This window comes from Rosa chinensis, chromosome 4 (assembly GCF_002994745.2).
Source record: "Rosa chinensis cultivar Old Blush chromosome 4, RchiOBHm-V2, whole genome shotgun sequence".
Classification (NCBI taxonomy): Eukaryota; Viridiplantae; Streptophyta; class Magnoliopsida; order Rosales; family Rosaceae; genus Rosa; species Rosa chinensis.
Window position 1 is genome coordinate 33,995,972 of NC_037091.1, and position 72,089 is coordinate 34,068,060.

General features: G+C 38.8%; 1 protein-coding gene and 1 long non-coding RNA gene across 3 annotated transcripts; one reads left to right on the forward strand and one right to left on the reverse strand.

Annotated features, from left to right (window-relative positions):
* The first annotated feature begins 26,098 nt into the window (after window positions 1–26,098).
* Window positions 26,099–28,749, forward strand: LOC112196239. Of its 2 annotated transcripts, XR_005810268.1 has the most exons (7): window positions 26,099–26,361; window positions 26,445–26,522; window positions 26,645–27,108; window positions 27,391–27,453; window positions 27,768–27,870; window positions 28,271–28,340; window positions 28,538–28,749. It is a non-coding gene; the product is annotated as an uncharacterized LOC112196239 (long non-coding RNA). The 2 variants fall into 2 exon arrangements; XR_002935052.2 differs by lacking the exon at window positions 27,768–27,870.
* Window positions 28,750–49,292: 20,543 nt separating this feature from the next.
* Window positions 49,293–51,430, reverse strand: LOC112200212 (CRIB domain-containing protein RIC4). The gene is made up of 3 exons (XM_024341233.2): window positions 51,057–51,430; window positions 50,849–50,977; window positions 49,293–49,786 (listed from the first exon to the last, which is right to left on the reverse strand). Exons 1-3 carry the CDS (start codon window positions 51,226–51,228, stop codon window positions 49,509–49,511), a joined length of 579 nt encoding a protein of 192 aa, XP_024197001.1. The 5' UTR covers window positions 51,229–51,430; the 3' UTR covers window positions 49,293–49,508.
* Window positions 51,431–72,089: the final 20,659 nt, after the last annotated feature.

Below are 72,089 nucleotides of genomic sequence, written 5' to 3' on the forward strand. Positions count from 1 at the left end.
GCTGCGTCTTCAATACAGAACAAGGTAGCCAAACCACCCAAAATAGCTGTCCAAAGAATACCTCGTCACGTACCTAAGGAATTACAGCTTTGATTCAGTCAACGAATCACAAGGAATAACGTTCGAAACCCTAAATCGAACCAAAATTCCCAAGGTGACGCCAAATGAGGCGAAACCACATCCGAGACCACCCAATGTCTCCGGAATACTTATACGATTGATATGTCAAAATCACAAGTCGATCGGATGCTCAAATCCTCACGGATCGAATCATCGAATGGTCCGAAACCGTAAAAATCATAACATATTCATTCGATCTCCAAAATTTATGTATTATATATCATAACGCTTGTATCGACGAGTAGAAGATATATTATAGCAGAAACTATCCCTTACATGGCCGGAAGGCCGCCAAAACGCCGCCACAGTAGGCGGTGCAACCACCACAACCACCATCGGCTAAAACTCAAAACCACAAAAATCAAGCCATCCAGAAATGTTCATCATGAAGAGTAGAGAGCAACTTTCATACCTGGAGCTAAGTCTGGTTCGGCCTAGATCGTCCTAGATCAAGCTTGCAAGATTAGCCAATCGCAGCCGTCGGATCGAGCCCCAGATTCGTTGTGCACCGCTGATTTTCAAACCTAGATCTTCCACTCCACATGTAAAATCGTCCTACAAGGCGGTTATGAGGATGATCAGAAGGAGGAGGAGATTCTGAAACTGAGAATGATCGGCCGAGGAGTCACCGGAAACTGAGAAAATCCGACAGGATCCGACTACGTCAACTGTAGCTCCTCCGATCTCCACTTTCCGATGGTCTCCGTCGCCGTCAAGCACCAGAGGGAGGACGGCGAGATGGTGGCGATCACGTCTACGTTGGTTTCGTCGCCGGCGGACATCGGGCACGGTCAGAAAAGTTGGGTCGGGTCACCGGGTTTGGGTCGGGTCGCGCGGAGGCTGAGGAGAGAGAACGGAGAGAAAAGGGTTTCCGAAAAAGGAAATATGAAATTATTTTCGGAAATTCCCTATTTATACCAAAATGGAAACGTCTTCCAATGACCATAACTTCTTCATACGAACTCCAATTCTCGCGTTCCACATGTCCACGAACTCGTATCGACGCGCTCTACAACTTTCGTGAATGAAGTTTTCGGGGAATCTCAACGTATCAAAAGTCAACCTTTGCGTCACCCTTAAAGTCATATTTTCCAAATAAAAATTCATCCGAAACACTTCCGCGCCATCCACGAGCCACGAAATCGTCCAATAACCACAATTTAAATTCCGGAAAATCCTCGAAAAATAAATAAAAATTTCCGGGGTATCACAGCTTGTAACCAAAAAAAAAAAATTAAGTAAATCAGATTATGATTTTATTAGGAAACTTTAATAAATTTTAATTTTTTTATGAGTATAAATTAAATGAGAGATTTTTGTTAAAAATATTTATTTTCTAATTGGATATGTTATATAAGGATATTCTTGAAAAGAGAAATGGGTTAAATAAGTAAATTTAATAACTGAAATTAAAATGTAGTATGTGATGAGTAAGTAGGGTGAACAAAGAAAATAGTAGGGTGGCAATAGCCGCACCCTTTTATTATTCTTGTTATGTTTTTATTGTTAGAGAAGTTTTATATAATATACATACCCCCCTTTTTTTTCATCAAATTTCCATCTATACCCCTAATTAATAAATAAATAAAAATAAAAACAAACTAAGAAGATTCCACAAAAATAAAATAAGAATTAAATGCTTTATATATCAAATTATTAATTAAATAGTTTCTTATAGCTAGGTTAAATTTTATCTTCGTTTTCATGATACAATCAACCTCTCTTCAATATCATACGTGTAACGTCCCGTATCTTAATTTACCCGTTTACTAGTCATTTGGACGGTAAACGACAACTATTTTCACTTTTACTATCGTTTCGGTACTTTTAGTGGCCCTAAAAGTTGACTTTTTGTTCGGGTCAAAATTTGAGAAAATTTCCTTCATGAAAATTATAGAGGACGTTAAACCGAGCGTGTGCATATGTGGTACGTAAAAATCGGAGTTTGTATGTGAAAGTTATAGCCTAAATAATAAAGTTACTGTTTACGGTAACTTTCTATATATATAGAAAGTTACCAGGGTAAGTTTCCATTTCGGGAAACCTACCTCCGAGATTTTCTCTCTGCTTCCCTTTTCCCCCGCGTCGCTCACCTTTCTTCTTTTTCCGATTTCTTCACCGTCCGGCGTCCAATTGACGTGATTCCAGTTGTCCTTGGACCGTCTCTTCCTCCTCTATACGATGGTATAAGTGTGTATCAGTGATTTGGCAGGAAAACCTCGAATTTATGCAATCATTTTTACTGTAGCAATTTGCTTCTCCGGCAAAATTCTCCAGTTTTCGACTATCTCCGGCGGTGAAATTGTTCTATTAGGAGCACCTCGAGTCACTGATCATCTTCCCTCAAGACTTCTAGCTGAAATTTCCACTTTTGGAAGGTGAATTTGAAGGATTTCCGAATTGGGTGGGTTTGGAGATTTCCGGGATTGTGTTCATTGGCAAAATTGGAGCACTTCAAGGTATTTTCTCACTTGGTCATAGTTATGAAAAATGCTTAGAATGTTGAGATGATTATGTGGTTGAAATTTGGTGGCCATAGAAGGAGTTGGCCACCTCATGAACAGTGTCATTTCGTGAACAGTGCGGTGCGTGAACAATGGTGGCGTTTAAACAGTAATTTAAATTCTATGTTTTTTAGCAAGTTAAATCCTATAATTTTTGTAGAGGTTGAATATGTGAATTTGGTTGGAATTGGAGAAGTTTTTAATCGATTATGAATTTCTGGAAAGTTAGGATTTCGATTATCGATTTACGAGAATTCGACCGTCGGATATCTCTCGGTTCTGACTTGGAACCTTTAAGATAACGAATTGGTATTAGTGGTAGAATTTGGGTTGAATCCGAGAAGAATTGGAGAGATGATTTATGAGGATTCAATTTTGTGAATTGTATTTAATTAGAATAGTTATTCACGGAATATATTTGTGTACAGGGCGACGTACCGAGCTATTGCTCGACGAAGGAACTCGTACGCGTGAACGTCTAAATAGTACTGTGAGTGGACTTTTGTTTTAAATAATGATGCATGCATTTATTTTGAAATTATTGATTTATTTAATTATCATTTTATTTATTGAGCATGATATTTTGTCTTGGATTATAGTTTGACATTGACTTTTCATGAGTTTCGGATATGAACTTATTATGCTCGGAGTTGGATTTATGATTTATTTTTTTGAGAATATGAATTGATATTGTTTTACCTTGATTATGATTTGGGAAATTGATTTAGTAATTTAAATTATTGTTTTAATTTATCGAGAATAATAATTAGATTTGAATATTTATTACCATATTATTTGGACTTTCGAATCAAAGTTTATTATGCTCGATTTGGAGAATATGATTATTATATGGTTTCTAGCGATTCGTTTTCCGAGGAAATTTCCGGGATTAAATATATTTTTAATTGCCGACTTTGGATTTCTGAAAGATTTTCGAGATGAGATACTTTTGACGTGTGGGACACGTTGATGATACTTTCGGCTTACTGTGAGAAGTTGGGGAAGCTTTATGAATTTACTTGGTTTTCGGATTTCTTTTGCCATACTTTGGGTGATTATTTATCATGCTAGCATTGATATGTCCGCCTTTGTGGCGAGGTGATGGGATCACTGAAGCCCGTCCGCCTTTGTGGCGCTGCTTACTGTCTTTATGACAGTGATGCTGAAGCCTAGTATCCTAATCGCTACACTTAGTGGCGTGTGGGTATGTAAAGGGAGTATATGGGAGTACTTTAGCCTGGGAGGCTATCACCCGAGCCTGGGAGGCTCATTTGTATGGCTATCTTCTTCCCCTACTTTTATATTATTTTTGGGCTAGCGGGGTCAAGTCCGATGATACGATACATAGTAGGTTTGATTTACAGTTTCCAGTCTCCAGTCGCCTGATTTTAAGAAATAAAGTTTTATAAACGTTGCATGCATCGAAGTTTTATAAATTTAAATAAGTGGGAAAAGTATTTAAGTTTGCTTCATTTAAATCATCTTATTTATTTATTTTTGTCCACTCACACTGACGTGTTTTCAATACTTTTCCCCTGGGCCCTTCGATTTCAAATGCCCAGTTTGCAGGCGAAATTAGTTGAGGTCGAGTGTACATGGAGTTGAGGCATAGTCAACAGCATGGCTTCCGCGGTTTCCTTTGAATTAGGTTTTCCTTGTTTACCATTTTTATTAGAATTGCTCTGATTATCTGTGGGATTAATGTTATTAAGTTGAGATTTGTGTAATGCGAATTGGAAGATGTTGTGATTTGGGGAGCAGGGTGGCTCCAGGAGAATAAGGATGGGTAATTTAGAAGTGTAAATTTCATTTCTCCAGGTTTTGGGTAGTCTATTTTAGGGGAAGTTCAGCCAAATTTTTGGAAGAATTTCTTCTAAGGTGGACTCCGCAGGGCCACTTTGGATTTCAGGGTGAAATCCGGGGGCGGGCCCTGTCAATACGTGAACGTCAATGACAGATGAAATAATTGTAGTCCACTTGAAGAATTAACAAGCAACCAAATTGGTTGAAACATACTGTAAAAAGTTATAAAACCATCAAATATATCTTGGATACATGAATACATCATCATCAATCACTTTTCGCGTTTGCAAAACAACAACCATGACTCATTCTTTACAAATTTTAATATTGTTCATGACTATATGGATCATGAAGATATTGACATATATTGAATTTTTTAAAATCTTAGAGGCATCAAGTGTTTCAACTTGAAAACAACAAAGGTAAGAAAGTTAAGTTATTCAATCTTCTAGCAATATTTACCAACCTCATTGATGTGAAAAGGAAGGAAAGTAATTAGTAATTACCATATTGATATGTCCATGAATTAGTTAGCAATTAATATGACAATAAATCAAAAAAAATTAGTAAAAGAATGTATTAAATAAAAATTCATGATACATAGCCGACCTATTTTTTTTTCTAATTTATTTATTTAATGAGGAGGGGCATAGATGGAAGTTTGATGAAAAAATAATATAAAACAATATAAGGGATGTGCATTGAGTAAAATTTCTCTTATTTTTAAGTAGTTATATTTGAAGAAGAAAGTAAACTTATACTTCAAGTTTTATGTGGAGGCCTCATTTCAATTGTTCGCCTCAGGCCTCCCAAAAGTCAGGGCCGGCCTTGCTTAAACTCCTGTGCTTCTTAAGCTTACTGAACAGTAATGTTTGCTTGGTTATACATAAGCACAAGGCAGAAAATGTTGTTACTTATTGTATCAAAGATCATAATATATGAGTTGTGGTATTACTATTCCTCGAGATCTTTGAAAATGCTGTGTTTAGCCAAGCTGATGGTTTTTGACGTGTGAAATGAATGCATGAGAAAAATATTTTCCATCATTAATTCATTAACATTTCAAGAAGACGGGTAGAGGGTAGCTAATACGTGGTTAAAGTTTGAGATAGGTTTAGAAAAAGAAAAGGTTCAAGTTAGAGAATTGTACCAATCAAAGTTTAGCTAGTTATTGGTTTCTGTTGCACATTGATCATTCAGTATATATGCGTTTGAACTCTAAATACTAAGTGCTGGATTTTTTTTTAATTTTTTTTATTTTTTATTAAACCTGTGACCAAGGACTTGGTTGACTTAGTGTTTGGACCTAAATTTAGCTACTCTCGTGTACGACCATGTTGAGAAGAAATGAGGATGAATTGACACCCATTCAAGAAAAATAGTCGATGAAGTCATACAACCAAGGAAAAGGTGTCGGTCGGTCACCCAACTTGGTTTGAGGTTTTAGTAACGGACCACCCAAAAATCAACAAGTTGGACCATGCGGCCATATGTTTGGTTTAACCCAGGTTCAAAAGGGTAGTTACTCATGTGGGCCGAAATGAAAATTAATGTTCGGCCGAGTTTAGGCAATAATATCGGATGAAGAGTCTTCACAAGGAAGGAGTTCAAGTCAATCTGTGCTCTTAATTATGAAGATCTTGGAGGAAAGTCAGAGTTTTACGAAACGGATAAATCCTAAAAGGAAGGAGAATCCTACTTAAGTTCCACGTCTTGGAGGACAAGTTAGCTAGGGTTTTTGACTTATATATATATAGCACCTTGTAACTCATTGTAAAAGGTCCTGCACCACACAAACAAATCAATATACAACTTTTACTCAAACCTTTCTCTTACTCTTTCATAGGTACTGTTCCTTCTATTCAACTTTCATAACTTGTTTTCATTTTTAGTTTCTTACTTTTATTTCAGTCGTTACATTCAAGCACTTTACTTTCTTGTTCTTTATTTTATATGTACTTTACTTTTTGCACTTAGGAGTAGTTCGTAACATAGAATTATCATCCATTGATCTCTTTCGGCCAGTCCGGATTGGATTGATGCGATTCACCGTTCACACACATATCATCTCACAACGTTTTGACAACCGAGTCCACTTCACCTTCGTCTTCACCTTGATTTGCGAGTACCTTCATCCAATAGATCTCTCGCTTGTCACCCGAACCTTTGAGTTTACCCAAGAAGTGAACGTGATAGAAGATCTCGGTCAGCATTGACGCCTAACCAAAGTCCTTGCAACAAAGGCATCAGAACCTAACCGAAGTCCACTTCACCTTCGTCTTCACCGTGATTTGCGAGTACCTTCATCCAATAGATCTCTCGCTTGTCACCCGAACCTTTGAGTTTACCCAAGAAGTGAACGTGATAGAAGATCCCGATCAGCATTGACCCCTAACCGAAGTCCTGCAACAGAGGCATCAGAACCTAACGGCCGAGAGGGTTCCTTCCTCGGCTTACAATCATTTGAAAGAAGTCAGATCACGCACCATTCAAATCATAAACCTCGCTTGGCCATTCGGCCACAAGTTGGCATGCCCGCGCAATTTCAGAAGGACTATTCAACCGCAAGTCCCTCGGCCCTCATTCGACCAAGACGATTTTGTCTTTTGGCATGCCCAGTGGGACATAAAACACTAAGGCGTCATTTTTGGATGCACTCCAATCCATACTCAGTATACCGGGGAAATACTTATCTTAAGTGCAATGAAGTCGACCATACCTCGGCCGATTGTCCGAAGCGAAAGTATACAAGAACTACTTCAGCCATGAGTAGTGGATCAGGGACGTCAGGTAATGTGACACCATCACGTACCTCAACCGCGGTCACGTCTACAGTCACGACTGGTCAGGGAACTATGGCCGCAACCCAGGCCGTCCTAGGGGCTACCAACACCTCAACCATAGGAGTGCCAAGTATGGCCATGATCGTACCAATTGCATTCAGACCGAATCTACGTCTGTGACACCACTTGGAATGTCTTCCGGACAAATGGTTCTTTCGCATCAAAACTTATCACAGTCTGGACAAAACCAATGGGGGATTTATCCACATTTCAACCCTTCGGCCGAGGAGATAGCTCGAATGATGGCCGATGAGTCTAGGAGGACTGTCCATGAGTTGAGGCTCTCAGCAGATGGTTTGGGTCGAGACTTGGCAGCAAGCATCAACAATAATACTAGTACCCAAACGGGAAATCTCAATAACACCCCGCTCCTTATCTACCAACAATTGTTGGCTAACGGGAATAATGGAGCGCATGAAATCGTGGGACATCAACATAACATGCAAGCTCAAATCCAACCCAACCAAGTCAACATGGCTGCTACAAACCAAATGAATATGCAACAGCAGCCAAGGATGTCGTATCCGCTTTATGGCATGCCACTTGAAATGGGATTCGGCCAAGGATTCATCCCTCAGCCGAACCAAGTAAATAACAATGTGGCTCAAAACCATCAGCAGAACAATCATCAAGGAGAAGGTCAAGACCGACCTGTTCGGCTCAATGATTTTCAAAATTTAGTTGAAGATCTTATGGGAGTCTTACCAAGACGGGTGGAGAGACCAAGTTATGCTAAACCGTATCCTGCATATATTGATACCATCCCATACCCAACAGGATATCGCATTCCCTCATTCACATTGTTCTCTGGAGATACATATCAATCCACTGTAGAACACATTGGCCGATTCACGGCCCAGTGTGGAGAGGCTAGCTCTGACAACAACAAGTTAAGGCTATTCGTCCACTCCCTCACGGGATCAGCCTTCACTTGGTTCATCAATCTCCCGCCCAACTCAGTCAATAATTGGAGGGAAATGGAACGAGCTTTCCATGACCAATATTATCGAGCGCAACAAGAGATTAGGTTAGCTGACCTAGCCAAGACGTCGCAGATGAGTCATGAGACTGCACAAGAATACTTAAGCCGCTTCAAACTAGCTAGAGCATGATGCCGAGTAAGATTGCCAGAATCAGAGTTCGTAGACATGGCTGTAGCTGGTTTGAGCTTCAAATTCAGAGAACATTTTGAGGGTGTTACCTTCAATGATCTATTCGAGCTCGAGACAAGAATCGATCGGTTGATGCCATCTTGAGGGATGAAGCTCAAAAGCGGGCAGCATCAAAGGGTACGTATTACAAGAATCAGGTCGTTAATGCGGTCGACAGGTTTGGAGTGGATTTAAACGAGGACTCAGTTGAAGTGTATTCGGTCGAAATGGTGATTAAGCAACCCCGTGTGTGCAAAGCTTTGGAACGGGTTGACCCAAAACAAACCAAACCACCACCAGCCCAAAGCACAAGCACAACAAAAACTAATGCACGCACTTACACTTTCAATATAGCTAAGGCCGATTTGATCTTTGATCAACTCTTGGCCGAGAAGATGATTCAACTTTCTTTCGGCCATATACTCCCCAAGGCTGAAGAAATCAAGGGGAAGACTTTTTCCAGTATCATAATTCATGGAAGCATGCAACTAACAATTGTGTTATTTTTCGTGATATGATACAGGATCTCATTGACGCAGGAACTCTCAAGTTCCCTGAAAGTAAGCCAGCAATGAAGGTTGACACCAACCCGTTTCCTGAAGCTCAAGTGAACATGGTGTATGTCAGAATCCCCAAGGATGGGGATGCTCCAAGCAAAATGGTAGATGATAGCAAGACTACTGGTAAGCTCCAATCATCGGTCCAGCATATGGCCGACGGACTTACTATTGGGAGTATCAAGCTTGAGCCACCAAAAGTAGCTGTTCTATGCACTCGGTGCCAGGAAGAAGTCATGCTTGAAGGGGTTTTAAAACTCCAGAGGCCAGAGCAGGTTGGTAACAAGGGTTTTAAAACTTCTAATTCGGCTCAGAAAGCCGAGAGTGCACCAACAGGAACCAAAATGGGGAATACGCCCGAAAAGGTGCATTCCAGAGTAGAACCTCGGGGCAAAGGAATTATCTCGGCCGAAGTAGGTAAGACCGAGGCTGACAAATAGAGATTCAGGTCTCAGGTTACCACAAAGCGACCATTGACCCCAGATGCATCGGACAAGTATGGTCCGCACAGTCCAAGGGGAAGTTCGAAGGGTGTGTTTCATCGTCTTGATAAACCGGACGGAAGATTCTCAGAAAGGGAGCCAGTTAGGCGGCGCCTGAACTTTGATCGGCCATTTTATGATGAAGAATATTACAGCCGAAACGAGAGGGACAAAAAGAGATATCATAGAGACGAGGGTTGTAGCCGTGATAGCTATGACCGTGATGGAAACCCCCGGCCACTAAGGACTTTCAAACCTCCTTTGGTTTCTGACAACCGTTGGTACGACCATGTTTCAAGGGACTAGCCGATTGCCCCTATGACGAAAACACAATTGAGAATACAGCAAAGGCAAGTAGCCGAGGCTAAGAAAGCCCGACTGAGCGAGACAACCAGAACTTCACCTCCGCGACCCGTTAAAAGGTCTGGATACTAAACGGCACCGAGAAGGTTTAGAACATACGTGAAAAAGAGCATTGATCCTCCTGTGGATAAATCAACTCGGGATACTGAAGACATGCAAATCGACTCAAGCAGGAAAGGGGTATTGAAGGTGCACTTTAAAGAGGCCCCTCGCCAATCGAGATCCACCCTTTACGGCGGAAGGACTCGTAACTATGCGAAATTATCATCTTTTGCATTCGGCCATTGATTGGTATGGTTTGACTAAGGAGGAAAGCAAGCTTTTAAATGAGGTGCGTAGGGATCGCAACAGATGCGAAGAACTTTGGGCACCTGATGTGAGAAGAGGCGTGAGAGCCAAATATCAAGCTTATTTGGAAGATCAGGAAATAAAGGCTGATTATAATTCTCTTCCCATTTCAAAAGGCGACCTACAGTATTTGAGGGAATACTTTAGTATACACTCGGCCGAAGAATTATTCGGCCTAACGATTGAGGAATAGAGACTTGCGTTCATATTTGAGGAACGCATGGAGAAGATGGATAGAGAAAGAGGGGAAATTCCTCATGCTCTGAGTTCACCCAAGTCTTCATCAGGTACACAGGCATAGGGTGAGGAGGAAGAAGAAATTTTTGAGTCAAATGGTGATGAAGAGCCTTTCGTAAAACTTTACAAGGACCTGAACCCGCCCTTTTCAGCTAAGGGACTTAGGAGAATGAAGGAGTATCACCGAAAGAATTATGCTCTTGCATTGTATGGACCAACAAATAAGGAGATGGATACGTTACATATGATCGTTGAATGCCCAAGGTCGGCGACCCTTTTGTTGGACTTGGATTCTAGCCTTGGTTTAAAGGTTGCTTACCAGGCTATCCAAGAAGGCATAGAGCTTAAAGTTGGTAATGAGGAAATTCCAATATCAGATAGAGACCTGAAGTATTTGAAGAGGTTCCATAAGATGCAATCTGCGGTCGAGATGTATGGAATGACTACTTAGGAAAGAGAGCTGATGAAACTTTTCGACCACCATGTCCGAGAAGAAGAAAATCGTCAGCAAGCCCAAGCAAACTAAGACTTGGCCAAATGGTTAGAAGACACTTACACAAATGATAAACAAAACCAGCATTTAGATGACTTGGATCTTAAAGTCGATGACCAAGGTGACAAGGGCATATTGGAGGACGATGAAGGCCTATTGGATGAGGATATGGGGGATTATGATGACATAGGGGACTATGAGGAACATGTTGACTACGATGATGCCGATCAGGTTCCTGACATCCCAACCTCCAATCCACAGGTTGATACCACCATCAACACTTTGACTGAGACGAGTGTACAAGCTTTGGCCAGGGAGGCCGAGGGAGCTACTATCCCAATATCTCAGGACATTGGTGACTATAGGGTGAATATGATTAGCGTTCGGTCAGCAACTAAGATTGATTTCGACCTGGTGCAGGAAGAGAGAGATTCGGCTGGTGTATATTTTTCTCGGCCGAGTGAATCCATGATCCAAGTCAAAGATCCCATTCTCATTGATGCTTGTATAGGTGGATACCGATTTTCGAGGGTTTTAGTGGATGGGGGATCAGCTATCAACATCCTTCCTTGCTCCGTTATACGTCAACACCACCCTGCCATGTATGGCTTTGTTCCAACTGATATTTCTGTTTACGACTATATAGGGGAAGAGGCTGAAGTCATAGGGGCGTTGCCATTGACGGTAACTGTAGGAAAGAAAAGCTCAACAACTTGTTTCTTCGTCATTCCCACTGATAATTCATGCACTGCCATACTGGGTCGTGATTGGATCCACTAGAATACTTGTATCCCGTCTTCAGTACACCAACTTCTTGTTTTATGGAACGGGAATGAAGTCGAGGTTGTACGGTCAGCTCAGACCGCAGATAAAGGAGAAACAGCCATCGATATGGTGTATGTGCTTCCATCCAAGTTTCAAGCTCAACCGGGACAATTGAATGGAATGGAAGGGGATGTGCTAGAAGAAGTTGAATGCCAAGCTCCAGCACAGGACTTAGCCAAAGCCTACTTTCCAAAGCCAACACCAACTATGTCTAAGCATATCAAACCATTGTATATCATGGCTCATTTAGAGGGATATCCGATCTCTAAAGTGTTGGTAGATGGTGGGGCAGCCGTGAACGTTATTCCTATTTCAATTGCCAAAAAATTGAAGAAGACAGACAAAGATATTGTATCATTTGAGATCGCCATCCGAGATTTTTCACGTGGTAGGAAGCAAACCAAGGGAATTCTACCCTTAGAGGTCACAGTAGGCAACAAGAGCATGATGACCGGTTTCTTTGTCATAGATTCCAAACCTTGTTATAATGCTATCCTTGGGAGAGACTGGATACATCAAAGTATGTGCATCCCGTCGTCCATGCGTCAGCTTCTGGTTTTCTGGAATGGGGACAATGTGGAAGTAGTGGAAGCTGACTCTAAACCATTGAAAGCTTTGGCCAATACAATTGATGCCCAATACTACGAGGAGGAAATTGGGTGCTCAGAAATTCAGAGGGAAGATGGTACTGGCCGAATTACAAGGATAACCATGCGAAGAGCACTGGCCCTAGGCGCCGAGAAAGTCCACGAGGACTCGGAGCGGCCAGCATTGGCGGACCTGTTTGATCCCATAATCCATGGATAGTGGCCTAGAGAAGGAGACACCATTGGCCGCGGTTGAATCAACAATGAGGAAACTGCTGGCCCATTGGGCCGAAAACTCTCTTCAGAGTGATTCGGCCATGAATTTGCTAGAATTTATCAGAGAAGGAGCACCAGAGGATGAATTGAAGCTAGAAGACATAGGCCCTGCACCGGTCGAGTTGGAAGACGACCTTACTGAGACTCAAGACCCACTAGAAGACCTGAATTTAGGGACCACCGAGGAGCCTCGGATAGTTAGGATCAGCAAGCTCCTACCACCCAAGTTAAAGGAAGACTTGAAGGCTCTGCTGACTGAGTTTCAAGATTGTTTTGCATGGAGTTACCATGAAATGCCTGGTTTAGATAGAAGTATAGTAGAACATAGGTTGCCTATACAGTCCAATTGTGAGCCTTACAAGCAACCTCCTCGGCGATGTGCTGCCGAGGTTTTGCCTTAAATTAAAGAAGAAATGGAGCATTTATTAAAGGCCGATTTTATTCGAACGGCTAGGTATGTTGAATGGTTATCTAATATTGTGCCAGTAAGGAAAAAGAATGGCAAAATGCGCATATGTGTTGATTTTAGAAATCTAAACTTGGCCACACCCAAGGATGAGTACCCAATGCCCATGGCCGACTTGCTCGTGGATGGTGCGGCCAAACATGAAATTATTTCTTTCATGGACGGGCACGCTGGCTACAACCAAATTTTTATAGCTGAGGAGGATGTTCACAAAACGACGTTCAGATGCCCAGGCGCAATAGGAACATTTGAGTGGCTCGTTATGCCATTTGGACTCAAAAACGCCGGAGCAACCTATCAAAGGGCCATGAATATGATCTTTCATGACCTAATTGGTCACACAGTCAAAGTATACATTGATGACATTGTGGTAAAGTCGGCCAAGACGCAAAATCATTTGGCCAACCTTCGACAGACATTCGTACAGATGCGAGCTCACAAACTAAAAATGAATCCTGACAAATGTCTTTTTGGAGTATCAACCGGTATGTTCCTTGGTTTTGTAGTTCATAAAAAGGGAATTGAAATCGACAAAAATAAAGCCAAGGCAATTATGGATGCACCTGCTCCTAGCACGAAGAAGGAACTCCAATCATTCCTGGGAAAAGTAAATTTTCTAAGGCGCTTCATCTCTAACTCGGCCGGCAAGATTCAGCCATTCTCTTCACTTTTGAGAACCAAGGCCGAAGATGAGTTTGTTTGGAGAATAGAGCACCAAGCGGCATTCGACCAACTCAAACGATACTTATCAAACCCACCCGTCTTGGTACCCCCAGTAAGTGGGAGGCCTTTGAAGTTATACATATTGGCATTGGATAACTCAATAGGAAGCCTATTGGCACAAGACAACAACAATGGCAAGGAATGTGATGTGCATTACTTGAGCCGGGTCCTCACTGATGTGGAAATTCGGTATACGCCTATTGAAAGGCTTTGTCTTGCATTGTTCTTTTCCGCAATCAGGTTTCAGCACTACATGTTACCCTCGGTCGTCCAAGTCATATCCAAAACTGATTTAGTAAAGTACATGCTGACTCGGCCTATCATACGAGGCCGAATTGGAAAATGGACCATGGCGTTGTTTGAGTTTACGTTTCAATATGTGTCTCAAAAGTTCGTCAAGGGCCAAGCATTGGCCAATTTTCTAGCTCATCACCCTTCAACCGAGTTTGAGGGAGCTGAGGAGGTTGATATTGGGACGGTATATGTGGCTTACATGACCAACAATCACTAGACCATGTATTTTGATGGGTCTAGTACTGAGTTTTCAGCCGGAGCTGGTGTTGTCGTTGAAACGCCTGAAGGATAAAAGTTCCAGTTTTCTTTCCAATTAGATTTTACATGTACAAACAATCAGGCAGAATATGAGGCTCTTATTGTTGGGTTGGAGATTCTACTAGAGATGGGAGCACGATGGGTTCTGGTGTTTGGAGACTCTCAATTGGTCATAAACCAAATGAATAAGGAGTTCAAATGCATAAGTTGGGGACTTTTATCTTATCACGCCTTAGCTGATCAGCTCGCCAACACGTTCGATAGAATCTCTTTCGCCCACCTCCCACGGGGACAGAACATGGAGGCCAATGAGATGGCCCAATTAGCCTCAGGGTTACGAATCCCCGAAGGCGACGACTCCCGAGTCATCAAGATTGCCAAACGTACCCTCCTAGCTTTAGAAGAAAGAGGAGTCTCAGAGGATGTTTTTGTTATCGACATCGAGCCAAATGATTGGAGACTCCCCATTATCAAGTTCCACAAAAATCCTCAAGGTAATCATGACCGGAAGACTCGGTACTTGGCTGGACATTTCGTTATATACAAAGAAGCAGTGTATCGCAAAAGCTCCGATAGGGGGCAAGAGACTTTGGAAGTCATGAGAGATGTCCACGAGGGGGATATGTGGTGCACATCAGGTCGAGATCAAAATGAGGTGGTTAATTCGAAGGCACGGCTTCTACTGGCCAACAATTCTAAAGGATTGCATTGAATTCGCAAAGAGCTGCAAGAAATGTCAAATTCATGTGCCTGTGCAAAGAGTTCCGGCCGACGTCCTCCATCCAATTGTTAAGCCATGGCCATTTCGAGGTTGGGCCATGGATATTATAGGGAATATTAGACCACCATCATCAAAACAACACGTATGGATTTTGGTTGCCACTGATTATTTCACTAAATGGGTAGAGGTAAAACCATACGTTACTATTTCTAGTCAGACAGTAATCAAATTTGTGGAGGAAAACATTATACACAGGTTTGGGATACCTGAAACCATAACGGCTGACAGGGGTTCGGTTTTCATAGCCGAAGCAATGCATGAACTCACAGATAGTCTGGGTATCAAGTTGACTCACTCGACACCTTACTATGCCCAAGCAAATGGTCAGGCCGAAGCCAGTAATAAAGGCATTATAAATATACTCAAGAAGATGGTTCAAGAGAATCCCAGAGATTGGCACAATCTGTTATCAGAGACCTTGTGGGCTTTTCGGACGTCCAAACGTACAGCCACACGGACAACGCCTTTTACGCTAATGTATGGGCATGATGCTATGTTACCTGTTGAGGTGAAATTGAAATCATTTAGATTCGCTGCTCAAAATGAGATCGTAGCTGACGACTACACTCATGCAATGATTCAGGAACTTGAAGAACTTGACCAAGAGCGAATGGACGCTTACAACCGAATGGAAGCACAGAAAAAGGCTATGGCCCGTGAATACAACAAACGAGTTAAGTCTAAGTCATTTGCTGAGGAAGATTTAGTTTGGAAAGCCATTTTGCCTATCGGAACTAAAGATAAACGTTTCGGAAAATGGTCGCCAAGGTGGGAAGATCTGTTTATCATCAATCAAGTGTTAGGAAAAGGTGCATATCAACTGAGAGATCAAGATGGAGAGCTGCATGCAATGCCTATCAACGGGTAATTCCTCAAGAAATATTACCCCACTACCTGGGAGATGATGGAGCAAGAATTATAGTGTACCACCTAGGGAACATCGGCCGAGTATTAGACTTGTAAACTCGGCCGGCTATGTTATGTTGTATGTTTTTGCATAAACAACGTTTAAGTATCTCTTGACATCCCTTTATTTACGCTGTTGGAATTTACTTTTATTTTGTCGGTCAAAGTTAAACATGAAGTGTTGGCCGAATCAACCAAAATTGTATTGTCCAGAATCAAGCAATTCATTTGGCCGAGTTAAATATGTCGGCCGAATAAACTAAGGTAATTTTAGCCAAGGTGAATAGGAGGGTCAGCCAAGCTGAAGATGTTGGTGTAACCAAGCTCAAAATAAGGTGCAAAACAAGTATTAGGACCTGATTGGCCGAAATATATGAAGTCAAAAGAGGCTGAATCCATTGACAATATAGCGGCCAAATGATCAACCGGTCATAGAATGTGAGTCATACAAATAAGGTCAGTTAGACTTTACAAAATTAAGGCAAACGGCTGAGTTATGGTCCTAAGACCATGTACAAAATATAAGCCGAGATGAATACCAAATCCCATTATAACTACATGTCAGAGGGTAGAAGGGACCAAAGAACTTCCTTAACCTTTTCCAAGTCTTCCATACCTTGGTCGACCTTTCGCTTCTAGATGCATTTCTTCTTGTTGTACGACTTGACCGATGACAAAATCAAGCTATACCTAGTGAGATCTTGTTGAGGAACAATGGTTCGGATGGAGGCCGAAGTGATTTTGACTTGCTCTTCAGCTTCGACCAATTGCTTTTTCAAATCACGCACTTTTTACCTTCCCTCGTCCAAAGAAGTCTTCAACTTATGAAGTTGGCCAAGATCGGTAGATTGGCGAATGTCTTTATACTCACTTATCAACTTCTCGCCGGTTTCAAACTCTTTTTGGGCTTCTAGGCAGGGAGAGAGACTAAAATTTGCACGGGACAAAAGGGCATGAACTCCATAAGCTTCTACTTGAGATAAATGGTTGGCTGAAATAAGTACTTCAACCGCCTCCTTGAAAGCAAGAAAACTAGCCTCGGTTACTGCTCTCGTATCACAACCCAAAAATTGTCTGACCGATTCAATTGCCTTCTTGGTTTCGGTTGTTTCAAGCTTTTCCTCCACCGGGCTCGCGTTGTTGTCTAGCATATCGAGAAATTGAAGTAACTCCAGACCAAGATCGCCTATAGTTTGATCCTAAAAAAAGAAGAAGAATTACTTGAACTAAAAACTAGATTGATTTAATTCAGCTAGGGTGAACAAATCCTGAAGTTGTTGAATCACTCACCACAGGCTCAACCGACGATGAGGCGCAAATGATAGGCTGATCATTTCGAGGCATCCTTTCAGTAAGAGGCGAGGTAAGCATTCAGGACATAGAAGGATTTGGTTCAGTTGGATTGAGAAGAACCAACTCCAAGGTTGAATTGCTTTGAGTTCCTCGTACCTGCACGAACAGTAAAGGTTCAAGTTGTTTCTAGAATATGGGAGTGATGCATACCAAGCCGGATTGAAATATCTTACCGAGACAAGTGTTTGGTGGTTAAGCAACGCCTCTCGGCCAAGTACACCGATGTCTTCCGCATCCTTAGCAAGGTTAGCTGAGTTTGCGAGTGGTTGGTCGATATTAGGAAGCTGGTTCTCACCCAAGTCCTGCAAAAGAAGAGAATCAATAATCACAGACAAGCAAGAAATACAATCCAAGAAGGGAATATGAGAAACTTACATCCATGTCAATTTCAACCATGGAGCTTTCAGGAGGATGCGAAGAGTGATCAATGCGGCCATCTCTCTACCAAGATAAAGAGAGTCATTTAGCCTGGCACAATTCATATAACCAAGACGAGAGAAACACACAACTTTAAATCATGAACCTACCTCATGCTCAAAGTTTTCTGGCTGTGCTTCATCAGGCGAACCTTCGCTGTCGGCCAAGCCCGTGTTGTTGTTTGAGGCATCACTAGTTTCGGCCGCATCCTCAGCTCCAGACATGATGTGATTTTCACCTAGAGCATTTTGGCTATTATCCATATCACCCTCGAAAATTATGTCTTCACTAACCATAATGTCAGCCGGATTCGTGATCGAACTCTCCACCACGTTAGGTGACTTCTTTACCTTCTTGGTAGGCAGGGCTCTTCCCGACTTTGATGCTCGTTTCTTTGAGGTTTGCTCTGAAAGATAAAAAAAAAATTTAGCAATTAAAGAAATTAGCGACTGTCGGACAATGAGTTGGGGTTTACCTTCCTTGGACATTTCTTTGGATTTCGACTTGGCAACCGGTGCCTTCTTCTTGCCATTGCCTAGAACACAAAGCATAAAGTTAGAAATGTATTTGAGATCAAAGGAAGTTTCCTGGTTGAGATTACTCACCTTTGTTGGTGAACAAGCCCGGGAATCCATACATGGCAATACGCTCGGTTGTCCGCAAGTCCTCTCCAAGTTTCTTCTTGATAAATGTTGACCACTAAGCTTGGAAAGTCGGAGTTGCTCTATGATCAGGTTCGCGGGCGCTCAGACCGGATCTCTCAAAATTGCCAAACTGAGTCTGATAATAAAGAGTGATGGCCGAACAATGCGCAGTGTCTGTAAACCCACCTCTCCATGAAGAAAAACGATTTCGGGACATTAGAAAGAAGGCTGGACAACTTTGTATGAAGCCAAGCTGACGCGCAACAAAGTTTGGAAGATAAACCTCAACCCCTGGCCGACCCAGTGTTCCCTTGAGACCATAGTTTATGTCTCGAGAAATCAGAATGCTCCCCCAAGGTAGAAGTACTGACAAGTCCAAAGACCTCTCCCATGATTTCGTTATGTTTAATGCAAGACAAGAAGGATAGTCTCGGCTATAACATATGGCAAACTCTTCCTTGGTCATGCTCTTTTTCGAAAGGAAGAAAGCAAAGCATTCTGCTACCGAATGTGCATGAGGACCAAGAGAGATGATCTGGCGGCCGAGAATCACAGTGGAATCAAAAGGATGACTTGGTCGAAGCTGATGAAAGTAAGTTTGCACCCATACCTGGAACATCCATAATGGCCCTTGAACATCCAGTGTCATATTGTTGGTTACTACATTACGCAAAGTACGGTAAAGATAGGCAAGGACAAACGGACCAAGGGCTAAAGGTTTACCCAAGCTAAGGACCTCCGCAATACCAGCAAACTCGAACAAGCACTTGTTCGATTTCGTGAAAAACACGTATTTGCATAGCCAATAGAGGAGGAAAGCGGCATGCTCATGTTGCGTTGGTTCGTGACTCTCAACCGTGGACACATCCTCGGCAATTGCATGTTCGGCGTAGAAAGTGCTATAGTTAAGCAACTTCCTCGCTTTGGCATCAGCTTTTTGTTTGGCTTTCTTGTCGTCCTTGTTCACTTTGGGTTTCAGGCTAGCATGAAAAGAGGAAGGAAGGTCAGCTAAGACACATATCTCCTCTCCATTCGGCCGAAAACCAAATATTGCGGCCATATCTAGCAAGGTTGGACTCATTGGCCCAAGTGGCAGGTTCATGGTGTTAGTAGCAGATGACCAAAAACACAAGGCAGCGGCAAGAAGAGGCCGGTCCATGTAGATTTCTTGCTCAGACATTTTAATGCTATCATAAATACCACATTTTTTCCATGAGCGGCCGAAAAAGTGCTCCATCCGTGGCACCCATTTCTTCCACTCAGGTGTCGATTTCGGCCAACTCCCTGGCTGTTTAGAATTTGTGTTCCAACCAGACCAGCTAGCTCTGCCTGTCAAGCAAGATGTATCCACCAACGAGTTTTATAGAACCTCGTTGATGGCCGGCGGCATACCCAAGCTGTAATGGGGTCCTAATACACACTCTCTTCGAGGTTCCTTGTTCTTTGCCAACCGACATATCACAGAACTTTGGAGTTTGTCCACAGAAGCACTAAAAGCAGCTTCAAACTTGGTTGAGAATTCAGCCAAATGTGCTTTTGTTGCTTCGCTGTCCTCTAGCCCCGTGTCAGTTTCTGATGTATCATCGGCCATGGAAAGTTTTGTTTAGCAACGGTGGAGTTCATTCAAACCTGCAAATAAATCACAGAATCAGTGCTTGGCAGATTTCGATCTATGTTCGACACAGAAACCAAGAATCTGCAAGTTTATTCAAATTTCAAATTAAGACTCAAGGATCTATGCTTCTGTCTTATCATCAGAAAGCTAACCCGGTGGGTGTATATTTTGATCTCAAGGGAAAGCAGAAGCAGGGCAATAATGCGAGAGAAAATTGCTAAGTTTAGTTGAGGACTGGACCGCCTCTCAATACAGCAATCAATGTTGCAAAGAAAATAACAGAAGGCATTCAAAGTTTTGGAAAGTTGCCAGTAGTGTTAACCAATAATTAAAGAGCTTTGACTATTCAAACTCTTGATTAATAAAGTATGAACCATTAATCTGGGGGTTAAATGCCAGATTCAAAGTGCGCAACTTTCAGGGGCAAATTATTCATCAAATGCAAGCATCTTATGTCAATCTCCAAGATTTCATCAAGAGAAATTAAGCAAGAGTTATGGTTCACCCAGAATTGTGGAAAACGTGAAGCAGAGAAGCATAAATGCATTTCAAATCTCATGAAGCCGCAATAAAGCTAGTTCTCAGCTTAATCACACACAAGGAAGAGTGGAAAAGTTTAGACAACTTACTTCCCCAAATATTTTCAACTGTTTCTCGCTAGATCAACCCAGTTAGCCGCTCATCTCTGTCAGCCACGCTCTTGAGACCACCTGAAAAGTCAAACCCAGATCGCGGCCCATTTGGTAACTCGCACCCACCTCACAGCTTGTCACTGTCAAACTACGTGGCGACACTCGGTTAAAACCCTCAATGCGTCGGCGTCGAAGATAGATCTCGGTGCCTAGAAACTATTTAATTAATCTTTGTGGTTCTCAGCTGCGGTGCTCAAAAGGGTGTTGGAAAGGGCTCTGAGAGGTTTTTTGGGTTATGAGAAGCCAAGTTGAAGATAAAGTGGTTTCTACAATTTTTTCAATTTTTCGTGCAAGCAAAAGGGCACGCATCCCAGGTAATCTAATGGCACACATGTCCATGTAATTATATTATATAATTATAATTATAATCATGATCAGTGTGCTGTATTCATGGTTATATATATATAATAATTATATGAAAAATATGTATAATCATGTTGAATAATTATGCACATGTCTGGGGAACATCGTGGTCAAAGTTATGGGTTAATTTGGTCAACTCGGTCATATTTAGACATCATGCAAGTTGGTGGAGACCACAACCCAGCTGACATATTTGAAATCTCCAACCTTGGTGTTGATGACCAGCTTTGTCCAAATGGGTCCACCTCGGTCAAATTTTTCGTCCAAGTTGTCTCAACCGAGTCTAAAGTATTGGTCGAGCTCTTTTGTCTTAGCCAACGTGACCGATTGTTTTACCAATTAAATGGATCAACCAAGTTTAAGTGTTCCAATCAATGGTGTAGTACGGTTGAGTTCATGGGAGAGAATTTAAGTTCGGGAAGGCTTGAGGCCAAGAATAATATGGCGGTTGAGCAATACATCACGACCAAGTTTGGACAAGTAAGTTAAGTCCAACGAAGTGTGCCAACTCGGCCAAATTTTGGAGTACTTTAGAACATGATCGAGTAGAAAGTCCTGGCCGAGTAGTAGCCTTGACCGAGTAATAAGTCTCGGTCGGGTTGTTTTTCTTCTCCAAGATAATATGACCGTGCTTTCAAACTTGGGGTGTATCGGCCAAGTTTTTCAAGTTTTGCATGTCAAGGCCGAGTTTTGTGATTCAAGTTGCACAACCAAATTGAAGTATCACGACCAGGTATTTTTGCGATATTCCATTTTTATTCAAGTCTCATAACCACTTGGCTTGAGAGCCAATGCTTATGAGACTGGAGGGGGCAATGTTTGGACCTGAATTTAGCTACTCTCGTGTACGACCATGTTGAGAAAAAATGAGGATGAATTGACACCCATTCAAGACAAATAGTCGATGAAGTCATACAACCAAGGAAAAGGTGTCGGTTGGTCACCCAGCTTGGTTTGAGGTTTTAGTAACGGACGACCCAAAAATCAACAAGTTGGACCATGCGACCATATGTTCGGTTTAACCCAGGTTCAAAAGGGTAGTTACTCATGTGGGCCGAAATGAAAATTAATGTTCGGCTGAGTTTAGGCAATAATATCGGATGAAGAGTCTTCACAAGGAAGGAGTTCAAGTCAATCTGTGCTCTTAATTATGAAGATCTTGGAGGAAAGTCAGAGTTTTACGAAACGGATAAATCCTGAAAGGAAGGAGAATCCTACTTAAGTTCCACGTCTTGGAGGACAAGTTAGCTAGGGTTTTTGACTTGTATATATAGCACCTTGTAACTCATTGTAAAAGGTCCTGCACCACACAAACAAATCAATATACAACTTTTACTCAAACCTTTCTCTTACTCTTTCATAGGTACTTTGCCTTCTATTCAACTTTCATAACTTGTTTTCATTTTTAGTTTCTTACTTTTATTTCAGTTGTTACATTCAAGCACTTTACTTTCTTGTTCTTTATTTTATATGTACTTTACTTTTTGCACTTATGAGTAGTTCGTAACATAGAATTATCATCCATTGATCTCTTTCGGCCAATCCGGATTGGATTGATGCGATTCGCCGTTCACACACATATCATCTCACAACGTTTTGACAACCGAGTCCACTTCACCTTCGTCTTCACCTTGATTTGCGAGTACCTTCATCCAATAGATCTCTCGCTTGTCACCCGAACCTTTGAGTTTACCCAAGAAGTGAACGTGATAGAAGATCCCGGTCAGCATTGACGCCTAACCGAAGTCCTTGCAACAGAGGCATCAGAACCTAACGGCCGAGAGGGTTCCTTCCTCGGCCTACAATCATTTGAAAGAAGTCAGATCACGCACCATTCAAATCATAAACCTCGCTTGGCCATTCGGCCGCGAGTTGGCATGCCCGCGCAATTTCAGAAGGATGATTCAACTGCAAGTCCCTCGGCCCTCATTCGACTGAGACGATTTTGAGGCAAACACTTAGTTGCACCGAATTACAATAGATGAGGTAGTACTGTGAGTCTTGGCTTACTATCACTGCCCAATCAAATTGTTCGTAGCCTCTATTATCATATTCGAGCTATGCACTTGTTCTTTTATATGAATTTTGCAGTATTACGATTCATTATATGTAACTTGATCTTATGTAAAATTAGGTTGCTTGATGTAGTAAATGGTTCACCACCTATTGTGATCCTACGGTTCTGGGATTGACTGAATGGGAATTTTGAAATTAAATGAAACCTAATAGATCAAAGATGAAGCTATTACTCCTGAAGTAATGTCTACAAGGTCACAGTTTTATAATAAGTTGTTGGCTTGGCGTCAAGACTTTGAAGTCATGTTTTTGTACATTCAGTTAATGCTAGAGTTGATAAGGAAGTCATGGAAAGTTAACCTACTTTCACTGAAGTAAACAAGTACTAGATTGTGTGCTATCCATCCATGTACAAGCCTGACAATTATAGGAAAGAAACTAATAGTGTTCTGACAAATTTACTTAATCGTTAGGAACATTTTTGTAGTCAGTGCAGTTGTTATTTGGTTCTGTGCGCGAACATAATGTTCACTGAAATGTCTAAGAAAATCTGCGTCCAACTTCTTTCCCTGCCAAGAACATATCAGAGGTTAGTAGTAGGATAAGCGCTAATTAGCTGCCAAATTTTGACATGCATATTCAACTACTGAAACTGTCATTGTGTTGTTTCCCAGGAACAAATGTGCAAGTCTACAAGTAGCTCAGGATTATGCACACCCAGTCTGAAGACCCACTTTTCCCATTAGGCCATAGCTGTTACAGATGTAGCAGCAGCAGTAGCGTTAACCTCATTGCCAAAGCCAAATAACACCGACAAGACCCCAATTACCGTCATCAGTTGCAAGGATTGCTCACCCCAAGATGATGGCATTGTGGTTGTTTGGCTCCAAAACTAGTTGGCATGCAAACTGTCTCTTTTGAGCGTGTGATTGAGCAGGCGTGCCAGCACCGTGAGGTGCAGTCGTCAGGGAATCCCTTGACTTGACTTCTTGAATCAAGCGCTGTGGACGAGGAGAGCACCAACCTCGTCACAAGGCTCTTTTCTTTGCCTTCCGGAAAAGGACTTCTTGCCTTACGGGTAAGGGCTTTGGTTATGATCTCTTCGCGACACCTAATCAATACTCAAACGTTGCAGGTTGAGCAGAGCAATCACCAGGAAGTTTGGAGAAAGCACGGGTTTTGCTAAAGCGCGACTTTAGCTTCCCTGGGTTGCGAGGGCTTTACCCTTGCTTCACTGGTTTGCAACTAGGTTGTAGGTAGGTTTGCTCCGGAGAGGCTTTGATAATCTGTGCGATTAGTTGATTTGAGAGTTGTGTTTAATTCGTCCTTGAAACCTGGGATTTATACCTAGGGTTTCGACTGTTCCTTGCCATAGAAGGATTATTGATTGAAGTTTCCTATTCAATCTCCACTACTTGACTCCAATAAGGGCTCGTTTTCCTTATGGATTACTGAATGGGTGAAGCTGTAACCCAAACCCAAGTAGGCTTATTTTTAGGCAGCAAGTATTGGCCCGCTATGCTAAATCCACTCAAACGATCTTGCCAAAATTAATTTTGGGCTCAAACAGAGGTTATCTTGTCTCCAAATGAAATACCTTCACTGATGGAAGATACGGATGTATCCAACAAGGTTGCGCAGAGTCTTGTCTATAGTCATATTACAAGAAGAAGATTGCAATTGTTTGCTGAAATTTGCCCAGAGTAGGACAATTTGTTGCCAACTATACTTGTAGAGGCTTTGTTGATGCTATGTTATATATGGTGTGTAGAGTGGGAGAGGATCCTCTCCTAAGCAAGAAAGTTGCCTAACCTTCCTAAGTTTTCGACCATGCAATGACACGTGTAACAGAAATATCCAATGACCACAATAGTGCCACATAGTGATTGACATAAAAAAGACAAAAAACAATGATATTTTTCCCCACCGATACACTCTTCTAATCTTCAACCTCCAAAACTCTCTTCTGGACTAAATCTGACTTGATTTTACTTCCACTCAGTTCCACTTCGGTTCAAATTTTCTTGGTCTTTGTTGAGTCCTTGACTCATCCTTATGGGTTTTGGTGGTTGATAAATTTTCTTCTGGGATTTGGTTGGGATTCAATTGATGGGACAGAATAGGGAATGCTAGTCACCAATTGAATTGGTGTTGTTTCAACCATGACAAAAACTCAGACTGATCATCAATACCATAGAACATCTTGCTCAAACTTCCTTCTGTGACCATATATGTGGTTAATCTTCTAAGAGCATTGGAGTTGCTCATGCTTTGATGATAGGTTTTGATGAAAGAGCTGTATTCCCGAATCCCGATGGCCCTATAGTAGTAGCAGTAGAGGTAGGAAAGAGGGATCAAGGCTAGCTTGTAAACACAATTGATGGAAAGAGGCATCAAGGCTTGTAAACACAGTAGGCCTTGTAATTATTGGATTTTGATGAGAGGAATCTAAGGATAGATCTGATACCATACTATCAAACCCAAAACTCCAGAAGAAACACAATTGATGGTATAACAGTTCACTCAACACCCTTAACAAACACTCTCAAGTGGGTTTCGACGAATTTGATGGGAGCTCTTGATTTTTTTGAAAATTTGATGGGAGCAGTGGTGATTGTGCTCATTTTGAGATTCCATTTTGCAATTGTGGTAATTGATTTCTACTACTAGAAATTTCCCCAATAGGGACTAACTAGTAGCCACCAAAATTTATCAGTGGCATTTTGAAACAGTATCACACTGTTATAAAACTTCGGTGACTTATTTTGTTATTCCACTGTACATCAGTGGCTATTGGCTTTTAACACCAATATCAGTGCCATGTTTGCTCTTAAACAAGAATATATTATGTGACCCAGCTTGAAAAGTCTGAATTACCCAGCTCATTTTGAGGTTTGAAACTAAAACCTTATCTCTTCGTCTTTCCTTGTTCCAGCAACCACTCATATTCTCCTCGTCCCCCCCCCCCCCCTCTCTCTCTCTCTCTCTCTCTATCTCTCTCTCTCTAATTTGTCTGATCTGTTGTTCTGACCTCCAATCTTGAGTTTCAGTTTCATTGCCCTGTACGATCATCAAGGCGTGACCTCCGTCAGCCTAGACAACGCCAATTCAAGATTACGCTATTATATTTCTGTAATCTCTGGCTTTTTATGCGTTCAATATTGGGATATGATGTTCCCACAAATTTGCAGCCATGGAGAGGCGGCGAATCTACGATATCATTAATGTCCTCTAGAGCGTTGGGGTCAGTTTTCTGTTAGGGAATTTGGGGATTTTTGATTTGGGGCCCCAAATTGAGGGTTTGTAATTAGGTGATTTGATTTATAGGTTCTTGCGCGAAAGGCAAAGAATCAGTATTCTTGGAAAGGATTTGGGGCAATCTCTAATGCTATACAGGAGCTTAAGGTATTGTTTTGTCATTGTTTATGAAGAATCAAATCTGATCTATTAGTTTTTCTTTTTATCTATAAAAAAAAATTGTTTGGGAAATGTGGAACTGATTTTGGTTTTGGTGTTATAACCGGAAGTGGGTCTGAAAGAGAACTTCAATACTTTCCATGGCAATTTTCCAGCAATAATGATCCAAAAGTAAGTGAAAGGATTGTTCTTTTGATTTTGTAATAAGTTTTTTTTTTTTTTTGGAAATTTGGTTCGATATTTGATTTTGACTTATGAGCTTATAGGTACTAGGTAGAATCCATCTCCCTTCATGAAGCTGCAAGGTTATTACTTGGGGATGCAAACAATGCATTCATAATTACTTGCTATTTTTTATTCAATTTTTTTTATAGAAACTTGGTGTTTGATTCTGGTAATCAAGATATTGCTATTTCTTCTTTTTTGGAACTATGTTGAGCTTGTTGTGTATGGTCCTCTGCAATTTTTTCTTTTCATCTTTATTATGTTAGTGTTGCTGAGTTGGCAGAACTAGGGCTGGTACCACATGTCATCACTCTCAGATGAAGGTTTCGGGTATTGTTGGGATATCAAGGTACTGGATACAAACTAGTGATTTCATGCTAGCTTCTTGTGGTTGTTTTGTAGTGGCTCAAGTTCTATCCTGTAGATTTTTCTTATGTAGGACAAACAATTTTGAACAATTTAGAGTCATGTGTTTTGGTGCTTTATATTAGATCTGTAGTGTATGATAACGTTATCATTTCTAAAGCTATGGAATTAACCCAGTGGTATGGTTGCATCATTGTTTCTTATTGATTTATGTAAATTTAATCGTTGTTTATGTTGCTTAACTTCTTTTACCTAATCCTTTCAGCTTGTTGGAGGAGTGAATATGGTCCAATAGACTATTATGCTTGCAAAGCGGCCACACATTATTGTAAGTTTGTGTTTTTCTAGTATGGGAGGCTTGATTTCCTTAACGTCTATACTATAGTTTACTTGAATGTCTGGGCTTTTTAGAATCTTGGTTTGTTGACAATTAGGCATTGCTCATAAAGAAGGTATGGTTTAATGAAGTCTGTTTTCATGTTGTTATCCTATGGCGACTGTTAAGTAAATTTTTGCATATGATAATATTTTCTTGATAGAAAACATAAATTTAGTTTGTTATACGTATTTCTGTGCCAACATAAGAATCCGTAAAGGATGTAGAAATTTCTTTAAGTTGACAATTGTGTGTAACTTTGTTAGGTACTTAATACTTTATATTCCCCTAAAGGTTGCTACACCTGGACGCCTTATGGATCATGTATCCAACATAAAAGGATTTTCTCTTCGCACGTTGAATTATTTAGTAAGATCTCATTGATCTAATGATTTTCAATATGCTGTTGTAGATGCAATTTCATCAAGTGACAATTTAACCAAAGTCGATTCATTGTGCAAGCTTTTAGGACAGTCTCTATGTGCAGTTATCTATCAGTGTTTTGCATTTAACTTATACCCAGAGTGTGTCAAATGTTACTTTGCATCTCTGGATTTTTCAATAAGTATTTATCCACATATGAATTAATTTATGTTCAGTGTTAAGAGTTTTCTTGGTCTGGAATTAGGATAGTCTTAAAGGTCTGGAGTTAGGATAGTCTTAAAGTTAGTATAATGCTGGAAACCTAGACCCAACTGTTTTCATGGTTGCTAATGTAATGCTTATTGCTGTTAATACTTTGTGATGATTTAATTCTTGTTACTTACAGTTAGAAGTAATAATGAAATATGAAGATATGTGTTTGGAGTCTGCTAAGGAATTCTCCCGTGTTTGATAAGGTACGCTTGCCTACATAGTTTTGGATCATCGTAAATTATAATCCACATTAGTATGAAAAGATCAGAGCGATGCAATCATTTAAAGTTGCATAACTTTTTATCTCCCTGAATGAATGTGGATATGCTTCTGTTTAGTGTTTTCCCAGCCTTTGGTTCTTGAGCAATGAGTTAAAAGAGTTGCGCTTGTAAAATTGCAGGTCAAGAAGCTGCAAAGGGACTGTCTTAAGGAACCCTGTGAATCACTGACGAATCTTACAAGAGTATCACTTCTAGTAGTGTATAGTTTCTTATGGATGTATTTTTAACTTGTAAATTTATTGTACAATACATTTAAAATACAATACAAGATCATATATGCACCAATTATTTGGTGCCTTTTTTTTTAATATAGCCTACCAATTTTGCCACTATTATCAGTGTGATTACAAAGGTGAAAGACCCACTAATTCCATAATAGTGTGAAAAGCTGCATTGGTTTCTGTGTTCACACTTTTTTTTTTATGGTGGCCTTTGTACCAATAGCACCTGCAATAAAGGGGACTGATATCCAATTAGTGGCTAATGCCCTTTAGCCACCAAAATCAGTGTGTGTTGGGCCAAAAGCCACTTTTACAAATTGGTCCCCATTGGGGAAATTTCTAGTAGTGTTCGTTGATATGACATGTAATTTCAGACTCAAAACATAAACCCAGGTTGTCTATTTAAGAAGAATGCACAGGGGCTATAGAAGCAAGACATGAGATTTTGGGTCTGATGATTAAAAGGAGAACAGAAAGAAGAAAGAAAAATGAAGAAAGAAGACAGGGAATGGAAGTGATGAAATGAAGTACAAAGAGAAGAAACAAGTTTAGCAAAAGACAAAATAAAACTCAAAATTAATAGAGAAAAATCATGTGAGTTTGTTGCATACCGTTGGATCTCATAATAGCCATGTGGCTTTATCTCCTTCAAAGCTTAGGTAGCTTAGGTAGATTGTGAGTTTAGGAGAGGATCTAGATCCGTGTAGGGTCTGGATGGTATTGCATTGTGATAGTACGTACTCGAAAATTAAAAGGACAATAAATTAGGTCTATAAAATCTCTTGTTGCATTTTTTATTCGATTATTTGCATTTGCAGCAATTACAATGGCTAGCCACCCAGCCTTATCAATTCCTCATTATACGTCCAAATAATCCAAGCACTTATTAAAATCCAAACAAATATTGTTAATATAATACAATAATATCTGTTTTTTTTTTTTTTTTTGAGGTAGGGCCAAAATGGCTGCCCTTAAGCCATAATCATTAATGAAACCATAGAATACAGGGGGGGGGGGACTCCATATGACAATAAATCTTAAGAGAGCATCTTGAAATAATATAAGGAGTCTCAACTAATTTTGTGTATTCTAACATGCACCAATTAGCAAAGAGTGCATGACTGACTACTCCATTTGCTTTACAATTTAGGTGACATTCTAGAAAGAAAATGCTCATGTGGAGCCAAAATATATTAAAACAAAGTTTCTCACTATGTTGCCACCGAAAGAAAAATTTGGTGACACTTAATTTCATCATGCTACTAAGAGGCTGCGACCATTTGACGAGGCAAGAAGCTCGCTGCTGTCCTAGGCCAGACACGGTACTCAAGGTGCACAGACCGGGACAAAGCCTACCTCGTCCTACCAAATAATAGTAGCCACTTATTAACGGCATAAGGCCACTAACTGCTAGAAAGCATAAATAAAATAAATTTTGAAAATAAAAGACAAGCAAACAAGGGCCCAAAAGTTTGTTCCAAGCCCAAACAATAGTCAAGATTGCAAGGAGAGATATGCGGCCCATGAGCCAGGCCCACAATTGCCTCTAACCTCCTATCTGGCAGTACTGCTCTTCCCAGCGTGCCACCACAACCATACCCCCACCCCGTCATGCCGCCCCTCCCAGACCACAATGGTCCTAGATTCGATCCGCTCTAATATGGATTCCTAGCACTTGTCGCCCAATGGATTTGAGCATCACCAATCCCCTTCTCCCTTCCACAGTCCCATGACCACATATCCAGAGAAGAGGCTAGGGACGACACCACTCGCTCCACCCACTGCCACCCACCACCGTTGTGGCACCCCGAGACGTAGGATACCGTAGTGCTGTGACTTTGAGCCAACATTTATTTTAAGATGAAAGGTAGCGGTAAGTCGTAAGGGAAAAACAAATGTAAAGCAATGCCTTAAGGTTTACAACACAAATTGTCTAGAAATCCGAATATGAAATACAACAATGAAAGAAGAGACACGCCTCAGGTGTGCGAGCCTCTCAGAGTTTGATAAAGCTCATTTATTAAAAGTAGGAAATGTGATCGAGAAATGGAAATACCAAGTTGAAAACAGGATTCTGGAAACAACACCGAAACACGAACACTGCCACGTCACTAGCTTTTACTCCAGCTCCTCCACAGTAGGTTGTTTATTACCTGAAAAGTAGGGGTGAGCAATTTGTCCTCGCTAGCCCAATAGGGGCCGACCCACCCCAACCAATGCTAGGTTTGAAAATACGATATGAAAACATACATATACTACATATATATGAGCGCGCGTTGTAAAAACGATTCAAATCAAGGCAACCAAAAATATTCATCATATTTCTTAGAAATCATATGCAGTATGCTAACACCAAGTCTGAGCTCAGAGATACTTACTTGCAGGGTTTCCAACTTTCCCAGTGACCGAAACCTCGGTTTCCTATACTAGGTAAACTAGGCCAACTACCAATCATAGCCTAAACGCATCAATACTCATAATTTACTTTCCTTACCGGCTATGGGTAGCGTGAGTGTCCATTTACTGGTCCAATACCATCTGACGTCACTGTCGATTCCCTACGTACACTACTAAGGTGACACGGGCTCGACACAACATATGGTCATATCGCCCCTCCTTAAGTTCATGGTTTCGACACCGTAGGAAGCATAGCTTCTATCACTCTCAGGTCACTAAATAAACATATCTCCGACATACAAGCATGTCTAGCCTCGGATTTTATCTCAACAATTAAATATCAACAACAAATAAGGAAACATTTATCTCGAGGCATCAACAATGACAACCAAAAACAATGCAGGATTTTTCACACAACAATATATATATATATATATAGAGACATATAAGCATATACACACAGGAAATGCCACTAACATGGAAGGGACATCTCACCTTGCCTGGATATAATAAGCGTGTCCCCACTTTGGTCCGCTTCGCTAAAGTTTCCTACATGAACTTGAGTCCCTAATTGAATAATTAAACAGTTAATAATTATTCCTTCTTAATATCATTTAGCTAATCAATATTTCGCGCATCTAATTATCTCGTTAATTAAATTGAGGCCATCTAATACCCATAAATTCCAAATAGGCAACTTCACTAGAATGAAAGACTTTCCTTAAGTAAGCATTCTCATTTCAAAATTAAAACCAAATCTTGCAAAGAAATCTTGGAATAGTTCCGTTTATTTCTCCTTAACTCATCTTTGTCTCTGGTTTAAAAATTAATTGACTAATCTTCTCTTGACTATCAATTTTGGAGAATAATAACTCATCCAATTAATACTAATTTATTCTCCAATGATTCTTTCTCAATTTTCTTTTCCTTTCTCTGACAATAGCCAAATTTACTTTTATTATCCTTCCTTTTGTAATTCCTTCTTTTCCACTTCCACCTTTTTAAGTCCAATTAGTCCATGCCAAAAATCCTCCTCACTTTTCATTATTTTCTGTTTGGTCAAACCCTCTTTTAAATAGGATTTAATACCAATAAATTTCCAATAATTCTTTTCTCCACTTTCCTTTTTTTTTTTTTTCAATTAATTAAAATAACTCTTTTCCTTTTTCTTCTTCTTTTTCTTCTCACTCTTCACCATGAAACATCATTTTCAACCAAAAACAACATGCAAATGAAATCGAATAATCCAACCCAAGCAAAAACCAATTTACTCCATTAAAGTTGCCAAATTTGTGAGGATGAGGGTTATTCTGCAACCCAAGAACCTTACCCTTTGGATTTCACCAAAAACTCATTCGATCTCCTCCTTGGCTCCTTTGACAACACTCTAACTAACTCTACACAAAACCAACATGCAAATTACCATCTTATCAATAAACTGAAAATTTAGAGGCTATGGTATGAAACCTTATCTAAGGATGACGATTTTACTCTTCTCTCTTTGATTATGACTACGAACTTGGAGATAGCTCCAAATAAATCTGAAATTTATACTTGCATGTCACTAAATCTTTATCCAAAACGTAATAGAAACTCGGATTCAAGCCTAGAATGAATAATCTCACCTCAAATAAACCTATGAACGGAGAAATCTTGAAAACCCCTCTAGTTTGCCTTCGGGTTTGAGAGATTTCATGGATTTGAGGCTTGATCTCATGATATCATGCTCGGATTTGGGTAGAGGAGAAGAAATCAAGAAAATTTGGAGGTTTTGGCATTTTTCAGCGGCGGCTGACGGTGGTCGACGGCGGCGGTCAGTGGCAGATAAAGCATTTCCGGAGGTTGGGCGATTTCCGGCGAGAGGGTAGAGAGAGAGTCTCGGGTACAGCTCTCTCTCTTAAATGAAAATGAGGCCAGAGTTTGGTTTGGGTGTGGTTTAGTTCCTATATATATACCTAAAAGGAGAAATGACAAAAATGTCCTTCCATATGGGCTTTGGGCCTTAATATGATTTTTCACTATAATATCTAACCTATTTGCAAGCCCAATGCACAAACACCAAATCCAACTTCCAATCCTTATTTCCTTATTGCCTCAATAATTTTCCTATGTGCTAAAAAATAAAAGAAATATTACGGGGGCTCTCAACCACACGCATTGGCGGAGCCAGAAAATGATCTCAACTGGGGCACTCAAAAGTTAAAAAAAAAAAAAATTAAAAAAAAATTGAAACTTAAACTTAAAATATATCAAAATTGTAATAAAAATAATAATTAGAATAAGGTTAGGGAAAGATCAATATTTATTTTTGTACTAAAAAAGATCAATATTTTTTTAGATTACATATTTTATTAATCAAACTTATAGTTTTTAGATTTTAGATAATTTTTCATAATGGAAATATAATTTATCTTTGAACTTTAAAACTATATGAAAGAATACTATTAATTTTTTTTTTCTGAGAAGAAATAATGGTATTAATGTGAGAAAAAGAAAGAAATAAAAAAACAATTAACACATTGCTGAGAATAAATAATAGTATTAATGTTAAAAAAAAAGAAAGAAAAAAAAATTGGCAGATTACTGCTACCAGCAATCGAACCAGAGACCAGCCCAAGACAAGAATAAGCCTCTACCACTACAGCAAGACAGCACTCTGAGTTATTATGAAACCAAATTTGTATATATATCAAAATCTCACAGGGGCACGGGACCCACTGTGCCCCAACGTTGCTCCGCCCCTGACCACACGCCATTCTGATCCAGTCTTGATGGAAATCCCATCCCAGTTGACCGTATCGTCCCACCGCAGCGACCCAGAATCAACCCGAATTCCTGACCAGCCAAGCTGCAATAATATCCTACCCTCCACCGCCACCCTCCTTGCCACCATCTTGAAAAAAGCCAGGATTTGAAACCTTAACCCGAAGCCAAGCTGCCAAAATAGGCCTCTGAAAACAAGCCCGTCCGACGACAGCGTCACCGGGACGCACCGCCGGATGGAGGACGAAGGCTATGGCAACCTACAATGCGTTCCTTTTTCTCTCTAGGGCTCTCTCTCTCTGTGTTTTTTCTTTTGAGATACAATAGAATCTGTTTAAATTCATATGAAATTAAAACAATCCGTGGATTATGAGAATCCACAGATTATAAAAAGTCAGACATAATTATTTAAAATTTAGATTGAATACACCCCCATAAAGCAAATATACATTTTTAATCAACTTTATTTAATGTAGGAAGAATGAACTTGATGAGAAGAAAAGGAGAGTTTTGAAGAGTTTTTTAGATCCCCGAGAAGAAATCAACTGTTTGATAGATGACCGAGTCAACTATGAAGTTTATGTTTATGTTTATTTGTCGATTAGAGCCAGCTCTCAAAGGAGAAAGATGATGAAAACTGAGGCTTAGCACGTATGGAGGCAAGGATGTGTAAAAAAATGATGAAAAAAGAAGAAGGCGAAATCAGAGATTCTGATAAGTCGCCAAAATCTAGCTAAACTTTTGTCATCCCATTTCTTGGTTTAAGACACATGTCATTCCCTCCTTATTTCCTGATATTTAATTATTTTTGATGATTTATTTCTAAATATGATCAACTTCCTACTATATGATAACGTTGCAGCTCTCATCCTAATTTATTTTTGTTTACCAAATTAATAGTTTCCTTCTAATCTAATGGTCTCTCATGCATATCTTCATCACCCAACTCAAAGGCAATCAATCAACTTCATATGTTTGGTATATGTTCCATAATGCATTATTTTAGATTCTAAAATGAATGACCAATTATTAACTTACTTAATAAATTACATACAATTTACTCTACCTCAAATTACCTACTACATGTAGATAAATAGATGGCTCACTTGAAGATTAAATGTATTATGAAACTACCAAATGAGAGCATCTTTAGCAGACTCTCTATTGTGGCTCCTTAAGAGTATCTTTAGCAGACTCTCTATTGTGGCTCCTTAGCTATTTTGGAGAGCATGTTTAGCTTTTTATCTATTTTTACAGCTACACCAAACTCTTAAGTGGCTCTCTATTATAACTTTTAGCTATCTCGCTCCTAAATATATAGAGCGGGATGAGGCTCTCTATAATTTAAAACATTCATTTTAAGTTATTTTATGTAATTTATAAATACATTTAAACTATTTAATATTCATTTTAAAAAATAATATAAATTCAAAACTAGCTAAAATAGAGAGCATTGATGCAGGCGTAATTATAAAGTGGCTAGCTAAAATGACTTTTTAGCTACTTTAGCTAAAATTTGACTCAAAAATGGCTAGCATTGCTAAAGATGCTCTATAAAAAGATGATCATAAGAAATTCGTTACCTAAAGGCTAAAGCTCTAATAAATAGGAAGATGGCTCAAAACTCAAAAGTAATATATGTATAATTCAAGTTACTTCATGTTTGCTCCACAATCTTTGAAGTGTTTCACAACTATTTCATTTTCGTCAATTTTATTAACTCCTTAATTTAATTTTCACAATCTCCTCTCCATTTTGCTATCTCACTTCTAAAGGGAAATTTTTAAGAGTTAATTAGTTGTAAGTCCAAAAACCATGACCTGTTTTGATTGTAATCCGGACGAAAAGTTTTGTTAATTGCGGTCCAGTGACTAAGCATCCACATCAGCTTACTTTCCTATATTAGCATGATGAATCAACTTCTACTTTTTCACATACCAAATTTACCCAGCACAATATTACTCAAAACAATCAATAATTTATGTATCAATAAATTGAGAGTTAATGTTGTTTTTCAATCAATTTGGTATTCATAAAAACTATATCAATTATAATATGTCATCAGCACAACAATACCCTTAATTGATGCATCGTCATTAAAAAAAATTATAACTTATGATCATTTTACATACCTTACCATCATTTTTCTACACCCTATATAAAATGATCATACCTTACCATGGATTTAGATAACAGTTCCACTACTTTGGGTTGGCATGACAGACTTCGAATAGCAGTAGACGCTGCACAAGGTCAGGAACTTAATGATTTTGGTCCATGTTTTTACCTCTTTTTGTTGAAAGTTTCTGTGATGAATTTTGAAATGCAGGATTGGAGTATCTGCATTATGGTGGTAAGCCACCTATAATTCACAGGGATGTGAAATCAACAAACATCTTGCTGACTGAAAACTTCCAAGCCAAAGTGTTTGATTTTGGCCTATCCAGAAATTTCCCTACAGACCTTGTGACTCATTTAACAACTGGAGTTGCTGGTACTCCTGGGTACCTTGACCCTGAGTAAGTAGTACTTCTAGATTAATTTTAGTTTACTGATCATCATTAGTTTTCAAATCTTTATTTTTTAAACTTCAATCCAACGTTGTAATTTTGCGAAATCATTGTGATTCGAGTTGCATGGTTTGGCTTTGCTGCAGGTACTACCTAACAAGCAGGTTAAATGAGAAAAGTGATGTTTATAGCTTTGGGATTGTGCTGTTGGAAATTATCACAAACCGACCTGTTATATCAGGAACTGTAGAGAGAATTCACATTAGTCAATGGGTTGCTTCCATGCTTGCGCAAGGAGACATTTACAGTATTGTTGATCCAAGATTAGAATGGTACATGAAGTATAGGCCACTGACAATTAAGGTGAATATACTTTACAAAGCTTTAGAATAGTGCCTGGGTTTCAAAACCCGACCCAACATAAATACATACCTTTAGTTTGACTGTTAGTATGCTTGATTTCCATCAATTTTATGAAGGCAAATCCGTCTCTTCAATGATAATGAAAAAAAAAAAAACTGAGAATGGAGACCGGCCCAATCCCGCAGCTTTCTATGTTCCTCTACTGCCAAACCCTCTCCAATTCCATTCCTCAATCATCTTCACCGACCACAAATCAAATTGGAAACCCATCACATACAGATTCAATCTTTATCTGTCTTTGAAACACATAAAAAATTATTAGGTTGGGTTCAAAGAAAAACCCAGAATGGAATGCACATTTCCTCTAGTTAATGAGGATGAAGCTGCCAGAGACATGAAATTCTTACCAATGAAGTCATATGCTTCGCTATATTCAAACATGACCCCAATTGTGTTTAGCTCCTCCTTGTATCCACTAATGCTCTCACCATAAAAGCTCTTATCAATCAATGGAATGTCAACAGAGACAGATCCATTATGCAAAGTATTTTCCCATGATGAATGAAGTAGAAATGACTGGGATGGTGGCCTATAACCAAGAGAGCCATTCAAAGTAACTTTCAGCCAACTACCTTCCTTTATGCATGTCAAAAACTTCTGTGGTATGTAAAGCCGTTTATCATTCAGTTGACGAATCCAATCCAAAAACAAGAAGGCATTCTGCTCAGTTAGTGATGTAGATAGAAACAAAATACCATCACTTGGAGCAGAAATACGAGGGACATCCAAAGCGAGTAATTCTCGAAACGTTTTGAAAATTGGCTGCTTCTGTTTTCTGAACCAGAAGCTCTCTTAGCTGTGCATTTGCAGACTACTCCACCATACTCAGCCATTGCCGTCGACCAAACCGTGATTCTCGGTAGTGGTGAAGGACGAGATCGCTATTAAAAGTTGATTCTTAAAGCATTTTAACCCAAAATTTCATATGGATTAAAATGCTTGAAGAAGAGGGAGAATTGGGGAAGATTTGAGAGAAAAAGAGGCAGCGAACACAAAAAATTGGGTTGTGGGTCGTCCGGGAGGGGGGGAGGGAGAGAGTGAAAATACTAAATTACCCTTTGAAATATGAATAATGGCACAATGGTTAAAGGTGTTATTGACGGCAGGTACCAAAAATGTGTTGGATTTTCAACCCCAGGCACCATTGTGATGTTTTGTAAAGTAAATTCACCACAATTCTCAATGGCCCATACCTTATGTACTGTTTTTAAAAATTTCCCACTTGTAAATATGGAGAACGAGATGTGGCTTTTCATTTTAAATATAGCTATCTCTATTGTCTCAATTTTAACATATAGCTGCACCAAACTCCTAGGTGACTCTCTATTTTAATATCTTGCTCCTAAATATAGAGAGTGAGATAATGCTCTATTATTTTTGTTAATTTAAAACATTCATTTTAAGTATTCTTTTTAGTTGACAGGCCATAAATTATTAAAAGAAAACAAATACAGCGGAGAGATGCAGAACGTATCCGAAAGGAAAAAGTAACAAATATGAAAATAGATGCAACAATTGTATCAATTAATAGTACATGAAAATAGAAGTATAGGTAGAGCACTAGCGCAAAGCGATTTTTACCGCTACAGATTTTTGTGATGCTGTGAATTTTGTAGTCAATGGTATGACTACCCATGCGTATCCAATGCACAAAATGACAAAAGTCAGTTCCGTGAAGAATAGGGGAGAATCTTCCATCAAAACATCGAAGCCTCTTTTGAGAGTAAAGCGTTAAGCTTCCTAAGGGTATGTCTTCTCAGAAGGACACACCAGTCTTCTCCGCTTGAGAGGGAAAGACGGTTGCTCTGTGAACAACCCCTAGTTGTTGTCTGAACTGCCACGTCTGCCCCAATACATAAGCTCCAGCTAAAGTGTATCAGCTTCGTCCCATTCATCACTGCTTTCTATTAAAAAGAAAAGAGCTGCTCCTTTCCAATCTAAGTCCTCTCTCTAGTCAGAAATAGCGTAAATTAATCAAGATTGGTGCTCTGGTAGGATCCTCCATGACAGAAAAGTCCTGCCAAGGGTGTTAGAATATGGTTATGTTGGCATACGATCCATTTTGAACAAATAACATAGTCCAAGATCCTCGACCCAAGAATTATAAACATGATAATCCCAAAACCAGTAAATAACTGGATGGAAGCCCAAGAGAGAATTTGCATTAGATTTCTGGGCCTGATCTAAGATCCACCCGAATCCCATATTTGGATTTGATGCTGACCCATTCACCAAATCCAGCACCAGTTATTGGCCAGAATCTGAGCCATATCGGCAATATGCCTTTGCAATACCAACTGTTGGTGCCGAATTACGCATACCAAGTCACCCTAGAGTCTTGCAAGCGTGCTACCACACTATCACCACCAACCACGACGTCAAGGGGAAGAAGAAAAATGGACCTGCCAAAACCCACGAGGTTGTCGCCATAGTCTGCATGCTAGTCACCACGTGCAACATCACAACTGCTAACACTGCCCCCGCCAGCAGCACAAGTCTAGTGAAAACTCTAGACCCATATCCAAAACCTGGACTGCAACACCTAAGACCACCGCCAACAAGATGATCTTAACCCTTTCACCGCCTCACTGTAAGCATAGACCCTGTTTTCGCAGTCATGGAAGCCAAAGCCCGCTGCCTCTTAACCAAACCTAATCCATCCAAACCTGGATCCAATTCATCTCAACAACCGCCATCACTTATCACCACGCTTATTGAATGTCACGCCTCTGATTTTTAACACAAATAAAAATCGATATATAATCCCATAATTATACATGCGTGATTGTTCAGTCATCAATACAAATACCTGGAAATTTTTTTCCTTTAAACCAAGTACATACTGATGCCCTGAACCCACAAGATTAATATACACTCGCTCCACAGAATTATATATTACACAAGCTTACGAATTAAATTGTCAACAACAAAATAAAACGTAAATGCTCCTCAGAGCTCACTACAAGCGGAAGTCTTAATAACAGTAAAGTCACAAAATTGGATTCCTCCCGTAAAGCTGCTAGCTCGCTACCTCAGTTTTCAGCCCCGATTACCCTGACCTGTAAGATTAACCCCTACACCGTTTGAATGGTGCACCGGGTTGCCACACAACAAACCCTGTAAGATTTTGTAAGCCCGTATGAGTAACTCAAATAACTCATGCAAAACACCGAATAATCCCACGCGAATTACGAGATAAACTCACACGTTTAAATCAAGAAAACAACTCACGCGAATCACGGGATAAACCCACACGAATCACGAGATAAAATCACACAAATCACGTTTAAATCAATAAACAAATCACGTTTCAATCAAGAAACAACTCACACAAATCACAGGATAAACCCCACACGAATCACGAGATAAACTCACACGATTCAATCAAGAAACAAATCACGGGATAAACTCACACAAATCACGAGCTAAACTCACACGTTTCAATCAAGAAATAACTCACACAAATCACGGGATAAACCCACACGAATCACGAGATAAGCTCACACGTTTCAATCAAGAAACAAAGCACGGTGGACAGACTAGAGCTCTAACTGATCGTATCCACAAACCCAGCCAAAGGCTTGAAGTCCCGATTTTTCCACCCACGATCATATTTCGTGATCCACGATGCTCAACTCATAAGTCTTTGGATCCACGGTATAAATACCAAAACATTTAAAGGAGTCGCAGTGGACCCCAAAATGTTACACGAATCTAAAATGAAAGATTCCCCGTAATTGATCCCTATCAATTACTCCCGGTACAAGACCCATATTTAAATAACCCACCGCGAACTAAAATGTTCCACAAATATACAACACTTTTCAAAACAATAGAAATCAACCCTTTCACAAAATATTGTTTAACGAAAAGTCACACTCAAAACAATAAAATGAACACACCCATAATTACTGTTTTATCACACAAATCCATACACATATATATTTCACGTAAATATAAATATATATATATATATACACACATATACATACACGTAGACATTCACTCAGGAATGAGTATAGTTTGCAGTTAACTAAATAACTATCAAAACAATCAGGTAAGCCCATTCGTAAATGAACATTGTGAGGTTACTCACCTCGAAATTCCTGCTGCGTCTTCAATACATAACAAAGTAGCCAAATCACAAAACAACCGTCCAAGAATACTTTGTCAGGTACCTAATCACATATGGTTTCAACTTAGTAACAATTCATAATCGATTTAAGTCCGAAACCCCCGTTTTGAACAAAATTCCCCTAAGTGGCTCCAATTGAGGCGAAACCACATCCAAGACCTCCCAAAGTCTCCGGAATACTTCCACGAATGAGATGCCAAAACCACAAGTTGATCGAATGCTCAAATCCTTATGGATTGAATAAATCAACCGGTATGAAACCGTAAAAATCATAACAATTTCATACGAACTCCAAAAATTGTGTATTATATATCGAAACGCTAGTATCGACGAGTAGAAGAAATATTATACTAGAAATAGTCCCTTACATGGCCGGAACGCAGCTAGAAAGCTGCCACAGGAGGTGGCACACTGCTGCTGGCCAAAACTTAATATTTCATAAAACATCCAATATCAAAGCTATTCATCTAAGCATGCTTGTGAATTTTCATTACTAGCTCGAAGTCAGAAAACAAGCATAAAGGGTTGAAAACTACCTCACAAGCTTTAAATTTTTGCTCAATCTGAGTTGAACTGATTTCCACATAAATCGATGCAAACAAACACCATAGATCGAACCAGAAGGCTCCCACGAACCCAAAGAAGGAAGCTTGAAGATGTACCATCGCCGGAGCAAGGATTTCCGGCCGAGTCCGAAAAATTCAATCTTTATCGTCTTGCAGCGCCACCGTGGAGGAGGATCGCCGCTAGAGGACACCAGAGGGAGGACCGGAGCAAGGTGGCGAACCGATCTGGAGAGTTTCACCGGTAGAGGCCGCTGAAAAATGGATTTCCAACCGGGTCGGAATACTAGGTTCGGGTCAGGTCAGCCGGATAACTTTGATTCTGAAGGTGCAGTCGAGAGAGAAAAGAGAGAGGAAGAAATATTTCCTGAAATGGAAATATGCATTTATGAAAACAATTTCGGAATTTCTCTATTTATACTCAAACGGAAAATTTTTCGAAAGCCATAACTTTCTCATACGAACTCCGATTGATGCGTTCCACATGTCCACGAACTCATATCGACGGGCTCTACAACTTTCGCGAAGGAAGTTTTTGGAGAATCTCAACATATCAAAAGTCAACCTTTGCGCCCCCCCTAAAGTCATATTTTCTGAATGAAAATTCGTCCGAAACACTTCTGCTTTATCCACGAGTCATGAAACAGTCAAATAATCATAATTTAGATTCCGGAAATTCATCTGAAAATAAATACAAATTTCCGGGGCATCACATTGAAGGACTTCTGCCGTCCTCCAACCCAAAACAATGGGTACACACCTTCACTCCCACGCCTCCGACAAGGACGAGGCTTTTCAAAAGCAGGTTGAAGTCTGAAAAGCTCTCCATAAAAATGGAGAAGGTATAGGAACTTTTCGATCGATAGACAATGACGCTCCCAAACCCTAGCAGAGCAGTAGGTCGAGAAACAGAATCGTTAAAAATAATATCGAAAATTGTATATATATATATATGTATATATATATATTTATATATGCATGATATAATCTCACTATAAAACATTCATTTTTAGTTATTATATGTAATTCATAGATACATTTAAACTATTATTTTTCCTTGCATAAATAATATAAATACAAAAATAGCTAAACAAAATGAAATGTTAGTTATTTTGGCTAAAATTTGACAAAAAAATGGCTAGAGTTGATGAAGATTCTCTTAAATTCCCAAATTTAACATGATTTATTTTTTCTTTCAGTGTGAAACAAGAATATTTTATTCAAAATATATATCAAAAGGGAACAAAGATTACATATTAGGCAGTATCGATTGCGCCTACAACTGAAAACGAGAGATATTGAAATACTACATGAGCACAACCTAACCAACCATAAGGAAACAAATTAGGGAAAATGTAAAAATACAAAATTTTTTAAAAACCTAGAAAAGAACGCGCCTCACACATGACCTACCCTATCATTCCCCCCTTTTGCTTTATCGCTCATTCGGCTGCGCCGTTATATGTAGATACCTCTACTAGCAAGCTAATTTGCTACATCACCAAGCATAAGTAACACCCTCTTAGGGGACCCCACAAGCCATGGTAGGACCCAACCGAGACATACATCTCATAGCCCGACATACAACCTACCCCATGGTAGTAGGAAGTGGCTAGGACCTCGCCGGGAAGCAACCTTTCCGGCCTTGCCAATATGCCTCCATAATATGTATTTCTAGACTAGAATGGGATTTCTTGTCCCACATTGAAGAACATGTAAAGGAAGGAGCCTCCCTCCCCTATAAAAGGAGACTCATTCCCATTTACTCATGATCCCATGACATCCTCATGTAATCCTCTTGGGCTGCAAGGCCCAATACACTAGTTAAAGCTTTCAAGTGGATGTAGTCTCCCGCTAAGGCGGGAGACGAACCACTATACTTCTCGTGTCTGATTTATTCTCTCTTTCTCTTTCTCTAATGTTAATTAGACCTCTCGGTCACTTACATTAACATTGGCGCCGTCTGTGGGAAGCCAACACAAAGTCTTCGTCACGTACCATGAACTTCGGTCAACGCCGATCAAGGTTTGTGAACTCTCAGTCAACGTAGATCAAGGCTGGTCAACGCCGACCAACTTTGGTCAGTGCCAACTCAAAGTTGGTCCACACTACACCACTCTAAAAAAAACAAAAAAAATTTATTGGCTGCCTATTTACTCTGGACACCCAGAAGTATACCCGCTGGGCACCCATGAGTCTCTTGTCGACATCAAGGGAGGTATCAAGTGATCAAACTTCGTTGAGTCGTCATGCTCTACAAAGCCAAGTAACCAACTATGATCATCGATCAAACTCCGTCATCGACCACTGCTCTGCCAAGCGTGAAGTAATCACAACAAGAGCAATACCAATCGATCAGCCTATTGCTCAAGCGCCAACCATAGCTAGAGATCCACGGCTAGACAATCTCCGCTAGCCATCCACTGCTGCACATCCACCACTAGACATCCTCTGCTAGCCATCCACATATGGACAACCTCCGCTAGCCATCCACCGCTGGACATCCGCCACTAAGCATCCTCCACCAAGCATCCTCCACCAGGCAGCCTTCGCTAAGCAGCACCGGTAGCTGTCGACGTCAACAGACTCCGCTACCAAGCCCAACGCACCAGGGCCTCTGCTAGATAGCTCAGCTAAGGCACAACGCCGATGGCCACCCTCCGCTGCCCATCCTCCTCTGGACAGCCTCCGCTAGCCACCACTCCACTGGCCATCCACCGCTAGCAGACACCAACGATGGCATGCCAGTGTAGCATTCGCCAAGCTCCAGCGTCAATCCCTAAGCACCAACCTTTAACCTTGGCTTCTGACTTATCGTTTATCTTGTTAAGGAGGCATATAGGACACCATTTCAATCAGTCAATGAAAATGTTGGTCATCTACCATGGTGTTCTTCCAAAGCAATGGAGAGTCATGTTTGGACAACTCCAACATGATTTGGGTACCTATGCCAATTTCAACTCCAACCTACTCCAAATCGGCATAAGATAAGTAAAATGATATATCTCAATACACGCTCATACTATTAGAGATATTGCCATGCCTTTACATGCTTTTACTACTTCTAAGCATGCCTACAATATTTCTCACTTGATATACATTTACATGCTTCTATGACTTTAGGCATGCGTACACTCCTTCCCGGCATCCCCGAGCTTTCATGCTCTTGCCTTCTGGCATTCCCAAGTTTTATACTCACATCCCCTCGACATAATACACATTAATGGAACATTGAATTCTTCTGCCATTTGTCGTTTGCCACAAATCAATTTTTTTTTACGTTCCATTAATATGAGCAAAAACCAAACTGACACAAATGTTCGCGTATTCATTGTTCATGAGTTACAAACTCTTGCCTTCACGACACTCATGCAACTTACACATCACGAGCGTAACCTCGTCAAACTCAACCTCGTTCGTTTTACACTAGTGTACATGAGATGTGGGATAGAAACTTCATCATAATTGATGATGTAGTTGCCCATTTTGTTGTGCATGAGTTTGTTGAGTCTGATGACATCGAACCATGCTCCGTTGATGAATGAATGCCAACGTAGAGAGATTTGGCCTAAATAGAAAGATGCGATCCAGATTAAGTTGGATTCTCTAACGAAGAGAAAGGTTTTTGAGCCAGTGATGCCAACACCTCCTAACATAAAACCTATTGACTAAAGGGTCTTCGTTAGAAAGCGTGATGAGAAAAAGAGATGGCAATCTCACCTTATGGCGCAAGGCTTCTCACAAAACGCCCTGCAATCGACTACGATGAGACATATTTTCTCGTAATGGATGTTATTGCACTTTACTACCCTGTCAGTTTGGTAGTTTCTGAATAACTGATTATGTAGCTTACAAATGTGGTCACTACGTATCTCTATGGGGATCTAGATACGGAATATACATGAAGTTTTATGGTGAACTTCATGTACCCAAGTACGGTGACTCTAGACCATGGAGCGCGTTTACAAAGAGGTTGAAACGCTCACTAAAATGACTACTTGATTGGGAAGGGATATGCCCACGTGTTTCCATAACAAGTTTCTGATTCTATCACTGTTCATGTTGGACATGATCTTCATTGGAAGCCCTTAAAGAGTTAAGGGAAACCGCTGAACACTTGAAATTCGAGTTTGAGATGAACGATTTTGGGAGAACACAGTTATGTCCTGGTTTGGTACTTGAGCATCGTGTTGATAGATGCTTAGGCATTTTGATAAGGTCAAGCCTCCAAGCACCCCCATGATTGTCCATAGTCTTGATCCTGAAAAGGATCATTTTCGTTCAAAGGATGATGACGAAGATGCGCTATAGGCAGAAATACCCTAGTTAAGTACAGTAGGCGCATTATTGTACTTAGCTCAATGCACAAGGCCGGACATCTCATCTGCCATGAACTTGTTAGCTAGATATAGCTCTGCGCCAACACGACACCATTGGATTTCGGTTCTTGAGATGTACGATTGATATGTGCTCGTTCTATCCCTACAGAGAGATGATGGATTTGGACCCATCACACACTACAAACGCCGCCAACGCTGGCTTGCATTCTCTATCTCCACCCCAAAACGAGATAAGTGTTTTGGAAGGTTTTGCTGATGTTGGGTCTCTCTCTGACCAATACAAAGGTCATTCCCAATCTCGTTAAGTGTTCACTATGGGAAAAGACCGTGATATCTTAGAGGTCTATAGACCAGACCCTAGTCGCTATATCTTCGAACAATGCAGAGATCATTGCTCTTCATAAAGTGGTTCATGAATGTATATGGATTGGATCCATAATTACGCATGTTTGAACAATTGTGGTTTGAAGTCTACCACAGATGAGCCTACGAGCATTTAGAATAATGCTGCTTGTTTTGAACAAATAAAGCAAGGCTACATCAAAAGCGACAACACCAAGAATAATCAGCAACAACAGACTCTCCTCAAAATCAAAGTGAACTAGGTTCAATCTGAGGACAGTATGGCAGACTTGCTCACTAAGTCATTGCCTAAATTCCACTTTTGAGAAACATGTTGGTAGCATCGTTTGCGGAAGTTATCCGAACTCCCATAACCATAGTCAACAGGGGGAGATGTCTACATGTATGGCCTTGAAACGTGAAGGGTGTGTTGTGCTCTTTTCCCCCTTCAACCGAGGTTATTTTTGTCCCACAGGATTTTTGTTACTCGGCAAGGTTTTTAATGAGGTAACGAGAGGAGCACCGCGTTTGGGCAACACAAGGGGGAGTGTTCAAGTAAAACCCTAATTTGTGTTTGGCCCAAACTCTAGGTTACTTGATCTAGTGGTAATAAGGTTTAATTAGAATAATCTAGAGATTATTTTTCCTTGTATGATTCAGACTCTATGTATTGTAATCCTCTATATAAAAGGCCCCTATTATCAATGATAAACACAGCAATTCTCTCTCAAATATCGTTTCCCTAAAACAAAAGTGTATAAAACATACAGATCCCTCGGAGCAAAATGAAGAAAGACAAACTCGAAATTGAGACAATTTTTGATCCGCAAAGTGGGACTTGACCCATTGTCATTAATACCGTAACATGTACTTTGAGTAATTTGAGTGGAAGAAGATGATGCCAAAGTACATGCTTCCAAAAAATTTCACTTGATCTTGAATAAGATTGGTTGTCTGAATGCGGAATGCAATGGATTGCTAATGGGACTTGATTTAGGAAATGTGGTTTCAAGCTCTTCTCCTTTTAATTTATGATGCCTCTAATGAAACCAATGACCAAAATATCAAAAGTCATGGAAATATTGATGGTACAAAAAAAAAAGAGAAGGGAATTTGATGGAAATATCAAGAAAATATCAGATATTGATGAAAGTTTTATCGAAATTTTGGATAAAAGTTGTATAATCAACCAAAATTATACGAAAAATTAAATATCAGAAAAATGTGAAAGTCAATATCAGTGCTTATAAAAAAAAGAAATTTCGAGGAAATATCGATGATATTTTGGTCCTTAAATGAAATATTCTATAGGCATGCCAAACGATATGCAGTATGTGAATGAAAAAGCTGTTGACATTGATCTTGCATTGCAGAAACCAAATAGTCATTGGAAGAACAATCCATATTCCAAACTCTTTGAAATGGGTATGAAGTGAGAAACTTTCATTTAAGATAAATCATTGATTCGATAGGATAAATTTCGTTCATGACGTAAACTAATAGTAGTTTGTGTACGAGTCTTTTGGGAGTTGAGATCTGCAGCATGCTATCGTCTTCCTTATTTCTATGCATGCAGAAAAAAGATCTATGGAGAGAGAGTAAACCCAAAATCAGGTATGAAATTTTACCACGGGAACCTTTTTTTATTTTTTTTATTTTTTACATTGCAATCAATTTATAGTGCGGCAATTATGGTGCGTTCATGCATATTACCTAACTTTGGTACGTGCACATTATCTACTTGCGAATGTTGCAAACAAATATAATTCTCACAATGAAAGGTCATCACTTAATTATAGAAACATGTATGAATGTCATGTTGTTGGTGATAAATTTTTTTTAATTGAACTTTAATATACTCACCAATAAATTCGGACTGGAGTAGGAACCTGACTAATATAAATTGAGATGCCTCGTTTGGTTGGTGACTCAAATGGGAGGATACCTGCAGAAAACCGGCTGCCACGTACAGAGGCGTTAGCTTTGTGGTATGGTCTGCAGTATAGCGCAAAAAATTAGGTGGAGACAGTGTTGTGAGTGAAGGAGATGCGCTCAATGTATTGAATACGTACCTTGACACCTAATGCTTTGGACCTAAGCTAAATTGGAGCGGTGTTGATGGAGTTCGTTTGTTAATGCTTGAATTTGTACTTGTGACTTATTGGAAGCATGTTCAAAAGACAGGCAATACCGTCGCTGATGGCTTAACAAAATCAGCTTTAAGTATGATTTAGTCGATGTATTGTAAGGAGGTTGGACCTCCATGGGTACATGATTTACTTGATGCTGATTCATAGTCGATCTGTTGTTATCGGTGGATCTTTGTTTTCGAGATGAGATTGCCCTAAGTTGATTGTACTCTTTTATTTGAGTTGATTAAAATAGCAATTTGATCAAGAAAATCAATCTAAATGTAACCATGTAGATCTTTGTTTTAGAGATACACGGTGTTTGAGCCTAAAAGTAATTTTTGGCAATATCCTTTAAGAGGGTTGAGCACAGTAGGCCGATACATGCGGCCCAAAAATAAGCCTACCTAGTTTTGGGTTATAGCTTCGCCTATTTCAGAGTCCATAAGGAAAACGAGCCCTTATAGGATTCGGATAGCAGAGACTGATTATGAATTTTCAATCAATAATCCTTCTATGGCAAGGAACAGCCGAAACCCTAGTATAAATACCAGGTTTCAAGAGACAACGACACACAACTCTTCAATCAACTAATCGCACAGATTATCAAAGTCTCTCCGGAGCAAACCTACCTTCAACTTAGTTGAAACTAGCGAATAAGCAAGGGTAACGCCCTTGCAACCCAGCGAATCTGTCGCGCTTTAGCAAAACTCGTGCTTTCTCCTACTTCCCAGTGATTGCTCTGCTTAACCTACAACGTTAAATCTCGATTCGGTGAAAGCAAGAGATCACAATACAAGTCCTTATCCGTAAGGTGAAAGTCCTTTTTCAAAAGGCAGAGAAAAGAACCTGGTGACAAAGTTGGTGCTCTCCTCGTCCACAGCGTTTGAGAAGAAATCAGGACAAGAGACTCCCCAACGACTACACCACACGGTGTTGGCATGCTCATGCACTCAAAAGAGACAGTTTGCTACCCAAACTGGTTTTGGAGCCAAACACACGGTAAGAGTTATGTTTTAACAAATTTAAATTCGTTTTCAAAACCAATATCATTTTTTTTTCTAATCTATCAATCCAAATATGTCTCATTCCACGCAATAAAATCATTCAGTTTCCATAATACAATCCGTGGATTGATCATAACCCACCTCACCAAAATCATACATGCATGCTTATAAATCTGTAATAGTTGAGGAGATAGGCTTTAACATCAACTAAAAAAAGAAAGAAAACATAGCCAGTTTTGCTTTGGCTTCAAAACAACTGACTAATTAAGATCTTGGGAAGATTTGAGATCAACAAGGAGCTTCTGATTATGAGGGGGTTGGTGGGTGGTCTGTGCAGCCATGACCAACTCAAATTGCTTCAGAGAAATCGAAGGGAAGGAAACTACTTCAGGAGGAGGAGCAGCATTGCTATTAAAATTGTTGAGATTATTATTTGTAGTGGTAGAGCCATCCAATCCTATGTGTGTCACATGCTTCACGTCCGTTGGGAATCCAATCTCCATCTCTGTTTCCTTTTCTTCAGTTTCTTCCTTGAAAACTAATTAAACAAAGAGAGAAAGAGAGAGTAAGTAAACGACTAATTAGATGGAACATGTGTAATATATGTCTAGTTCTTTATTATTCATCAATCAAATAACTAGTTTTCTTGGTACAGCTAATATGTCTTGGTCATATTAGGGACTTTATATTACATGTGTGCAGACACACAGGGCATGCATGGTTTGTCAACCAAAATATGTATGAAACTCAAAGTTAATTACTTTCTAGGTTACTTTTAAGTACTACACTATAACCATGCACGTCAAGAGGGAGGGTGCTGAAGCTTGGTTGAGGCTAGGGGTTCATATGGTACTTTGCTGATGGTGTGCGCGGTGGCTGCAACAAGGCGTCTCAGCCATCACTTGTAATCACCATCGGAGAGAACCTATCGGTAGAAGGACATTCATGAATGGTGTGCTTCAACAGATTAATATTCTAGTATTGCAGTATACGATTCCAGATCATAGTTTCAGCTGTTTCAGCTTGGTGTCGGAAGTACTTGTTCCTTTCATTGCGATGGTTTTGGCAGGCCTATTATCGGAATTTCGTACAGTGGCTAATATATCCTGTAATCTTTCTAACGGTTTTCGCGTATCCACTCTTAATGGTTAATGTTATCTTTTTGCATATTTTCACATACAAATATTTTTTTGAGGACTCAATTACGTACTTAACCGAGATTCCGAGAACCTATTTATTCTGATGAGGATCTTATCTATCTTAATGAATAGTATTTTTTAGTTACCATATGATTTGTTATAGTGGTAATGAAGGAGGTTGTCCGTCATTTTGTGATTATTTTTTCAGTTTTGTGATTTTTGTTATCTTGATACAACGAAAAAGTGTATATGGAAGTTACTAACATCCTATTGACAGAATGAGTGAATAGAGTTAGTTAATCATATAAACCAAAAACACAGTTTTTCTACAAAGATTTCACCTAATCTTAAAGATTAAAGTCTGGGGTGAAAAGCTAGAGAACATCTTTCCAGGGAACTGAATACTATACATTCAAGCCCATACATTTAGTTAAGGTAAGTATTTAAATTAATCAACTCACCAAATATTTGAGAGAAATTTTTGATGCTTCTGATCAATCTCTGCATCCGACTAGATATGTTCTGCTTCCCTTGACTCAGGAAATGAAAAGAGTTCTTCATTGCTGATCTTCCTTGTGTTCTTCCATCATCTTCCTTATCAGAATACCAGAAATTAATATATCAAAACCAAAGCCAAATCCGTTAGAGAGAGAGAGAGAGAGAGCATACCTGTTGATTCAGGAGGTGGTGGGTTTGGTGGTGCTGCTCTGACTTTTGGTTTTCGTGGTTGAGTTGTTTCGCCGAGATCAACGCTTGAGTGAGAAGTGCAGCCGAATCCGAAAGGGAGAACAGCGAATCTTTCCATAAGGAAATGAAGCCTCTTGGTTTGAATTAAAGACATGGAAACAATATGGGAAATGAAATCTTGTTATATTAGGATAATTAGGCGGGTGTTGGCTTTATGAATAAGCTACGAACAATGATTTGCATGTTGAATTTATATATCTGATTCTGGATAGTTTGGGATGCAAGGGAGACATGATAATAAGAAAACTATGATGATGGAGTGGGTGTTGAATTGTTAGTTAAACAGCAACTCAACCTACTTCATTTCGAGCTGATTTGCAAATGCTATTTGTGGGATTAGCAATAATTAATATTGGACCAGGTCCACTCAGACCAACCTTTGTTTTTTCATTAATTAAGTTAACTGTTCCTTGCGATCTCTAATGGTGGGCTCCTTTTTACTTGCCTCTCTTTGAGATTAAGCTAACCCAGTACCTTTCCTTGTTCTCATTCCTTTTCTGGGTCTAATGCTTAGATAAATAGTAACATTATTGATTAGAAAGTCGTTTTCAGATAATGCAAGTAGGAAGGAGAATGAAGATTTTTTCTCTAAGACGCGTGCAAAGTAATTAGGGATCGATGTCTATTCTTATATGGGTGGAAACAGGTCAGCTCAAACTCAAGCTGGGCAATAAACAAGTTGCGCTAGCTAGGTTGAGTGTGTTGGGACAGCTAACCCGATTAATAGAGGGTTGAGTTTTGAGTGTGAATTTTATGACGTTTATTTATTGAGTTGAGTTTGAAATTGCACATTTTAATACATTTAACACCTTAACACAACTTAAACCTGATGACATGACTCATTGAAAGTCTTTAATTATAACCACCTCTTATACTTTTAGGATTCTAGAAGAATTTTGATTCTTACTCAAACTTTAAAATATAAATTTTATTGATCTGTGCGTGCATCTGGAATGATTAGTGTTTAGTCTGGTGTAAACTAGAACATATGTCTAAATTTGCAAAAGTCAGCTCCAATGGGGTGACACTAGATAATATTAGGCTAACTACAGGGGGTGAAGCACCGAGTAGTGTTAATTTAGCCTCTTCAAAGACATGAAACAATACAATTAATGCATGTAAATTGTTTGATGTGGTTTTGACCACCAAAATTCCAAAAAAATATTAAGCAATAATGCATTGAATCTCAACTTAAGCACAACTTAAATATTAGATGCTTGAGAGATGCAATGAATTTGCAGTGCATGATATGATATTGGCATGGATCAAAAGAGAAGAAGCTTGAGGCTTCTGAAGCTTCATTCTTCAACTTCAAGACAAACTATTTCTATATTGTATCATATATATACCTTGTGCCTTGAGTTGATGAGCTTCAAGATGATGGAGCCAATTTCAAGAGAACATGGAGATTGCACTTGAAGATTGAAGGAGTTGCACAATGAAGGAGTCACTGTAGATTAGAGATCCTAGCTAGTGGTTAAGCAAGGGATTGTAGTCTCCCGTATGAGTTCTTAGCCTTCATTTTGTAACCATATATAGTTGCTAGAATGGGTCCCCGAATTTCCAGGCTAACAATCTTGATGTTGTCTTTACTTTCATTAGTTTCGTATGCTACGATTGGTTGAATTTTTACATCAGTGAATCATATGATGAATAAGTCTTTAACTAAGTCTTTAACCATTGTACGTAATGGAATCAATAACATAAATGTGTAGTGCATATCCAACCTTTATAACTTAGTTTTTGTTTTTAAGTACTTTTAAGTCTAGAAATGGAAGGCAAGGAGTTATATGCGCAAAAATGACAAGAAATGGAGAAATGAAGTTTTCTCAATCCGACTAGGAGAAGGAATCCCAGTTGAAGTAGGAATCCTGAGTCAACTAGGAATGAGCTCGTGGAAATGAAATGCAGAAATGAGAAATGAAGAGTCCTAATTGGACTAGGAAACCTGTTGGTATTAGGAGTCTTGATGATACTAGGATACATGCATGGGAAGGCTAGGAGATGTTGTGGCTTGAAGATAACTCAAGATTGTTCAAGAATGTTCTACAATGTCAAAGTTTGCGTCACAAATGGGCTTCGAAATGGTCCAAATGAAGAAGCTTGGCCCAAAGATTGAAGCATGTGAGACTCTAGAATCATCCATGACATCTTGGAGGAGTCCTAATCCCATATTTATTGCTTTATGCCGTGAGAATTAAAGGAAAATACTAGAAGATTTCGGCAATGCATTAAAAAGAGAGAGTTTTGGAAAATATCTACTTTGTGTGAATTATGAAAAAGAAAATAAAGAGAATAAATATTGATTTAGATTTCTTGATTGCATACGAGTTGAATGAAGACCAAATTGAGGGAAGATGCATAGTAATTTCGCCAAAGAAGATATTCATGAAGATTCAAGATTGTTCTCTACTTCTCTAGGAATATTTTGATTGGTTGAATGATGTCATTTAAGTAGATTTCGACCTTGTTACCCTAGCATGCCGTTCATTATATAAAGGGAGGTATGTGAGACACTTCAACACACCACAAAATTCAAAATCAAAATACACAAACTCGTCTCCTTCTCCTCTCAATATTTTGGCAACTTCATATTCTTCAAAGTTCAAGACCGTGAAGCATCTCCATCTCCATTCAAGCATCTTTTCCATGATCCTCATACATTCCACCACCTTTGAAGCTTCTTGCGTTCTTGAAGATTTCAAAAGTGTAACCATGAACACCCTATTTTGTTTTCGGTTTTGGTTTCTTTGTAATACAATTTCTGATTTCGGTTTTTGTTTAATTAAGTATGATTTGCAATTTCATGATTGGATGAAGTGTTGATTTTAGATATGTAGTTTTCGAATACTATGAAGCATGTTTTAGATTTTAGGTTTTCAAGGTGATAAATTGAGATTTCCTATGTGTTATGCGTGGTTGTTAATTTCGTGCTTCAATCCAATCATTTATGTGTTATTTGATCTTAGGATGCATACTTAGATTGATGAGCATGTAATTGAATCCATATTAAGATTGCTAGTGTTCTAGGTCTTAATTGCTGAGTGGAAACCTATAATTCTTTAGGTAAATTAACAATGAGTCTTGCATGCTTGATTAGCGTTCTAACTTGTGTTCTTGGCTTGAATTGATCAAACTTCCATATGTGCTTAATGCGTTGATCATGTTCTTGTTAGTGATTAACTACCACTAGTAATTGCATGCTTAATAGGGTTAATTATGATGTGTTCATCTAGTTATTTAATTAAGAGAAGTAAAAAGGACTTTGTATGCGTTCTCTGTTCTTGATTGATTCCTTGATATGACATGTTTTGATTCGTGATTTGGACTTTGAAACATTGTCAATGTGTTAGTAGAGGTTAACTTTATCTATATTTCGTTCCATTCATCTTAATCGGATTGATTCTGTGTTTTGATGTGTCACATATATATAGTTGTTAATTTAGAATTAAAATCCAAAAACCTCATTTTCTTGTGTAAATCGTAAATATTGTAAACATGTATATATATTCTTTGTTTTGTTTTATCTCACGTTTTATTTTTGTAGGAATAAATAATCCATAATCCCGGTTGAGAACGATCCATACTTATTCTTACTACATTGATAGGGTTTTAAAATGAGCACTAACTTTTGTGCAGGCCAATATTAAAAAAAAAAAAACACAAAACGGGTCGTATGCACATTTCAAACCCAATAAGGAAATACATATTCAAACCACATTTGGAAGGATAAAAAGTTACATATCTTCTTGAACCATAATGCTACAAATGTGGACCCAATGACACGCTAATGATAAACGCGCAATATAACCCTGCAAAATGTAGTTGTTAGTATGGAATAAGTAGGGATCGTTCTAGTCGGGGATTGAGGGTACACCTGTAATTGCAAAAATAAATAATTAAAAATTTTAAGTTATTATTTACAAAATAAATCAAAGAATAAAAATATACAAGTTAACGTGAAAATGGGGTTTTAGGATTATAAAATCAAAAATTAAATAAATAAAATAAAGAAAAAGTAAAAACATATATACATAGGTGGAACGCAAGGAACAAAGATCAAAACCACATCCGTATGAATGAAATCCAATTACACTTCCTATAGTAGATTTTTCTATGTCATGAGAAAGAAGTTAATCATGTGAAACGTTAAAAAGCAAACAATTTCCCATTTTTTACTTTCCTTCAATAATTAATCTAAGTGAAAGCACCTAAATTGATCCTATTGAACATGCAATCATAGTCTAGAAAGCTAGCTAATCAATAACACATTCAACGCATAAAGAACAAAGAAAGGATGTCAACCAAAGTGCACAACCTAGTATGACAAAGTTCATCTATTTGCAATTCTCCTTAATTGATTTCGACTTTTGTCCATAACCTTTACTACTTATGAAATAGGTTCACAAAACTATTAGGTGAATTGTTTACCTAAATCTAGCTCCAATTACATGCATATATCCTAAGTTGGCCACCAAAGAAACATAAAAATGTAAAAGTTTTCTGTAATCCAAAATCAATTAAGCAATCTCACATAAGCAACATAGAAATCAACATATAGAAATCACAACTTTATTTCAAAACATATAAACGGGGTTTAAACTTTGCCCTTAACGTCATGTTAACTAGAATTCATAACTCTACGAATCAAACAAAGGAAAACAAAAGAAAGTATGAAATACAGCGTGAAAGATGAATGACAAAACCTTGAGACGAAGAACTTGAAGATCCTTGAAAGCAAGCAATCGTCCAGGGACGACACAAGGGAGGATGACGGCTAGTATCTTGATGTATTGCATGACTTCTTCCCCTCCTCCTTGGTTGAAACGCAGAGCATCTGAAGACTAGAGAATGGAGAGAATTTTTGGACGTTTGGAATTTTTCTTAGGGGAGAGGTGTGTTCAAGTGTGTCAATGATGCTCCTATTTATAAGAGGATGACAACTTAGTCTCCAAGTCTTCATGAATCTTCTATTAATTTGCTAGAAATTATCTGCTCATGCCACACAGCTTCAACTAATCAAATAATGCCACGTCAGCTCCGTTATGTCATCCAACTAATCAGAAGTCTTCAAATTATCACCTTAATTCTAGGGAGATTATTTTTGCATTAATTACATGATTATTTTCTGATTTTTCTCCTCAAATTTGGCCAAGGATGGATGTGGATATCAAGGAATGTATCTGGACCTGTTTTTCAACCTTTCTGCTTGTTGCAATCCCTTGAAATTCTCCTTCCTTATCTGTCGAAATCTCCCTTTGGCCATAATCATGTCTAAATGCATTTAGGATTTAATTGAGATTTCATTATCCATATATATTCTTGAAATTCGGCCAAAATCAGTTTGTGTCTAATACGGACCCAAAATTTGATTTTTAACCATCTCTTCTTGCCAAAAATGACTCCCAATCCATATCACCTTTGTAGAGGACGTTTTGAGCTTGTTTTTGGGCTCTCCTAGTTCACCCAGGTATCCTATTGTCATCAGGACTCCTAGTCCAACAAGGACTCTTCACATGAAATGTTCTTGAACTTTTCAGAATCTTCTTTTGCTTTCCTAGTTCAATTGGGACTCCTTGTTTCATTAGGATTCATTTTCCTGGCAGGAGTAGGTTTCCTAGTCAGACCAGGATTTCCTGGCTGAACCAGGAAAACTTCATTTCAGCTCAATTCTGCAGCCCTCGTGCCTTTCCTATATCATTTCGAACGTTCCCTTACTTCTCATGTGCCTTTAAGCTCATTTCTTCTCCATTTGCTCCAGTGCACCTAAAAATAGAAACTACATTAAAACTGATTTATTTAAGGAAATAACTAAGTAAAATATGAGGAAATAACTATTAAAACATCGCATTAAAATGCTCCTATGACCCAAGCCACAACTAGGTATTGAGGCTTGCAGAAGTGGGTGTGGTGTGGAAGGTTACGAAAACACACAATGCTCGTCTATTGATTTAGTGTCGTTGGTGATTTCGGTCTTGGGCCTGAAATCCAACCCCGATGACTTAAATCAAGTACGAAATGGTGAATATGATATTTGTGTCATCCTCTCTTTTAAAACCCAAGCCCAAGACAGAAAGCCAACTTTCTTCCTCTTCATTCTAATCTTACCTTCTTCCCGCAGCAATTGTGTACACACAGATCGAACTAAAATCCTCAAGAATGATCGATTCCTTTTGCTAGGTAGTGAAAGGCAAACCTTGTGACCAGTTAAAGAACATTATCTTCTTCCTTAAACCATGAGGGCACAGTTCTCAACTTTCCTCATCTACCTTGTTCTAGGTTTCATGTCATTGCGGTTGCAGTCATTATCTACCGCTGTAGCAACTTTTGCTTTCTCCTAAATCCTTGTCTCTCAAGTAAGCACATCTTTTCCCCCAATTTTAGGGTAGAAATTGTGTCTAGGTTGAAGAAGAAATGTTTAGGGAGATTTAGGGTTGGAATTAGCATCGAGCAAAACCCAGAAAACTTAGAAACTCATAAAGCAATCAAGCCTTCAAGCATAAACCTAGCTCTTAACCATTTTCTTCCAAACCTTCTTCAAACCCAGTTTTCCAGGAACCATATATCCAAAAACCCTCCAATTCTCTCACCACAATGTGTTTCTAGCTCCCACATCACACTTCACGCTGTCAAGCTCTGTTCATTATCTGAATCACACACAAAGTCCTCCCACTAATCAAATTATTAGGTTGATTTGGCCTAGTCGCTGTTTAATTCAAATCACAGTAGGTGACATAACTATTAGTTTCTAAAGTAGTGTGTGCCACATCACTTTTAATGTTTCAAAGATTTTGATGGTTAAGATTAATGTTTTTCAGCCAAGGTAGCTAGCTAGGTTTCATCATTTGGAGTACCTTGTGGACTTGAGGTTGTACTCGTATTCATGGCTAGCAGTCTCAAGTTAATTTCATGCTCATCATTTTATCAAGCTTGTGAGTTTGTCATGCTGCTGCAAGCAGAGACAATACACTATAACCAGGTGAAACTCTCAATTCGTCAAGTCTGTTAGTTTCAGCAAAGGGCAAGTTTACTCTCAACTCTCACATTAATTATTTCCATGCTCATATGGACAACTCAATCCCGTATGCTATGTAAAACAATTTTACATAGTCATTATATCTCTCTTACTTTATCAAAGCATACAAGAAAATTATATTTAATTCATCAAATAAATTATGTGTATAAGTTGCTAATCACTTACTTATTTTTGACAAGATACAATCACCCCAATGGAGCACATTTTTTATGTGAACAAAGCTAATATACGAATTATCGACACTCGTTAGCCAATATAGAGTCCTATGCATGGACAACTCCACTATTTTACAAAGCTTACATCACTTCCGAATGGCTCCATATAAGTTCCAATTTAGGCTCTTTCATTGTTTTTATTATTATTATTATTATTTTTTAATGATTTTGAAGTATGCATGCAATATATCACACTTGATAAGTCTTTACATGCTTCTATGACTTTTAAGAAAGCCAATAACATCTCATAAATTTAACAAAACACTTGTTATCCCTTACATGCTGGATATATACCATGCTTTAAATGTCGATCTTAATTATCCCCAAGCATGTTTACAAAATGTAAAATGTTATTAGCATCTCCACTACAAGTACATGTTATACACAAACCATGCTTCTATTCAATTGCAAATTCAATTATATACACATGTGACACTCACTTAAACAAACTATGCCATACTTAGAAATTTGTGACGTTTATAACTTAACTAAACTTGCTCGGATTATGACTTGCTTGAGTTACTACTCGCTTAGGTATCAAGCGTGGCCACGACTTGCTTAGGTCAAACCCCGCATGCTCACACAACACCTACCACTTAACTATACCCAACCTGCTCTAACACGACCCAACTCGCTCAAACATAATCTAGCATGCTCTAATTAGGCTCTAAGTTCACCATGCTTAAATACTATTCACCGAGCACCAATCAAAATATTTATATGGACATCCATTACACTTACCACTATCTACTATGCATGTTACATGACCATAAGATTCACATAATATTACTTGCTATGCTTATTTGTCGTTGTTCGTACTACTAAAATTTTTTAAGAGGTTTTTGAATATAAGTCCAATTTCATTTTGTCATAATGGATTCAGCCCATAGATAATTTTATTATCAATCTAGGTCCATTGACTATTGTCATTATATTTTCATGCCCATTTTGTCCCTTGAGTTAAATATAGAAACAAATTAATTGCTTTTTAGTATTAATTTATTTATTTAGTTTTTCAATTTGAATTTTGAACCCATGATGAACTTGCAATAATTCAAAATATAATCAGTATTATAAAATTAGCAAATAGAGATGGGAAATCAACCTAACTGGAAGGTACAAAAAAAGTTCATCAAAACATTCAAGCTAAAAGATACGTATAACCTAAGTAAAAGATATAAATTTAAGGATTTGCTTTATTGTAGGTATATCATAAATAAGAGATACATATCTAAGTAAGAGATATAAGTTTACGAATTAGATTTCTTCTAATATAGGTATAAATAATTGAGATATATACAAAGTAAGAGATATACGGATTAACTTTCTTCTATTGTAGGTATACCATAAGTAAGAGATACGTACCTAAGTAAGAGATATATGTTTACGGATTAATGTTCTTCAATTACTATAATTGAGATATGTACCTAAGTAAGAGATATAAATTTATGGATTAGTTTTCTTCTATATTGTAGGTATAAATAATCGAGATGCATATGGTGAGAAAAACTACCAATATATGAGGTATACTGAAATGTTGAATTTTTGAGCTCTTAATATATCTACCATAAAAATTGTGTAATGTTTACCTTAAAATAAGTACTCACACACACACACACACATTCCTTTCTAGGTTAAAGGTAAATTAAGAAGGAAATGTAAAAAAAAAAAAAATGAAGAGAAGAAGAATAGCTACCATCTATGGAATGATTTACACCAAGAGGATCACAATCGTATTGGACTGTAGGGGTGGACAAAAAGCCGAAGTGAGGCAGAAAACCGGCTGAACCGGACCGGTTTTTCCGGTTCGGAAACCTAACCGATTATATTGTGACTGAAAATTTGTAGAACCGGACCGAACCGGACATAAACCGGGTCGGATTCGGTTTTATATCCTGGATCGACCGGTTAAAACCGGACCGAACCAAAATTTAAATAATTATTTTTTAATTATTTTTTATATATATTTTTTATATCTGTCCTCATATTATTTGTGGAACACAAAGCATGTGTAGACCAACTCACAGCCGATCACACTTTTAGCAAACCCTAAGACTATCAGACCCTAATCGACTTATTGAGTCATTTGACTCATTCCCTCAGCGCCTCTCTCTCACACTCTCACTCTGTCCGCCGCTCTCCCACTCTCACTCTGTCAGCAAGCAGATCGATCAACCTCGACCTATCGCCGGCTCGCCCTCTCTTAGTCACTCTCGTCGGACGTTGGCTATCACCCTCAACTTTCCCTCTCTTCCAGATCTGTGTGTTTTATGATAGTCCTGCCGAATGCTTTGAATTATACTTTGGTCAGATACTAGTATGCCAAATCGAAACCTCTGGAAGCTCCGAAGGATAGCAATCACTATGTGTCTAACAACCGCTTTTCTTTCTCCTCTATTTTAGTACACTATAGCCTGCGGCTTAAGATTTCAAATCAAACCCTATTTTTTTGTTCTCCGAAGAGAGAATCTCTGAAGCATAAATCTAGCTGTTTGATCTATTTTCCCAATTTGTTATTTGTGTCTTTAGTTGTTCCTTAGGAATACTAATATTCATCTTTTGTGTATGAAACAGTCTTTTGTGCTTGTATCAGTTGTATGCTTGTTTTTCTTTTGTGCTTGTTGTTTCATGTATCTCTTACTACAAGAACCATGTAAGAAAACTGTTCTTGTTTGGTTGATATGGTTCACTTGTTTAGTTTTGGTAGGATTTTGATATCTAAATTATTTACAAAAGGATCTCAGTTATTGACATCATCACATTTTATTTCTTCGTTTTGGGTATATCTAACTCTCAATATGTTATAGTTTTGGGCTTTTGCCAGAATTACTTTGTCAATACTTTCATATATTGGGATTTCAATTTTGTATCCTATCATTATAACCTGTTAAACATTTTTTTTTAAATTGTTGATGTAGATGATGGATGAATCAAATCAATCAATTCAGGGTCAACCACCGGTCGTTGGGACTGAGGTCACTGGGAGCAGCATTGGCACTACTGCTGCTGATACCCCTGCATATGGTGCCACAGTTCGACCTCCCCCTGCACTTCCACCTCCTGCTGGAACTGCAACCCCTTCTTCAGATGTGGCTCAGGTTCAGTCTGCTATGAAAAGGAAGAACCAAAGCGTGGTATGGGAGCACTTCACGCAACTGATGAATCCTGATGGTTCGAAGATGGCAAAGCCGAAGGCCAAATGCAACTACTGTCCGCAGACTTACTTATGCCACACGAAGTTCAACGGCACGAGTTCGATGAAAAATCATATGCTATATCAGTGTAAGAAGTGTCCCCTTTACATTCCCGCTAAAAAAAAAAAAAAAAATTAGTGTTTGATTCGGTAGATAATGGGGGAAAGTTAGTTGCAAGATGTTTTGACAATGATGTGGCAAGGCTAGCTTGTGCTAGGATGGTAATTAGGGATGAACTGCCCTTTACCTTTGTTGAAGGGCAGGGATTCATTGATTTCATGAAGAGTTGTCAGCCACAGTTTAAGCTGTTGTCCCGTAGGTCAATTGCTAGAGATATATGGGATCTCTATCAATGGAGAAAACTAGGATCAAAAATATTTTAGCCACTTATGGTCAGAGAGTGTCCCTAACCACTGATACTTGGACTTAGCTCCAAAATATCAACTATATGGTTCTCACAGCTCACTTTTGATGAATGGGTTTTGCACAAAAGAATCCTTAATTTTTGTGTGATACCAAACCATAGGGGCAAGACAATAGGGTAGCTAGTTGAGACTTGTTTAATTGAGTGGGGAATAGAGAAAGTTTTCTGTATTGTCGTCGATAATGTTTCACCTAATCAAGTGGCTTTAGATTACATGAGAGAAAAGATAGGAAATTGGAAAGAGCTAGTCTTGAGGGGACAATTTTTACATCTGAGGTGCTGCTGCCACATCCTTAACTTAATTGTTAAGGATGGAATGGAGGAACTGGATTCCTCAATTGATGGGATTCAGAACTGTGTGAAGTACATTAGGTCAAGTCCAGCTAGATTGGAAAAGTTCCGAAAGTGTGTAGCTCAAGAAAAAGTTGACCACAAGGGTGGGATAGTGCCTTTAGATGTGTGCACTAGATGGAACTCGACTTATTTAATGCTAGACATTGCTATAAAGTACTGGAAAGCTTTTCTAAGGTTGGAGGATGAGGATTCACAGTTTGAATCCTATTTTAGTGAGAGGGTTGGTGGGAAGAAAAGAGATGGACCTCCAGTTGGTCTTGATTGGGATAAGGCTGCAAGGCTGGTCAAGTTTTTGAAAATATTTTACGATGCAACACTCAAGTTTAGTGGGACACAAGTTGTTATCGCAAACTAGCCTTTGCTTTGGATGTGTACCATCATAGGAGAGTTGGACAAGTGTATTAAAGGTAAAATACTGCCCTTGATTTCTGTTTTGTTACTTGTCAAATTTTCTGTTTATGTAGTTGTCGAATTTCAGTTTTAAAAAACTATATAACTAATTGCACAATTTTTGTTTTTACAAAGGGATGATCCATTGCTTGCTAGCATTGGGAATTCAATGAAAAAGAAGTTCGACAAATATTGGGGGAGGCTTGAGGAGCTAAACAAGATTCTTTTGATAGCTGTGGTGTTGGATCCAAGGTTCTGTTTTTTTTCTTCTTTTTTTCTTTTTTACTGCTGTGTTGGTATTGCTATACTTGAACTAACTGTTTCGTACTAAAATACTGCTGCTTTGTTTTTGTCATTGCTGCACTAAAATCCATTGCTTTTGTTTTTGTCATCACCACCTTTAAAGTAGTTGGTTGACAAGTATTAGTTTGTAGTATTGGTTGACAAGAGGAGTTTTACATTATTTTCTGTTTTGTAGGTACAAGCTGCTGTACTTGGAATATTTTTTTTCCAAAATTGCAGCAAGACAAGTCCATGGTGGATGTGATGGTGACTGAAGTGAAGAGCATGTTTCTGCACCTCTTCCTTGAGTATGCAGAAAATGATCCGGAGGCAGCACAAGCATCTTTTTCTGCAACTCAACCAAAGTTTGATGCTGGAAATGCAAGTTTGATTGAAGAGGACAGCTATGCTGCAAGCATGAATGAGTTCATGAAGCTTAGGCAGGAAAAGGATGTCGTCGAGATCAAAAATGAAGTTGATAAATACTTGCTGGAGCCATCTGAGGACCCTTCAAATACAAGCTTCCAAGTGCTGGATTGGTGGAAAGAGAATTGTGCTAGATTTCCCATTCTGTCGCAGATTGCAAGGGATGTTATGGTTGTACCTGCATCAACAATCGCTAGTGAAAGCGCCTTCAGTCTTGGAAAGAGGATTGTAGATCCATTTAGGGCAAGTTTGACCCCGAAAATGGTTGAGGCGCTTGTTTGTTCAAGTGACTGGTTAAGGGCTACAAGCAAGCCATTGTTCAAGGAGCCTATAAGGGATGAAATTGAGCAGTATGCGGAGCTGGAAAAGATGGGAGTAGGTAAAATTTTTTGTTTTGTTTCATTTTGCGTGTTTGTGATTTTGTTGAAAACTTGAAATTTGGGATATTGTGGATATAATGCAGATTCTAGTGTAACAAATGTTGGTCAGCTACCCAAAGAGACTATATGATGGGTGAAAGGAGCTGCTTGTTGAAGACTTGAAATTGCTGCATTTTTATTTGCTGTTGGTGATGGACTTTTATTACTTATTAGGACTGAAACTGATGGTGATGGACTTTTATTAGTATGGTTATTGGTTAATGGACTTTTATTAGTATGGCTGATAGACTTTTATTGGTCTGTAACTAAATAATGCTACACTTTTAATCTTCACAGTTTGCTGCACTTTTGAGACTTTGATAGTTTATTAGTTTGATTAGCTTGCATTTTGGATGTTTGATTTCTGTTTTGAAAGTTCAGGTGTTGAACAAAGCCTTAAAATTGGGCCTTGACCAAAAGAAATAGTCCTAGAAAAGCAGGTAAACTAAAATATTAAAGAATTGGCCCTCAAAAATGGGACAAAAACTCTAAATCGGCCCAACACGAAACCGAACCGGACTGACCCAATTTTTCGGCCCAACCGAAGATTTGGCCCATTACTTGATAAATTCGGTTTCGGTTTTAAAAATTCCACAACCGACAATTTCGGGTCGAGATCGGTTTGGGCCTCAAACCGACCCGGCCCGACATATGCCCAGCCCCATTGGACTGACAAAAAAATACCTTAACCATAGAAAGCTTAATGTTAAAGAAGGAGAACCGCGTTCATAAAAAACTTGACATCACGTACAAGAGCCATAACCATAGAAGCTTTAGGTGTTGAAGAAAAACATTATCAAAAAATTGCTTTAGAAAGATTCTTAACTTATAGAAGACATCTTTTAAATTAGAATAATTTTAGGGATGATTTACATTAAATATGGTATTTAATGTCATATCAATTCCATAATTTTATACTGGATCAATAAGAATAATTTAAGAAGATATACATCAAATATGATATTAAATTACTAATCAGATTGCTAATTTTAATCCTATTAATTCTTGCCTTTTATGTTCAAAGACATTTAATAAGGGCATATTAGTCATATAAAAAAGAAAAATTAATGAGCTGGCAGCTGAGTCATTGGACCTCAATTAACAAGAAAAATTAATGCGGACTACAATCAATATGGGGTCTAGCTTTTAGACTTTAATCTAATTAACTCAAAATTTTAATGTACTTTATGTATGCAAATATTTTGTCTAGCCTCCGGGCACCATACTTGATCAAACTCACACACACTAATCAAATTCTCACCACTGGAAAGAGACCTAACGGGTCTGGACTTCACAAGTCCGTGGTCTACAACCACTTGCCAATGGCAAACTACAAGGTTTAACAACAGAAGTCTCCATAAGACTCTGCAACCAAGTTACTCCTCCGGGAAAGAGCAAGGAACAGGTTAATGAACCCACGGAAGCCATTGATCAGGCAGTTAACCCCCGACACTTGGGTTTAAAGATTAGGTTCACTACCTAATAGTCACTGCCTGTGCGCCGACTCCCCTCATCAAACAATTGTCTGGCCTTACAGAGGTCTTTAGCCAAGGAGTGAGGGACTCCCTAGAGTGCCTAGCAGGGGCACACCTAAAAGGGAAAAAGCATTCATTCAGACAAAGTTCATGGTTGAAGACGCACTCACACTAATTATGCTCGATATACTACACAAAGCCACGCTTTGGTATCAACTCATTAAGAAAACCTTCCTTGACTGGGGAATTCAGGGACTTGTACATACAACATATCGCCAAGCATAACTAGCAATGGTTATGCTTATGCCTCATAACATCATCTTAGAGCTACCCATTCATGCCTCATAGCATGCACGAGCTCATGCTTGTACCTCACGGCATCCCTAGAGCTACTTGCTCTTGCCTTCATGGTATCCCCAAGTTTTAGGCTCTTTGTTGGTTGCATCACGAGTATGAAAATATGTGCAAATTTGTTTGATTTCACCTACTCCCAAGATCAAGAGGTCAAGTTTTAGTAAAGGAGAAAAGTAAGAGTATCGTACTCAAGGGATTGAGTAATTTTACCCTAAGCAAGATTATCGCGAAAATAAACCTAGAAAACACATGCAAAGTCTACCTTTTTACAAGTTCAATAGTTTTGGTCTTTTGGATCTAGCCTTCTAGATGCAACACAAGGTGAGAAATGCTTCAAAGTATGGTAATTTTGGTTTCTACAAACCCAAACCACCATACGAACCCACAAAACTCTTAGAAACTATGAAGAACAAGGCTTGAATCTATGAAAACTAGAGTGTGATGGATCAAAAGGTATAGAATCTCTGGTTTTGATTATCAACCAAAGATGCTATACACCTCTCTCTACACAAAGGCTAAACAAAACTACATAGAAGATGAAATTGATGAAGGAAAGTATGAAAAACATCCCAAGTGAGGGATGGTTTATATATAGGTCAAAAGTGATGAATGGAGGGTGGAGATCAAAGAAAATAAAGGTTGGATGTAATGGACAAATGTGTAAACATAAAATATGGATATAGTCTTTAACTCTACATGAAATGACTTTAAAAACCCTAAGGTTAGAAGGGTCATTGAGCAAGGAGACAAAAGTCAACATCAAGCACGTGGGCTTATCATCTTCTTTTTTGAAATTCAAAAACCCTAATCATCTTTCCCTCCAAGCATTGACTTGCTAGCCTTTCATGTTGACCGTCATGAGCTGCCATGCCAGCCACAATGCATGCCGGAAAGTGGCTAGAATCCGGATTCCGAGGGTGCGGATTTTTGTCATTTTGCGCATATTTTTCCTTCTCTCTTCCTTGAATTATATCGCCACCAAGACTTTAGAATTGGCCTTTGCTTTCTTCATACCAAATGTTCCTCCATGAATATCATGTTGGTAAAATTTTAGGGCTTAGTTCATCATAGTTTGGCTGGAAATGCTGCCGGAATCCTTACATGTCCAGTTTTACAATTTTTGTCTCCTAGTATAGAAACTTGAATTGATCTTTTGAAGGCCTTGTACTTCGAAAAAGCTCTTGTAATGTTCATAAGAAATTATCATCAGGCTGTCTAGAATCTTTCTGTAAAATTTTAGCTTATTAGGAGTTCATTTGGTCAGGCTTCCGCTCCTTCTTCCTTGCCTAACTCTGTTTCTCCTGGCCGGAGTAAGAAAAGGTGCTAAGATTGACTTTTTAGTGCATTTCCAAGATTCTCCATCGTTTCCTAGCATGTTAAGGCAAATATAACAAATATATATAAATGAACACAAAGATTAAGAAAAATTGCAAAATTAGGGGAATAATTACTAGGTTATTATGGACCTAACACTCTTGTCTTCCCAGCATCCATGAGTTTTACACTCACGCCTTCCCAAGACCCCAAGTATTTTGCTCACGTTTTCCCGACACTCCGGAGCATTCCACTCATGCCTTCTTGGCATAACTCACATTAATGGAACATTGAATTCTTCTACCATTGTCGAATCCAAAATTAAATTATTTTCACGTTCCATTAATACAACCAAGCATCAAACTAACATAAACATTTGCGTATTCATTACTTACGAGTTATAAACTCTTGTCTTCCTGGCAGTAATGCAACTTACACTTCACAGGTGTAACGAATGCGTTAAATAATCATGTTTAATTTATAAACCTCGATCATTCTTCTTTACTAACTAAAGACTTTCGCAGACTCGATGGAGCAACAAACACTCCCTAATCCTACATAGAAATACAACATCGTACAACTCTATGCGCAAGGATCCCACTCCCTCATTAACCCAAATGCAAATGGGAGTCCGCATCAACTCGAGCCTATTAACGCAACCTTATTTACTTCCATGCAAATGAGAGTTCACGTTAACTTGAGCCTCATTAACGTAACCCATTTGCTCCCACACAAATGAGAGTCCATGTTAACACGAGTCTCATTAACACAACCCTATTTGCTCCAACACAAACGAGAGTCCACGTTAACTTGAGTTCTCATTAACTTACCTTCCTTTGCTCACACAAAAATGAGAGCCCTTGTTAACTATCCTTTTGCTAGGCATGAGTTAGGTGTTAATCATAGAAGTGGTCACATTTGCTGGCTTTCGTCATGGTTAACTGAGTACAAAGCAGAGTCAAGGGCTTTTGCCCTTTCTTGGGACCCTAAGGGACATGAATTGAAAATTAGAGGATGAGTTAGGGGTGGTTCACTGGTCTAGTGAAGTCTTCATAAATAAGAGATTTCAATTGACTAATTATACTGAATGAACCGAAGTACCTCAGGTACATCTTTAGCATTGTTTCAAATGAGAATGAAGACTACATTTCAATTGATTAATTATACTGAATGAACCGAAGTACCTCAGGTACATCTTTAGCATTGTTTCAAATGAGAATGAAGACTACTTCACTTATACCAGCGTAGATGATGGTCAAAGTGATATAGTATCAAAATGGGTGCTAACATTATTGGGACAACTATTGGACTTTGTGAAACCATACATTCATTCTCACAACCATACAATTACATGCTTGATATCATAACTACAAGGATCAAGGTTTTCCTTCTGTGCTAATGGCCATGTTTTCCATCTTTGCAATGCTGCAAGTTGTAGATCCTAGAAGGAGCCTAGAGGGGAGTAAATAGGCTCACAACTAATTTTTTCGTTCAAAAACTTTTTCAGGGATTGGAAATGGATAATCAATCTTGAGTACTGATATTGAATAGAATGTATGTAAAATCAAACAAACCAACCAAAGCAGTAAAGTACACAAGTTTTTGTTAACGCGGTAAACACCCTATCGAGGGAAAACATCTGCGTGACCTTTAATGAAAGACCAAAACCAAATCACTAATGAAAAATAAATTACTAATGAAAAATAAATTACAAGTTTACAGCACATGAATTGCACTGACTGCGACAACCCTTCCTATACTAACTCACTAGGGTGTATGTAATCACTTCTTGCTCAATGTTAATTTCTACAAGTGATAACATAGAAATTTCAGCTATGAAATAAGCTGTGAACGGAGCAAGTTCTTCTTAGAGATTTCACCTTTGAAGCTTGCAGAACCCAAATGACCTCATGGGATACAGGAGATGAATATGTATGAATGAATGGTTTTGTGTTTTTCAAATTATTTTCAACATGGAACAAGACACTTTGAAAAACATAAAACCAACGAGAATAACTCTTTAACAACAAAGGGATTGAAAACCAAAACTATTTTCAATACCTGAGAAGGAACAGAGTATACATATATATATAAGAGGAAGAAAATCAGTTCACACAACAACCCCTTAAGCTCAGTTGGAGTAGGTAAAGCCATACCCTTAATTTCATATTGCAAAGGTAAACCCATACCCCTAATTTCAATTGGGAAAACCAATTCTAGAAGCCAAATACCCAAATCCCTTAATCATGGTTGACAAAAGAATGGAACCCATTGAAAAACCCATGACTTTGTGAAAGAGATGCAATGCATGAGCTTACCTGAACCTTAAGGATGATGAGACTTCTTCTGTTCTTCAACCTTGATCTTCGACAAGACAGCAAGCCATAATAGGAGAGCAAGTTGCGATTAAGCTTATCTTCAAACTTGGTCTTCAACAGCAAGACAACCACAAAAGAGAAGAAGATTGCAATTAAACAATCATGGTCTTGGGCTTCTAACTCTTAGGCTTAATGGGTAGAGTTGTTTTGTTAAAAATAAGGAATGTCAATACAAATTATACAAACACAAGTCCAAAATCAACTCGATGTAGTCTTCTGCTATTCACTCCCCCACACTTATCTTTTGCTAGTCGCTAGTCCCTTAGCAAAATCAAAACAAAGAAAATAAAACAAAGACTCAAAACAAACTATGCCTTCAACATTGTTGTCTCAGAAACCTCTTACTTTCATAGCATCAAGATTAGCATGCAACCAAGATTCAATCATAAGTAATTCGAGAGTTAATTAAAACATATATTCCACATATAAGCATGTAAGACATGGGAGTGACAATGGTGATGGGTGGAGCTCAGCATGTATCCAACAAGTATGATTCAAACCTCACAGGATTCATCACTCTTTCTTCTCTCAGATAAAGGCTAATGCTTAAAAGCTTTTTCACTCAAATATATGTGAGAGATGATAATATTTTCGACAAACACAAAGCTCACATATATGAAGAAAGAAAGGCTATGTGGAAATTTATATATTTTTTTCTACTATCCCATGAAGGATATCAACTACTTGCCCAACGGACCAAACCATATGCTCAACTCTTGTAACCAATCTCCACAGGTCAAAGGCTGCCCATCTTAAGGATCAAAGAGGTCTTACTTCAAGGTTGTAATGGGGCCAAGGTTTAGGGGTTTAAAGAATCAAAAGGGTAAGGAAAAATCACAAAGTATTATAAAAACCTAGTGGAGCCTTCATTGAAGTATTGAGACATCTTCTTTTAGTCACCAAGGCATCTTGCAACGTTGAAGCTTCTTGTGTGCCTTTATTGAGGGCCGAATGTCATGGTGTTGGACCCTTGCTTCATTCTAACATTCCTTCGAACACTTGTGAAATAGGACAAAGACCGAATTCATCGAACTTAGGCCTTCACTTCAAAACAAACTCCTTATCCACAATGGGGGGACTAAAATCCACAAATACTTGCACTTTTTTTTTCTCATTGCCGTACACTTTTTTTTCTTTTTTTCTTTCTTATTTTTTTTTCCGGCATACATAATTTCTTTTCTTTCTCTCATGGACAAGTCTTTCCCCCACACTTATTCTTTCTCCTCATCTCTTTTGTAGTGCCTTCAAAATCTTGTCTGTCTCGTGAATTAGCTCCACTAAATCCTTAGAACAAAGGGTAGGGATATAACTATACTAAGGTTCAAGGATTAGGAATATTGAGGGTGATGAAAGAAAAAGGTTTAAATATAGGCTCAAAAGGGTTAAACTAGGGGAGTCCCACGACGGGCACAAATATGGACACAGGCTATTTTTGGCTTTGGTGGAAGTTCCTAGGTGCCTTTATCCTTTTCGAAATCAGGAACATGTATTGATAAAAGTTTTGACCAGTACAAGAGCAAGTTCTAGTAATCTCTAGAGTCCGTCAAACTTAATCTGTGGCAAGCAGTCAATCAAAGAGAAAGATAATGAGATCACTAAGCATCGCCAAGAAAATAAGAATATAATTTTTCAATAAACACTCACAAAGAATGGCAAATAGGCTCAAATTCTCACAAGGGTTATTATGAATCAACACTCATCATCAACATGCTCATAATTCTGTACCAAAGTCAACAAAAACCACATCTACTACACAATCATATGCTTTATATATATCGTAATTAACTAAAGAATTCTTTTAACATCATCTCAATATTGTGATCCTCTTTTATCCATAATTTCAGAGATTAAGTTCATCCTAGACAGTTGAAAGCAACCTAAGACTCGAAAAACAAAACAAAGACTATAGACCCCAAAAGAAAGAAAATAACTAACGAATTTTTTATTTTTTTTTAATAATAAGACTCAAGACTCAAATTAGACAAATTCCCTTCCCCCACACTTGAATCATACATTGCCCTCAATGTATGGCAAATTTTAATCAAACAATGCATAATATAAGCGTAAAGAGAGGAAATCAAAAGATTAAAAGGAAGAAAAGTGAAAAAAAGTATAGAAAATCTCCCCCTTGTAGACCGCCCATGCTCACCACCTTTGGAGAGGACAACAAAGACACCAACCTCAAGACCATAAGGCCTTGACTTCCTAACCTAAGCTCCATGCTAAGTGGACTCCAAGGAAAAAGTAATTGAGGGCAAAAAGGAAAGAAATCATCTTTTTGCATCTTTGGAAGACACAAATTCGTGCCACCAGCCCATGTTCCAGACCCTATAACCTGTGAATGCAGTGTCAGATGACTATGATACCACTTGGAAGTGAAAGTTGACGTTGCTAGCTTTCTGTGCATATGTGGAACACCTTCTAACTCCAAGCGGTTTGAAAGTTATAGCCCTGCAAAGTTAGAGAAAAAACAGAAATTTGAACAGAAAACCTGGAAAGTGACCTTTACCCATTCAAACCTGTATACAGGGAGCATCATTGGTCCAATGGACGACATTTTTGGCCTGAAGGTAGTACACATATAGATCTTTGATTCCATGTAAAGAAATCCACATTTGGACCACGGGAAGTATTCTCTGTATTGCCTTTTATGTGACACAACTGCACAGTTTTCTGTTTTCCTGGGCTGACCTT

Excerpts from the sequence above, each read along its gene's own strand:
- LOC112200212 (XM_024341233.2), bottom strand. The coding sequence starts at position 51,228 with ATGTCTTTAATTCAAACCAAGAGGCTTCATTTCCTTATGGAAAGATTC. Across the intron at positions 50,978-51,056 it reads ACCACCTCCTGAATCAACAG|ATGATGGAAGAACACAAGGA; the intron begins GTATGCTCTCTC and ends CTGATAAGGAAG. Across the intron at positions 49,787-50,848 it reads AAATTTCTCTCAAATATTTG|TTTTCAAGGAAGAAACTGAA; the intron begins GTGAGTTGATTA and ends TTGTTTAATTAG.